General features: G+C 46.3%; 3 protein-coding genes and 1 pseudogene across 4 annotated transcripts; 3 read left to right on the top strand and 1 right to left on the bottom strand.

The window, feature by feature from the left end:
- Nucleotides 1-9,408: 9,408 nt before the first annotated feature.
- LOC125514673 (DEAD-box ATP-dependent RNA helicase 27-like) lies at nt 9,409-14,029 on the top strand. Its single transcript, XM_048680014.2, has 12 exons — nt 9,409-9,783; nt 10,001-10,186; nt 10,580-10,765; nt 11,861-11,944; nt 12,035-12,076; nt 12,160-12,249; nt 12,340-12,651; nt 12,740-12,778; nt 12,855-12,959; nt 13,112-13,180; nt 13,251-13,376; nt 13,652-14,029. Exons 1-12 carry the CDS (start codon nt 9,541-9,543, stop codon nt 13,829-13,831), a joined length of 1,662 nt encoding a protein of 553 aa, XP_048535971.2. The 5' UTR covers nt 9,409-9,540; the 3' UTR covers nt 13,832-14,029.
- A 1,746-nt stretch (nt 14,030-15,775) lies between these two features.
- On the bottom strand, nt 15,776-37,730 carry LOC125514674 (uncharacterized). Its single transcript, XM_087530713.1, has 4 exons — nt 37,654-37,730; nt 16,882-18,574; nt 16,478-16,693; nt 15,776-16,372 (listed from the first exon to the last, which is right to left on the bottom strand). The coding sequence occupies exons 1-4, from the start codon at nt 37,728-37,730 to the stop codon at nt 16,157-16,159; spliced, it is 2,202 nt and encodes a 733-aa protein (XP_087386839.1). The 3' UTR covers nt 15,776-16,156.
- Nucleotides 37,731-62,354: 24,624 nt separating this feature from the next.
- On the top strand, nt 62,355-63,160 carry LOC147966086 (uncharacterized). The gene is made up of 2 exons (XM_087530714.1): nt 62,355-62,711; nt 62,873-63,160. The coding sequence occupies exons 1-2, from the start codon at nt 62,355-62,357 to the stop codon at nt 63,158-63,160; spliced, it is 645 nt and encodes a 214-aa protein (XP_087386840.1).
- Nucleotides 63,161-67,952: 4,792 nt separating this feature from the next.
- On the top strand, nt 67,953-70,029 carry LOC147966087 (strigolactones hydrolase CXE15 pseudogene; annotated as a pseudogene). The gene is made up of 2 exons (XR_015608736.1): nt 67,953-69,236; nt 69,563-70,029. The product of XR_015608736.1 is annotated as a strigolactones hydrolase CXE15 pseudogene (transcript).
- The last annotated feature ends 1,777 nt before the right edge of the window (nt 70,030-71,806 follow it).

Here is a 71,806-nt window from a genome sequence, read left to right on the forward strand (position 1 = left end):
CTCAAGTTATGATCAAATGAAGTTTGAATTCAAATCTGATCTAATTCAAATTTTAAACTTTTCAAAAACATGTTTGAGTTGGATTACTGGATAGAGGGAAATCGAAACGAAGAAGTGGGCGTTGGTTTCGTTGGATTTGGACAAACGGGTGAAAAGTTGTAGTCGTTTGAAGTACAGGGACTAATCTGTGAAGAAATTTATCATGAATAGGTCCCTGGCCGAAATTAACAGAAAAAGAAAACACTAAATAACGAACGTTCACTAACTAGTTCTAAATAGAGAACGTTCTCTAAATAGATCTAACTAAAAAAAACCCTGTTCAAGAATTCATCCGATTAACCAGTTAACTTGCCGATTAATCCCTACTCATAGGGTCCCCGAGTAGCCGATTACCCGATAAATCGTCCGATTAATTGATTAAATGTCCGATTAACTTGCCGATTAGCCTATTAATCCCCTACTCACCAGCCGGCCGAGCAGCTACCAGTTAACGATTTCCTTAACAATGAAAAAAACTAAACCGTTTTTTTTAAACGAAAAACGAAACCCTAAAATAAACCGGTGAACTGGGTGGACTTATTACCGGTTCACAGCGGGTTCGATGCCGGTGGCGGGTTTTTTTTCCGCGGCGGTTGGAGTCCAGCGAGGGCGGCAGTTCGACGGCGAGCGGGGCGGCAGCGCGGGCGACGGCGAGGAGCGGCGCGGGGCGGAGCGGCAATGGACGGAGGTGCGGTGGCGGCGCGAGGCGAGAGGCGGCGGGGCGGTGCAGCTCGTCGGCGGCAGCGGCAGGTGCGGCAAGACGCAGTGGGCTCCGGCGGCTCGCCGAGACGCGGGAGAGGCGGCGCGGCGCGGCAGAGAGAAGGCGGGCGGCGGCGCGAGCTTATATGGAGGGGGGCGAGGGGTTGCGTGGAGTAGGGAGCAAAGGCGGCGAGGAGAGGCAGGGCGGAGCACGGCGGCGGCGAACGGCGTCGTACGGGTGGCGGACTCCCGGAGTCGGAGGCGGCGGTGCGGGCGCGTTGGGCCGCTGCTGGGCTGGGCCGGCTGGCCTGGCGCGGGGAGAGAGAGAGAGCAGTGCTGGGCTTCGGCCTGGCACTGTTCGAAGAGTTTTTTTTAAAAAAAATTCACAGACAACAAAAATAACAAAAACAAAAATAAACTAAAATATTATATAGGCATATAATATATCAAAATTTTCAGAAAAAGATTTTCTACGACATGAACATTTTCAATATGCCAAATAAAATCCACACAAAATCAGATAAAACAAAGAGTGCTACTGGTCTAATAAAATCCAATAAAAATCATTTTAAAAATACCAAAATGATTTCAAATTAATTTTTCTCCAGTTTTCTACTGTAGGGAATCATGTTACCCTATTTTCCTTGTATTTTGTTTTTGGAGAAAAATAATTTGATTAAAACTCAAATATCTCCAAATTGAAAATAAATTCAAAAAGGACTTTGAATTAAATTCTTTGAAACTCCCAACTCATATTTCATAGGTTTGAAGAAGTCATTTTATCTTCGCTCATGAAAATCATTGAGTTGCATAAAGTTTCAGAATTGGAAATATTTTCAAATGAAATTCAAATATTTTTAACACCCCTTGTCATTTAAATAAATGGAAGAAGTCATGTCATCTTCTCTCCAGGGTTTTGTGGTGAAAAGAATTTGAATTCCCGGAGATCATAAATGCAAAAATGAAAGTTTGGGAAAGTCCTTTTATTCCCTCTCATTTAACTTTCAAAAGTTTCGAATTTCACTCAATTACACTCAATCAATCAAGCAATCAATCAAATCTATCTATTTATTATAACATTCCAAAATTTAGAATTTTTGGATGTTACAGCTGGTAAGCAGTATGACTTGTATCGCCCATAACTCACTTGTATTCTACTCGTGCATATAATATCTACACATAAAACCAGGCTCGGATGCCACTGTTGGGGAACATAGTAATTTCAAAAATTTCATACGCACATGCAAGATCATGGTGATGCATAGCAATGAGAGGGGAGAGTATTGTCTACGTACCCTCGTAGACCGAAAGCGGAAGCGTTAGCACAACGCGGTTGATGTAGTCGTACGTCTTCACGATCCGACCGATCAAGTACCGAACGCACGGCACCTCCGAGTTCTGCACACGTTCAACTCGATGACGTCCCTCGAACTCCGATCCAGCCGAGCTTTTGAGGGAGAGTTCCGTCAGCACAACGGTGTGGTGACGATGATGATGTTCTACCGACGCAGGACTTCGCCTAAGCACCGCTACGATATTATCGAGGTGGATTATGATGGAGGGGGGCACCGCACACGGCTAAGAGATCCAAGAGATCAATTGTTGTGTCTATGGGGTGCCCCTCTCCTCCGTACATAAAGGAGGGGAGGAGAGGGCCGGCCAAGGGGAGGAGGCGCGCCCAAGGGGGGGGGGTCCTACTCCCACCGGGAATGGGACTCCTTTTCCTATTTGGAGAGGGAGAGGGAAGGAAGAGGAAGGAGGGAGGAAGGAAAGGGGGGGCGGCCCCCCTGCCAATTCGGATTGGGCTTGGGGGGCGCCCCTTCCCTTGCTCCTTTCCCCTCCTTTCCACTAAAGCCCATTAAGGCCCATATACCTCCCGGGGGGTTTCGATAGCCTCCCGGTGCTCCGGTATTATCCCGATCTCACCCGGAACCATTCCGGTATCCAAATATAGTCATCCAATATATCGATCTTTATGTCTCGAACATTTCGAAACTCCTCGTCATGTCCATGATCACATCCGGGACTCCTAACTACCTTCGGTACATCAAAAACCATAAACTCATAATATAACCGTCATCAAACTTTAAGCGTGCGAACCCTACGGGTTCGAGAACTACATAGACATGACCGAGACATGTCTCCGGTCAATAACCAATAGCGGAACCTGGATGCTCATATTGGCTCCCACATATTCTACGAAGATCTTTATCGGTCAAACCGCATAACAACATACGTTGTTCCCTTTGTCGTCAGTATGTTACTTGCCCGAGATTCGATCGTCGGTATCTCAATACATAGTTCAATCTCATTACCGGCAAGTCTCTTTACTCGTTCCGTAATACATCATCCCGCAACTAACTCATTAGTTTCAATGCTTGCAAGGCTTATAGTGATGTGCATTACTGAGTGGGCCCAGAGATACCTCTCCGACAATCGGAGTGACAAATCCTAATCTCGAAATACGCCAACCCAACAAGTACCTTCGGAGACACCTGTAGAGCACCTTTATAATCACCCGGTTACGTTGTGACGTAGCACACAAAGTGTTCCTCCGGTAAATGGGAGTTGCATAATCTCATAGTCATAGGAACATGTATAAGTCATGAAGAAAGCAATAGCAACATACTAAACGATCAAGTGCTAAGCTAATGGAATGGGTCAAGTCAATCACATCATCTCCTAATGATGTGAACCCGTTAATCAAATGAAAACTCATGTCTATGGTTAGGAAACTTAACCATCTTTGATTAACGAGCTAGTCAAGTAGAGGCATACTAGTGACACTATGTTTGTCTATGTATTTACACATGTATTATATTTCCGGTTAATACAATTCTAGCATGAATAATAAACATTTATCATGAAATAAGGAAATAAATAATAACTTTATTATTGCCTCTAGGGCATATTTCCTTCATTAGTAACACAGTTTGATGTAGTTGAACGTCTTCGCGATCCAACCGATCAAGTACCGAACGCATGGCCCCTCCTCGATCTGCACATGTTCATCTCGGTGACGTCCCTCGTACTCTTGATCCAGTTGAGGTCGAGGGTGAGTTTCGTCAGCACGACGGCGTGTTGGCGGTGATGATGAAGTTACCGACGCAGGGCTTCACCTAAGCACTACGACAATATGACCGAGGTGAAAAACTGTGGAGGGGGGCATCGCACACGGCTAAAGATCAACTTGTGTGTCTATGGGGTGCCCCCCTCCCCCATATATAAAGGAGGGGAGGAGAAGGCTGGCTGGCCACAAGGGGTGCGCCAAGGGGGGAGGAATCCTACTCCTAGTAGGAGTAGGTTTCCCCCTTTCCTAGTCTAAGAAGGAGAAGAAGGGAAAAAGGGGAGAAGAAAAGAAAGGAGGGGGGCGCCCCTCTTCCCCTTGTCCAATTCGGACTGGGCAAGGGGGGGGCACCTCTGGCCGGCCCTCTCTCTTCTCCACTAAGACCCATTGTGGCCCATTAATCCCCCGGGGGGTTCCGGTAAGCTCCCGGTACTCTGGAAAATACCTGATACATTTCGGAATCATTCTGGTGTCCGAATATAACCTTTCAATATATCAATCTTTATGTCTCAATCCTTTCGAGACTCCTCGTCATGTCCGTGATCTCATCCGGGACTCTGAACAACCTTCGATATATCAAATCACATAACTTGTCATCGTACGTTAAACGTGCGGACCCTACGGGTTTGAGAACTATGTAGACATGACCGAGACATGTCTCCGGTCAATAACTAATAGCGGAACCTGGATGCTCATATTGGCTCCTACATATTCTACAAAGATCTTTATCGGTCAAACCGCATAACGGTATACGTTGTTCCCTTTGTCATCGGTACGTTACTTGCCCGAGATTCGATCGTCGGGATCTCAATACCTAGTTCAATCTCGTTACCGGCAAGTCTCTTTACTTGTTTCGTAATGCTACATCCCGTAACTAACTCATTAGCTACATTGCTTGCAAGGCTTATTGTGATGTGCATTACCGAGAGGGCCCAGAGATACCTCTCCGACGATCGGAGTGACAAATCCTAATCTCGATCTATGCCAACTCAACAAACATCATCGGAGACACATGTAGAGCATCTTTATAGTCACTCAGTTACGTTGTGATGTTTGATAGCACACAAGGTGTTCCTCCGGTATTCGGGAGTTGCATAATCTCATAGTCATAGGAACATGTATAAGTCATGAAAAAAGCAATAGCAATAAACTAAACGATCATAGTGCTAAGCTAACGGATGGGTCTAGTCCATCATTCTCTAATGATGTGATCCCGTTCATCAAATGACAACACATGTCTATGGCTAGAAAACTTAACCATCTTTGATTAACGAGCTAGTCAAGTACAGACATACTAGGGACACTCTGTTTGTCTATGTATTCACACATGTACTAAGTTTTCGGTTAATACAATTCTAACATGAATAATAAACATCTATCATGATATAAGGAAGTATAAATAACAATTTTATTATTGCCTCTAGGGCATATTTCCTTCAATCCAAGATTGTACACCTCAATTGAATGAGAGATATCTAAAATTACGGAGCATGGTGTATTTATTAGAAGGGCTGGACGCGCTTCGCTGCGCCATTTGTGTTGTTGTGATTTCATAACAATAAAAAATGGTTTAGCGCGTGAGGAAGATGGCGAAGTGTGTTTTTTTATAATGCGTTGTTTTGGTGGACTTTTTGATGATGTGATTGTTTGTTATATGAGCAAATCAACCTATACTTATATGGAAAAGGTTCTTGTATTGGTGGCCGCATATAATATATTGGTGCTACAGTGCATGTGTTGCCGCTTCTTTTCTTTCGTGGTGAGAGGTGCAGGAGACTGATGTGCTTGATAAAGTCGCCACTGTAGCATTGAAGCAGGAGCCATTAATTTGGAAAGTCATTGATGTAGTTAAAAATTATGAATCAAATCCAAAGTTAAATGAACAAGAGAGCTAGTTGAGAAGCCGTTAACCCTGTTAAAATGATAAACAAATCTAAGTTGAACACGTTAACTGAATGAGCTCTAAAACTAAAAAGAACACTGAAGTGGATGATAGGTAGATGAGCTCGGCGAATCTGATATGGTAATTATGGAACGTGTTGTGTGTAGCAGCCCGTTCTAAGTCAAAGTGTATCATTCAGTCACACTACCGACCGCTTCACGGAGAGAAGACACGACTCCATTGGGGAGGAGACCCGTGATACTCATGCACCGGGTAAGAGGCACCCTTCGATCTTCGTGGCCTCTGTTCTGGTCGTCGATCACATTCAAGCACTAAAGTGCCCAAGTTACTTTCGTGTAATTGGCAAGCTATCTTTTTATTTTATTTTTTGTGAAAAAAGTGTCAAGCTTTTGACGTGGGTGAACATTGGACTTGCTTTTAATACAATACATATGCAGACGCTCATATATCCATCCTTATGAATACACGCACGCACAACCTATTCTATGAGCACATTCGAAAGACTGAGCTGGCACATCATATTAAGATTGATAAAGTCGTCACAGACGCCTTCGTAGTCGACGGGAATGTCACCTTGCACTGAACGCACATCGTTAGAAGGCCTGAAATAAATTCAGGAAAATGCGAGCACCATCGTCGGAGTATAGGAAATATTTGTACCATTCAAAAAAGTGATATTTCAAATATGTTCACACGGTTCAAAATATACGTGACATTTAATAAAATCTTATACACACTAAACAATGTTCATGTAATTCAAAATATAATGTTAAATACAATTCAAAAATGTACATTATATTTTAAAAATGGTCAGGCATTTAAAAAATGTGTGTGTGGTATTTAAAAAATATTATACAGTGTAAAGATAATGTCCACATAATTTTAAGAAATGTGTTTCTTATCATTCGGAAAAATGTTTCAAAGTGTATTTGAAAGATATTGAACACGTATACCACAAAAATGTTCAAACACGTAACTGAAAACATATTAATCATGGATTTGAAAAGTGTTAAACATACATCAAAATGCTTTAGATGTATACAAAAATATATGATGTGTATATAAGTAGAGAAATAGAAGTGTGCTATAGCATAAATTTGAAAGGGTACATAATTGCTCTTTCCTTGCCTGCAACTAAGATCGAGTCACTCCCTTTAACATCTGACTAACATACTTGTCGGTTTGGTCAGTACGAATAGAAGTGCTATAGCATAAATTTAGAAGGGTGCTACATAATTGATTTTTCCTTGCCTTGTAGTCTGAACACCGAATACATGAGACCACACAAGCGGATGGATCACTGCGATACTTTGATCACTGCGAATCGAACCAATAAACTTCAGGTTCGGCTCCCATGCAAGGCGTCCTTCGTGTCCGCTCGCCTCTACACGGGGGGACAAGTTGTGGTATGATTGTGAGTCTTCGGGCACCCGTTGGGGCCCTTCTCCTCCAACTGAGACAGCACGTGTCCACGCCAATGCGTCGGCGACGGCAGCGCAATGCCGCCGGAGGAGGGTTCCCCGTCTTGCACCTCATCACCTTGCAACGGCCTCGCCGCCGCCCGGTACCATGATGAGCCGGACGTGGCCACGAGAACCAAGAGCATGGCCGCCACAAGCTTCCTCATCATCGTGGCCATGGAGAGACCGATCAATGGTGTATACTGATTCAAACTTTGTGAGTGTTCAATCGAACTACGCTCTTCTGTGATGTGTGTGTGTGTGTGTGAGTTGTGGGTTCTTGTTCGAAGATTTGGCCGGTATTTATGGAGAGCCACGCGTTGCAGGCAGGCCTAGGAAAGTACGGTGAAAGTTCCACGCATCGACGTACGCAGTTTTTACTACTGCCAACGTTGAAATTGGGCGACGCATAGATTCTCACGAACTTGAACAGCGAGTTCAGAGTGTACAAGCTTTCTATACAAAAGCTGTAGCTTTCGACCGCACCGTACGTCTTTGCCGTCAACATTGTGTGAACGCCAATGCTCACGAACGTCAGCGAAGTCAAAACGCGTACTGGCATGGCATGGCATGCATGGAAGACGAAGTTAAACTCCGCGCTGCTTCAAGCGTACGCAAAAGGAAAGGGGGGAAACCTCACCGGAGAAGCATACTGGCCGAATATGCTCAACGACTGGTTTTTTTTTATGTTAATATGTGTCTTATTTATATCATAAAGATTAAAGGATAAGTCACGTAACAACCGACATGACAAAACTGAAAAGATAGTGAATATCTTTGAGCTTGACACCAACGTTCATCACCTGCCGCTGGCATCACCACAGCAGGTCAGCAGCCACTGAAGAAAAAATATGACGGATCACCTCCTCACCCGAGCTTGACGCTACTTCATGCTGATATGCAGCTTTGCGGATCTTCACGATGGCTCACTAAAAGTGAAGCCATCAACCGACTTGTTCAATAATATTGTGTATTGTCTTTTTTTCTAATAACTCCACTCCCCGGCATTTTATTCATACAGCGGATGCATGTCTGCGTGCAACACGCTGGACAGAAACCCAGGGGCTACATAGTCATATGTCTTTGTTGAAATACATGTTATACACATATTCTGTTGTAACGTACACTCCTAGTCTATTGGCCCTCTCTTGGTCGTGGCCTTGCATGCACCTGCGAGTGCCTATGCACGCCCTCCTTTTCTCTTCTCTAACCATGTATATCTATCAGCAGTTATGAAATGTAATCAATATGAACAATAAATATTTCAACTTGGTATCAGAGCCAACCATGGCCGGTACCACGACTAGCACCGCGTCGGCCACCGTAGCTTCCATTGCTTCAGCTACCTCTCCTTACCTCTCCTCCACCATTGCCGGATCTCTCTATACTTTTGCCCCAACCTTCATCTCCCTCCCTCCCGATGCAACATCACGAACGGTTCTGCCTCGATCCATGTGTAATTTTTTCATGCACATTCTACATTTTTCGTATACATGAGGAACTTTTTTGTACACATTTAACATTTTTAAAATACATAATTAATATTTTAAATATGCTTGATGTTTACCTTTTTTTACATATCTTTTATACACGTTTAACACTTTTCAAATACATGATTAATATTTCTTTCAAACATATGCTTTGAATATTTGATAAACATTGTTTCAAACACACATTGTAACATCTTTAATGGTACGAAACATATTTTTTAACTACACAAACATTTTATTACATTTTATAAAAATATTAAAGAAATGGCCCGAACATATTTTTCGAAACACGTAAACATTTTTTAAAATGCAGCGTTCTTTTTTTAAGTGGTACGAAACATTTCTTTGAATTACGAGATCTTTTCACATTGTAGATTTTTTTTATAAAAATTCCATTTACATTTCTTGAAACACGTTAACATTTTTTAATACGAACATTTTGTTAAAGCTATCAACATTTTTTAAAGTTACGCCACTACTTAACATTTTTCAAATTCGAAATTTTTAATTTTTTATGTAATTTTAGATTTGGAACATATGTATTTAGTTTTCCGAAAATATAAAAAAAATAAAAACATTGAAAATAATTAATTAATAAGAAACATATAAGAGAAAAAAGGAACCAACTAGGAAATTGGGCCGGCCAAATAATTTCCGTCCAGCGAACGGCTCAGGTCAAAAAACAGAGCCCACTAACCAAATACTTTAATACTGGAAGCGTGGAACGCTGCCTGATTGACGTACATCCGACGGTAATCGGTTCCCTCAAAACCTAACGAGATTGTCGGTTCGCCGGTAAACACAAAGTCTTCCGGCGGCTGCACTGAATTGATCGATCGCCGTCGCCCGTCCGACGGCCGCCAACTGCTCGAAGCCTTGGACATGGTCAAATCCTTGCTCCGCCCCTCCATGGAGGAAGAGGAAGAAAAGGAGGAGAATGTGATGGAGGGGATGCGGAAGAGGAAGCGGGAGGAGAAGGGGATGGATGGGATGGAGGAGGGGGAAAAGAAAGAGCAGAAGGGCAAGGGAGGTGGGATTCTCACAAACGAGCTTTTCTCGGAGCTCTTCGTATCCGAGCTCACTGCCAAGGCCATCAGAGAGATGAACTACACCCACCTCACCCAGGTCAGTCATGCTCGCCTCCGTCAAAATTTTACCATCACACCATCTTTTTGGCAAGGTACATGCTTCTATTCTCAGTGCAAGTCCATGGTTGAATGTTTTTGTGAATGATCTCGTTATGTGGGTCGATCTGCCCTTTGCCGCGATGTTGGATTTTGGTATCTTATTAAAAGTAAGAGTAATAGCATGTATTCATGCCTGGTTGTTCTCGTGATTGCAGATTCAAGCTAGATCCATACCTCATTTGATGGTAGGAGATGATGTGCTGGGTTCAGCCAGGACTGGCTCAGGGAAGACACTCGCTTTCCTTATACCCGCGATCGAACTGCTACACAATGCGCGCTTCACGCCGAGGAACGGAACTGTAGTTATTGTGGTCTGCCCAACAAGGGAGCTTGCTATCCAGGTATATATATAATTATATATACATGGCGCAACCGTAGTCCTCTTTTAATTATTTTTCATGTTTTATTACTGTTCAACTTACTATGAATGAAACAATCAAAATCAGATGTCCCAACTGAGATAAGGTTATGCTTTGCTAAGATAATTCTGTGTAAATATAAGGCACAAGGTTATGCTTTGCTCATTTTAATAGTATTTTGGAGACAAGAAATTGAAGTGCCTTTCAATTTGCATTTGCCAAATGTTAGCAAGGTGTTTAGCTTCAAAAGGCAGTTTTCTATAGGGTATCTGAATACTGGATATGGTTGCTGAGACTATTCATTCATAGGGACTCACACAGTCACACTTCACTATCCTTAATAATGCTTTTCATTGATTCATTCATTTGTTCTAGACACACGATGTTGCCAAGAAATTAATGAAGTATCACTCTCAAACTCTTGGATATGTAATTGGTGGCACTAACATGAGAAGTGAGGCAAACCAGCTTGTGAAAGGGGTCAATCTATTAGTTGCAACGCCAGGCAGGCTTCTGGACCATCTTAAAAGTACCGGTGGTTTCAACTACAAAGGGCTAAAGGTAAAGACATTTTCTGGCCTCTATGATTTTTTTTTTCAAACCTTCAAGGAAATTTTTCTGTCGAAGTAATGCGCATGTTTAAGTTACCACACTAAATAACAAATGCAACCAGCAATTTCATACTTCTCTACTCTATTTGCATAATCAGTGACCTGATTATTTTATAGCGAATTCTTTGTGTGTGTCTACAGTCTACCCTTTTCTTGTCCATGACTGAAAGTGTTCCTGTCAATACTGAATTAGAGTATGTTTGAAATCTCAGCCTACATTATTCCAAGTATATGCAAAATCGTAAAAGCTAATAGTTTCTATTTTTACAAAGTTATTGTTAGCTTGTTACATGTTTTCGTGTTCGTTAGTTATTATTAACTCTGTCCCAGATTAACCGCAGTTCTAACACTGTCCTAAGTCCACTATTTTAACTCTGACCAAGTGTACAGAAAAGAGTATCAACATCAAATAGGTAAAATATGAAAATATATTTCGTGATGATTCTAATGATACTTATTTAAAAAGAAGGGGGGCAGCCCGGTGCATGTAGCTTCCGCTTGCGCAGGGTCCGGCGACTTTGGGTCTGGCGAAGGGTCAATGATACTTATTTCATGAATATAAATTTGGCCAAACTTAATGGATGACTAAGGACAAACCTAGAAATGCACTGATTTTGGGACGGAGGGAGTAGTTGCATTGGCAAGTCCAGTGGATACAATGCTGTTTGTTATTCTGTAAACCGAATTAAGTGGGAACTAATTACAGTGGTAGAAGTGTTTGATCTATAGCCATCACCAATACTAAATTCTGTTTTCTAATGAAAGGAACATATAATTGCATTGTAAATATATTGTCGGGCAGGGATGGAATCGATCTTGTTGCCCACTCATACCTTGGCAGTTAGCAAATGGCATATTTTGCCTACTGTGCTGGTCTGCCCATTGGAACTCCAAAGCTTTGCTTGCATGCACATGTGCCATGGGTCACTATTTAGCAGGAAAATGACATTGAATTTCATGAAAATTGCTGTTGAAGGCAATGAATGTCACACCTGACCTCTCTACCTACCCTATTTTTTCTGACATAACTTACCCTGTGTTGCAGTGCCTTATAATTGATGAAGCTGATCGCATACTTGAGCAAAATTTTGAGGAGGACATGAAACAAATATTTAAGCGCCTCCCTCAGGTATGTCATCATCTGGCAGTTTCATTTCATATGCAAAGTGCAGCCTTTAACTTTCTGCTGAGATTACTGTGTCCTGGAATTGTTATGCAGAATAAGCAAACTGTTCTCTTTTCTGCCACACAGACTCAAAGGGTTAGTGGATCTGTTATTCAGTCTATTCAAACTTCCCAAATTTTCTCTATTGGCGGCAATGCTTATGTGCTTTCATCACACAGGTTGAAGATTTTGCAAATTTTACGTTTGGGAAAAAGGAAGAAAGACAACGAAAGCTTGTTTATGTTGGAGTAGATGACTCTGAATTAAAGGTATGGGACTGCTTCACCCTGCTGTTCAGCTCTCTTCTGAAGGAAATTTTGATTTATTTAGTATGAGAACTAACTTTGATGCCCTTGCAGCCTACCGTTGACGGCTTGCAGCAGGGCTACTGTGTCATTCCTAGCGAGAAAAGGTTTCTGGTTCTGTATACTTTCCTAAGAAAGATGCAGGTTATGAAGCAGAAGGTGAAGGTCATGGTGTTCTTTTCATCGTGTAGCTCAGTCAAATTCCATGCAGAATTTCTAAATTTCATTGGGATAGAGTGTCACGAGATCCACGGGCAACTGAAGCAGCAGAAACGCACTACTACATTCTTCCAATTTTCGAAAGAGGAAAGCGGTATCTTATTGTGCACAAACGTGGCAGCACGTGGGCTTGATATTCCTAATGTGGTAAGGTTTTTGCCTTTAGTTTTGAAATAATTTGGACCAATCCTTTCTATATCGCCCGACTAACCTAGGGATCTTCTGCCTTGTTTAGGACTACATTGTGCAATATGATCCTCCAGATGACCCAAAGGCAAGTAGTTAACCTTGCTAAATAAATTATCTATTTTCTCACCTTTGCTAACTTGACTTAGGAATTTGATTTGTAGGACTACATTCACAGAGTCGGTCGTACTGCCCGAGGTGATAAAGGCCAAGGACGCGCATTTTTGTTCTTACTACCAGAAGAACTGAAGTTGCTTATTTACCTGCACGTAATATCCCCCCTCCTCTATATATTGTCTGGCTACGAAGTCAATATTGTTTTCAAGCACTTTGAAACATGAATCTTGTACAGTTTTATATGCTAAGGATTTTACTTCTCCAATAACATGCATTCTTCACATAATTGGATGTGTGCTTGCAGGCGTCCAATATTTCTCTGACTGAATACGAGTTCAGTGAAAAGCATGTTCCAAAATCGCAATCCAAACTTGTGAGTGTTTCTTTTGCAACTCCATCCTGCTGTCTAAAAGTGTAGTATTATAGCTCAAGTTTTGGATCAGGAGAAAATTGTTGCTGGGAATTACTTCCTAAACCAGTCAGCGAAGAAAGCCTACAGGTCCTACCTTTTGGCATACAACTCACACTCTATGAAGGACATCTTTGATGTCCATCAACTTGATCTCAAGGTAAATATTTGCAAAGTTCTTTCTCAAGGTTCTGTCCTTGGTTTCTGCACATGTTTGTGCTCAACATTTTGTTTCATTCCATAGCTGAAACTGCCGTAATTGTTGGGGGACATTATGTTTCTATGCATTTCTCTGTACTCTGGCTATTTTTCTTAAACTTACAAAATCTTAAGCTGTCGAGTAAAAGCACATCTGTTATTTCCTTACATCAAGTTGCATTTGAATTGTTTTTTAGTATTACGGGGTTATATGTCTAAATCATTGCTGTCTTTCAGAAAGTTGCGGCATCTTTCTGTTTTAATAGCCCTCCTAAAGTGAATCTGAACCTGGAGAGTAGTGCATCGAGACACCGAAAGATGAGGAAAGTGGACGGCAGAAAGAGGCATGGACTTAGCCCTTCAAACCCCTATGGAAGGAGAGGCGGTTGTGATCACATGGATCTTGCAAGATTCTAGGAAGGATATATCAGGGTGTTAAGATCGGAGATGCTGGAAGTCACCATCTTTGATTCTTCTTTTTTGGTAGATCTCTAAATATTATGTTTGGATGTCATGTATGTTGTGTTGTTTCAGAAAGAAAAAACTGAAGAGTGGTTTATCCCTTTGCCCTTTGGATTCTTAAAACAAGTGTAGTTATTACATTTTTTGGGGGTACATTGGTGTCTGTTCTATGACTGGTGAATTGTCCGCGTGTTGCAACGGGTTCCACTCAATAGATTGATATCGCGACGAAGGACTTGCAAACTGAATTCTAATTTGATATCACGACAGTTGGGGTCGCTGGCGGCCTGGTTTCGATAGTCCCGGCGGTGGCGAAGAAAAGCCCATGAACGCTGGTGAGAACTCCTCTGGAAGCGGGTGGGGAGGGGGGTTGTGTGGACGCGGCAATGGAAGATGAAGTTTATACAGGGCTGAAAGCATGCCAATATAACAGATAACGTGATGTGGATATAACCTGGAATGCCTCAGCCACATCTGCTGTTTGTAAACTTAATCTTCTGTTATATCGAGTTCATAAACCAGCTCCTCATACTCCCCTTTAGCTTGAGCCGTTTCTATTCAACTCGCCAAAACAAGCTGGTCTCCCTGGCGAAACACAACCGGAGATTCATGAGTACTACCTCCGTTTCTAAGTAAGATATCTGACCACTAGGCACCTTCCTCGCCCCTTGTATCCTCGGCTTGAACCACTTGTCTATAGTTACCTGAAGGTGGAGGTGGCCTTGCAGCTGGAGGTTCCTGCAGACAAACAATGCCAAATATGTCAACTTATAAGCCGCCACGAGTAACGACCGCGAGACACTGTTAATATTTCTTATACGATCACCTAGAGATCATTTAGTAAAATATTACAATTATATTGAGATGTAATCTGACGGTTCTTGTGAATGTGCATTTATAGCAATCAAGCATGGTTGAATTACTTGTAAATTAAGCAACTCAACACTCAGCAGATGATGTTAGCATACTACAAAACTAACAAGAAACTTATTGTCCACTGTTTATCTTTCTAACGATTAACTAGCTTGTTCTTGATAACTTTCAGTCAGACTTATCTTCAACATAATTTCTCCTGTTGTCAGCAACCCAATCCATCGTAAAAATAATATTCCCTCCGTTCCTAAATACAAGTCTTTTTAGAGATTCTAATAAGGGACTATATACCGAGCAAAATAAGTGGATCTACACTCTAAAATATGTCTATATACATTCGTATGTAGTTTGTATTGAAATCTCTAAAAAGACTTATATTTAGAAACGAAGGGAGTAATTGTTAAGACAAAGTTTGATGAAATTAAAAGACATGAGCTGAAATACCTGTTGACGCAATGTTGTTCTGAAAAGGTTCGAGGTTGGCTTGTATGGAAACTTTATCTGGAACCTAGAACATGGACCTTCTGAAATATTATTGCCTGAATTTATGCACTTCTGCCTTTCATTAGAACCAGACGGAGCATTTTCTGAATCAGTGGTCACTGTCATAGCAAGAAGCACATGATCTCTCCATGTCTCCCCACTCATTTTGCGTTGTTGGTGAGAAGGTGATTTGTATCCCAGCCTTTTCACCGAACTTTCTCCCTGGCCTAAAACATGGACCTTCTGAAATATTGCTGGCTGAAATTATTTTGCGCCTTCGTTTTTTCTTTATAAATCGGGGCAGCATTTTCCGTACCATTGCCCGCTGCAATAGTAAGTTCTTGTGCTGAACTCGTGACAGAATGAGTGGTAGCAGAACTTGGTCAAGAACCAATGTTTGCCAGGTAACATTAGATGTCTAAATGTAGAACATGACACTTAAACACAATATTTTGGTATTTTGGTAATACCATGGTAAAATAAACCATAACAGGATGAACCACATAAAAGGGATTCTTAGGTTGGAAATTGCTTAAAACAAGGTTAAACTTTCCAAACATATTAACACATGAAAACAGTACGTACATGCCTACGATTAAAGTTTAAGTACCCCTTTATACAAGATTTCCACGGGCAGGAACTGCACATATACAAAGATAGAAGCGGTAGTCTGCAGTCTGAGATTAGTACCAGTATCCATGTAAATGGTACAATAGGAGAATCTAACTAAACTACTAAACTGGTAAACCTTATCAACCAAAAGGCGATCACGATTAATCTGGTTGCATGATCTGTAAGAACAAGTGAAGCACTACGAAGACCCAACTAATCTACCAACACTAAATCACATTATGTCTAGTTCAAGGTGTAAGTACTAGCTCTATGAAAGCCAAGGGAGCACATGGAGCCTGCAGGTACATGGGCTCACCGTCTCCTCTTGCGTGATTTCAGGATATACTTGATGGCCTCTTCCGGTGTTGCTTTCCGGCCATCCTTGTAGTTCCATAGCTCTGGTACAGGATAGCGGCCACTGGGGTTGTACTCGTTGATTTCAAACAGCGCCTTTGTCACCATAGTGTATATTTCTTCACCGTGCTCTTCTAACTCCCGAAGATTAGCATTATCCTTTAGCAGAATTTCCTACACCCAGGTAATGCATGTACTGTCAGATGGAATGACGGAAATGTTTGCAAGTCTATAACATGATGTAAGTGTCTACAAAAGTAAAAGGGAGACTATCCATACCTTCTCTTTACCATCATCATTCATGCGGACCTCAAAAGGGTGCCAGTTTGGATCTGCAATTCGAGCTTCCCATTTCGAACAAAGAACAGAGGAATCAACTCGTGCATCCTCTTGTAATAAATCCTGCTTGCAAGCTTTTGCAAATTCTTTGAGGTCAAGATCGCCCATCCTTTTGACACCTATGTGTGCATGTCCATTCGTAAAATTCTGCAAGCCCTGCAAAAAATGCACAAGATTGATTACAAGTAAAATTAGTGACAGCACAGTGACTCAATTAGACATAGAGCAAAATTATCACATGAACTTGTGAGAGAATGTTGGAACAGATCGATCACAAAGGGAATTAGTGATGATATGATGAAATGTGGTGCAAAAGTAGAGGAAGTTATTAGTTGCTCGCTTACATCTATCAGTGTTTTCCGGACGACTTGCAACTCGTTGTTGCTTCTTATTTCCATGGTTGTCAGGACTTTGTTGTCTGACTCTAGCCCTTCACGCTCATCATTTAGATCTTTCATCTTTTTCCGGATGTCTTGCAACTCGGCACTGTTTTCCCTTTCCTTGGCAACTAGAGCCTTGTTGATTGAATCCAGTATGTTCATCTCCTCTTCCAAATGCCCTGCTTGCTTCCTTACATGGACTAGCTCGTTCCGAACCCTCTCCAATTCATCGTCTTTCGCTTCCTTGGCACTAGCCAGGGCCTGGTTGAGCAAGTCAATGGCGCGCATCTCCTCCTGTAAATGTGCTAGTTGCTTTCTCACATCTGTCATCTCCTCCTGTCCTCGTCGAAGTTCATCGTCGCTTTTCGCTTCCTTGTTAACCAGAGCCTGGTTAAGTGACTCCACCGTGTGCATCTCATCCTTCAGCTCTGCTAGCTGCTTGCTCACATGAGTCAGCTCTTTCAGAACCCGCTGCACTTCATCCCTGCTCTCTGTTTCCTTGCAAACCAGAGCCTGATTCAGCAGCTTGACTGTGTGCACCTCATCCTGCAACATTTTCTTATCTTGCTCGAGGTTCCTCATGTCGTAGTGATGCCGTGCAGCTAGAGCGTCAAGTTGCCTTTTCTTATCTTGCTCGAGGTTCCTCATTTCGTGGTGATACTGCGCAGCTAGAGCATCAAGTTGCCTTGATTTCGCCTCAACCTCCGCTTCAAACCGCTGTGATTTCGCTTCACACTCCTGCATCTTGGACTCCAGCTCTGAACAGAGCTTCTGATTGTCGTCGGCTTTTGGCCAGTGGTTGTTTCCTGCCGCCAATGCAGCTTGCTCCGGTGGCGCCACCGGTGGTGGCAAGAACAGGTCCGGCCTCTTCACCCAGATGAGCCTCTGCAGGTATGCGCCGTAGTAACACGCCCAATCGCTTCTCATCCCCTTCCTCAGCTCGAACATCTCCTCCACTACAAGGCGCCAGAGTAAAAATGTCCAGTCGACAGTATGCGCCATCCCATCTTTCACCCTCTGCGCCGCCGACTCGACATAGATGGGCAGCTTCCCGCCGTTGGTGGCCGCTAACGGCGTCAAGATGTACGCTTTCATGAACTCCGTCGCGGCGGAGGCCACGGCAGCGGGGTCGACGCCGGCCGGGGGCTCCCGATCGACCGGCGCGGTACTTCGCGGGGCCGGGAGGGCGAGCGCGTCGGCGAAGGTGTCAGGGGAAACCTCGAACCCGACGCCTCGTGCGTGGCTCCACTCACGGATGGACAGATAATTGGCGATGAGCGCGGCGACGAGGTCGCGGCGCGGGGCGCCGGGGGAAGGGGGCGAGGAGAGGTCGAGGTGGACGAAGCTGAGGAGGCCGAGTGCGCGGAGACCCGCGGCGGACGGGGCCGGGGACGGGGCCGCGGGCGGGGGCAGGAGGAGAAGGTTGGCGCGGATTTCAGGGAGGCGCTCCGCCGCCCCCGCGCGATTCCATTCGTGCAGCAATCCAGGTATCCCGGGGGGCGCCTCCCGTGGGGGCAGGTCCGGGTCATCCTCGTCGGCGGTCGCGCGGGGTTTGGGTTCTTGCTCCCGGACTCGGCCACGGGAAGAGATTGCGAGTAAGAAGGTGGAGGATGCATTAGAGAGATGGTTGGGTTGGGGGATTGGATGATTTGCCCCACTTTATAAAGGGTTGAATAATTTGCTTTGTGATTGTCTCAATGACAGAAGTAAAGCGGGGCAAAAGATCCAATTTTTCATGGGGGATGATTTGCCCTGTGATTGTCTCAATGACAGTGGCCCCCCCGGTAGCCTCTAGGGGGGGGGGGGGCAAATGATTTTATGGAGAAGTAAAGTGAGGCAAAAGATTCAATTTCTCATGGTTGGGGCCGCCGGATCGTGCCGCGAGTGAGAGTGGTGAGTGAGAGGAGGGGTTTGGGTGGCGCGGCCGAGGAAGAAGACGCACTTTTGATGTTTTTCTTATGGGCAACTATTTTTACTTCCTCCGATCTAGTGTAAGACATTTTTTTCGAGGATACGCAAATTGCGTACCTTAGCTTCATAGAAAAAGAAAAATGAGACACACAACAACGTCAACCACTCGTTGCGAACAACGAAGGCGACCCACTCCACACCCGGATCATACAAGGACAACCAAATACAATAACACGACAACACAACTACGACACAAAAAGCCTACCCTACATCGACCCCCTTGCCGCGTCTCGGCCGACACTGAAGACCTCCGAAGAACAACAACTCCAGCTTCCTTGGATAAGCCGACGACGACCGTACATGGCGCCGAAGGAGAAAGATCCGGGCAGCGGTGAACGCCGGAGGAGCGCATCATGGGACCTCGAGTCTCCCAGCACAATGCTCCCAACAGAGTAACAACCTCAAGGACGTTGCCATCATGCCGATCCTACGAATCAAGGCTTTCGCCCCGGAGACAGCTGCCGAAACAAGGTCGCGAGGAAGATGGCGTTGCACTCGGCGAAGCCTTCAGGAAGGTGAATGACACCCGTAGGTGCCATCAACGCCGGTCCGGCCACAACTGAACAAGATTTTCATCCGTAGCATCGCACATCTCCACCGCTATCGTTTTGGGGTTATGCATTAGAGACAGCTGCATTCACGTTAAATATGGTGCCATCTAAAATCTGTTGAGATGACACCGTATGAACTGTGGTTTAGCAAGAAACCTAAGCTGTCGTGTCTTAAAGTTTGGGGTTGCGATGCTTATGTGAAAAAGTTTCAGCCTGATAAGCTCAAAACCAAATCAGAGAAGTGCGTCTTCATAGGATACCCAAAAGAAATTGTTGTGTACACCTTCTATCACAGATCCGAAGGCAAGATCTTTGTTGCTAAGAGTGGATCCTTTCTAGAGAAGGAGTTTCTCTCGAAAGAAGTGAGTGGGAGGAAAGTAGAACTTGATGAGGTAATTGTACCTTCTCCCGAATTAGAAAGCAGTTCATCAAAGAAATCAGTTCCAGTGATGCCTACACTAATTAGTGAGGAAGTTAATGATGATGATCATGAAACTTTAGATCAAGTTACTACTAAACCTCGTAGGTCAAGCAGAGTACGTTCCATACCAGAGTGGTACGGTAATCCTGTTCTGAAAGTCATGTTACTAGACCATGACGAACCTACGAACTATAAGGAAGCGATAATGAGCCCAGATTCTACGAAATGGCTTAAGGCCAAGAAATCTGAGATGGGATCCATGTATGAGAACAAAGTATGGACTTTGATTGACTTGCCGGATGATTGGTGAGCCATTCGGAATAAATGGATCTTCAAGAGGAAGACATACACTGATAGTAGTGTTACTATCTACAAAGCTTGAATTGTCGCAAAAAGATTTTCGACAAGTTCAAGATGTTGACTACGATGAGATTTTCTCACTCATATCAATGCTTAAAAGTCTATCCGAATCATGTTAGCAGTTGCCGCATTTTATGAAATCTGGCAAATGGATATCAAAACTACATTCCTTATGGTTTTCTTAAAGAAGAGTTGTATATGATGCAACAAGAAGGTTTTGTCAATCCTAAAGGTGCTAACAAAATATGCAACCTCCAACGATCAATCTATGGACTGGTGCAACCATCTCGGAGTTGGAATATACGCTTTTATAAGTTGATCAAAGCATATAGTTTTATACAGACTCGCGATGAAGCCTGTATTTACAAGAAAGTGAGTGGGAGCACTACAACCTTTCTGATAAGTATATGTGAATGACATATTGTTGATCGGAAATGATGTAGAATTTTCTTGAAAGCATAAATGAGTGTTTGAAAGGAGTTTTTCAAAGAAATACCTCGGTGAAGTTGCTTACATATTAAGCATCAAGATCTATAGAGATAGATCAAGATGCTTGATAAGATTTTTCAAATGAGTACATACCTTGACAAGTTTTTGAAGTAGTTCAAAATAGAATAGTCAAAGAAGTTGTTATTGCCTGTGAGGTGTGAAGTTGAGTAAAGACTCAAAATTCGACCACGGCAGAAAATAGAAAAAGAATGAAAAGTCATTCCCTATACCTTGGCCATAGGTTCTATAAAGTATGCTATGCTGTGTACCAGACCTATTGTGTACCTCACCATGAGTTTGGCAAGAGGGTAGAATAGTAATCCAAGAGTGGATCACTGGACAGCAGTCAAAATTATCCTTAGTGAAATAAGGACATGTTTCTCGGTTATGGAAGTGACAAAAAGTTCGTCGTAAAGGGTTATGTCGATGCAAGCTTTAACACTGATCAGGATGACTCTAAGCCTCAATCTGGATACATATTGAAAGTGGGAGCGATTAGCTAGAGTAGCTCTGTGCAGAGCATTGTAGACATAGAAAAATTTGCAAAATACATACGGCTCTGAATGTGGAAGACCCGTAGACTAAACTTCTCTGACAAGAAAAACATGATCACTCTTTGGGTGTTAATCACATAACAATGTGAACTAGACTATTGAATCTAGTAAACCCTTTGGGTATTAGTCACATGAAGATGTGAACTAATCACATAAAGATGTGAACTATTGGTGTGAAATCACATAACTACGTGAACTAGATTATTGACTCTAGTGCAAGTGGGAGACTGAAGGAAATATGCCCTAGAGGCAATAAAAGTTGTTATTTATATTTTCTTATATCATGATAAATGTTTATTATTTGTGCTAGAATTGTATTAACCGAAAACTTAGTACATGTGTGAATACATAGACAAACAAAGTGTCCCTAGTATGCCTCTACTTGACTAGCTCGTTGATCAAAGATGGTTAAGTTTCCTAGCCATAAACATGTGTTGTCATTTGATGAATGGGATCACACCATTAGAGAATGATGTGATGGACAAGACCCATCCGTTAGCTTAGCACTATGATCGTTTAGTTTATTGCTATTGCTTTCTGCTACCTCTTGAGTATGCGTTGGTTTTCCCTTGAAGAGGAAAGGGTGATGTAGCAAAGTAGCGTAAGTATTTCCCTCAGTTTTTGAGAACCATGGTATCAATCCAGTAGGAGATAATATGCAAGTCACCTAGTACATGCACAAACAATCAAGAACCTCGCAACCAACATGATAAAGGGGTTGTCACTCCCTTCACGGTCATTTGCGAAAGTGAGATCTGATAAAGATAGTAAGATAAATATTTTTGGTATTTTTGTTGTATAGATTGGAAAGTAAAGATTGCAAAATAGTAAACAAGATGCGATAATAAAAATAGATGCAATATAATAAGGAAGAGACACGGGGGCCATAGGTTTCACTAGTGGCTTCTCTCATGATAGCATGTATTACAGTGGGTGAACAAATTATTGCCGAGCAATTGATAGAAGAGCGCATAATAATGAGAATGTAACATCCCAAATTTTCAATTTGGAATGTAATACATAGATCATTCATGCATATCATATTTTGTTGCATTTCGTTTCGCGATCCTCGAAATTCTAAGCAACTCAAGGACCATCAGAGAGAGTTGGGAATTTCACTGTTTCCATATTTGAATTTTTATCAAATATTGAAACGAGGATTTTTGGTTTTAATAATTTTTCTCCCCAAAAATATTTCATGTTAAAAAAAATATGAGAGGAGATAATATGACCTCTCCAAAATAAATGAAATATTGAATGAAAATATTAAAATCAAATATTTGATTTTATTCAGATTTTATTGTTATTTTTTGCATTAGAAAAATTGCATATTTGCAAAATTGCATTTCAGAGCCAAGAAAATGTTCATCTTGTTCTAAATATTTTATTTAGACGGTGGAAATTTATTTTGGCATTTTTAGATTTTTTATTTATTTTTATAGGATTTATTTTTGATGGAATCTGCTTTTATAAAGGAGAGAGCCCGCCGGACCGAGCTGGGACGAGGCCCAGCTGGCCCAACCACCCCGCGCCGCCGTCTCCCACCCGGAGACCGCGACCGCCGCCACCGCTCGCCGTGGCCGAGTCGGCCACGCCACCCCGCCTCCCTTCCCCAAGCCACCCCCCTCTTTAAAGCCGACCCGAGACTCCCCTGGAGCCCCGAAGCCGAGCCGCCGCCGCCGCAAGTTGCCCGCCCCGCCGCCTTGCGCCGCTGTCGCCGCCGTCGCATGCCGCCGCTCGCCGCTGCCGCTGCTGCCGCCGCACGCCGCTGCCGCTGCTGCCGCCGCCCGCCGCCCCATGCTGCCCCGCCTCGCCGCGCCGCTGCGGAAGCCGCCGGAGCCGCCGCCGATCCAATCGATCTCGCCGTTCGGTATTTTTCAGTTTAGGTAAAACCGTCGGTTTTTTAAAATCCCTAGTTTCGTTTTTTCGGTTCGCCGATTTTCTCGGTTTAGTTTATTTAGCGGACGTTCGTCCGTACGTTCGTTTTAACAAACGGTGTTCACTCGTTAGTCGCAGACAGCGAACATTCGTTCGTTAGCCTGTTCGTCAGTTTTTCTTTTTCTAGGATTTTCCGCGATTATTTCCGATCACGATTTCTAATCCGATTTTCGTTTTAGTTTATCTTTTCGCTCGTTTATCAGAATCAGGCGATTCAAGCGCCTAGATCTTCGTCTTGAAACTCTCTTTACATTTAACCAACTTGAACAAGATTTTGATACAGTAAAATTTGACCTTAGTCCAGATTAGTAATCAGATCTTGTTTTTTTCGCAGTTTGAGTTTCGTTGCTACGTTTGATTTGATTCTTTTTGCAATACGGTGTTCTTAAGTTGAACTTTCTAGTTAGATCTCTTATTTGAGTTTTACCCGTGCTTCTTTGCTTGATTGCTTATGTATGCTATTGTTTGTTTGTGATAGAACACCCGGAGTGCGAAGCATGCTGCTACGAGTCTCTAGGTTTTGCGGATCATCAGCAAGGCAAGTAACACTTTGATCATACCCCTTTATCACCCAGTTTTTATGCATTAGTTTCAACCCTCAGACATTGCATGGTTAGGACTTATAACATGTGGGATTGGGAAGTAGTTGATGAGGTAGGACCTATTGCCCTATTATTATCAAACCCTTGGGAGTTACTTCTACGTATTGCTTATATTGCCATGCTATGCTCGTAGTCGTGGAGTGGGTTTGAGTGAATCCATGCCAGATGTGAGATTGTTAATTAATGGTTCAACTTAAGGTGGCAACTTTAATACACATCTGGGTGGATTGCTTGTCGGGCACCTGGAGAATCCAGTGTTGTCCTAGGATATCCCGGAGTACCCGTGTGATAATCCTACGGTCCGCCACCCAGGCTCAAAGGGAACTGAGATATTTCGTGCTAGAAACTTCCGTGTGCAGCCACAAGCTATTATGGGCTCTAGCATAGTTGAGTAAGTTGCGTGAAGCTCTTGAAGCGGTAGACTAGCAGGTAGTGGGTTGTAGGTGGTATAGTCTATCCGGAGTAGAGAGTTAATGCTTCTGAAAAACTGTGTCTCGGTCATCCGTTTCTCAAACTTCATGTAGTGCGAGAAATCCAACGGAGGAGACCGAGTCTTGTGGGGAAAAGTGCGCAAACCTCTGCAGAGTGTATAAACTAATCATGGTTAGCCGTGTCCCCGGTTATGGACATCTTGAGTATCTAGTACTTGGATTATCATATGTATCTCATCACTCTAAAATTAATATTGTTGGGTTGATAATTACTTTTAATTGGGATTGAGTTGGAGGAACCTTCTCAATGATGTTTCAACTACCATGATAGTTAAATAAAATTTATTCCTTTGTTGTAGGGAAAAATTGGCTTTTCGCAAAACTATAACCATAGAGCTTTCCACCAGCCAAATATGCATGTAGTGATAGCATTATTCTGTTCTTGCTCTACTGTGTTACATTGCCAGCATATTCCATGTGCTGACCCGTTTCCGGGCTGCAACGTATTATGTTGCAGACTTTTCAGACGAGGAGTAAGGTTCGTTAGGTCGTTGCCGTGCAGCTCGGCTATGCCGTTGGAGTTGATGGACTCACTTTATCTTCCAAGCCTTCCGCTGTTATCATATTAGATGGCCTTAAGCCATATTTATTGTAATAAGTTCTGTTTTGAGACATTCGATGTAATAATTGTGTGATTGCCACTCTGTTATAAATCCTTCGAGTATTGTGTGTGTCAGCATTACCGATCCAGGGATAACACTGAAGCACAGAGACTTGACCGTTTGAGGTTGGGTCGCTACAAGATGGTATCAGAGCACACGCTAAGTGTAGGACACGGCCACTAAGCTAAAGCCCTAGATCACCACTCTCTTCTCATTTCTAACTCCTCTCCATTTTCTACTCTTTAGGATGGCAGACGCAAGGAACAAGTTTGCACAACCGGATGAAGAAGCATCTTTTGGACGACACTTGAAGGAAGTCACTAAGTACCTGGACATTGGAATACCAAGCTTCACCGGGACTTACAACGCCACTTTACCAAAAGAGGAGTGATGGATGATTCAAGTTCAATTTACTGGAAGGACATTCGCGCCAGTCACCAAACCCATAGAGTTTTCCTTTGATGCACCAACCTGGAGTCTAGGAAAGAGTATGGCAGCTCACATCACCATGGGACGCATTGGAGAAGTTTACCATAAGGAGCTTAAGGATACTATCTATCAGATTTGTGGGCGCCGAGATGAGCAATGGGAGATGATCAGCACCAGGAAGGATAGATCAATCACCGCTTTCATCCAGGAGTTAAACCAGCACATTCGTCGCCAGGAGAACCAGATGTGCGCAGGCATGATAGATCTGAAGAAGGCAATGACAAGGATCACGGAACTGGAGGAAGAACTCAAGGCTACTCGTGAAGATTATGAGGAGGAAATCGTCGTACTAGTGGAGAATAATGATGATCTGGAAAGGAAGCTGGGAGTATTCATGGGAGACCCCGCGCTAGGAGGAGAAGACGAAGAACCCAAGGAGATTCGTTCTGAGGACTACATCATCATCGACGACACCGACTCGGACCCTGACGATAGCGATGATGACTATGAAGATGAAGCTGGAGCAGACATTATGGAATCTTCGGCGGATCAATACTTCTAGAAGACCACCACATCATTAGTAGTATTCCACCATGTATATAGTATAGTCCGAGCACTTTTTGTAATGATAGTTAGATTGATTGTATGCCCTGCTTGATTGATTGAGTGATATGATTGTGTTTGTCTCATGTGCATATGGGTAGTGTTTTCTCACTAAACCTCATTCTATTCTATTCTCTTCCCTATAAACCCTCAGATGCCTCCGAGACGAGACCCCGGATTTACTTTCCCACCGGAACTCACTCAGTTGATCTAGCAGCAGAATACCCTGATGCAGTTGTTAGTTCAGAATCAAGGCAACAACAACAATAACAACCCACCACCACCACCGCAAGTTGATAACTTAGCCCACTTCTTGAGGTTGCAGCCGCCGGTGTTTTCCAGTAGCACCGAGCCGATAGTGGCAGTTGATTGGCTCCGCAGGATTGGAAGGGAGTTAACCACTGCAGGATGTACAGATGCTGAGAAGGTGCGTTTTGCCGCACACCAGTTAGATGGACCAGCAGCCTCATGGTGGGAGAATTACATAGTCACCTATCCTATAGCCACTGTTACATGGGATCAGTTTCAGCAAGCATTCCGCACCGCCCATGTCTCAACAGGAGCTATGAGCATGAAGAAGCATGAGTTTCGCAACTTGCGCCAAGGGAATCGTACTGTGGCTCAGTACGTGGATGAGTTTAGTAAGCTGTCTCGTTATGCCCCTGACGATGTGGCCATAGATGCCGCAAAGCAGGAGAAGTTTATGGAAGGGCTGAACAATGAGATGAGCATGCGGTTGATGGTGGGAACATTCAACAACTACCAGGATTTGGTAGACAAGGCTCTTATGATAGAAGGGAAGCAGCAGCAAATTGAGAGCCGCAAAAGGAAGTATGGACAAGGAAGGTACAACTCAAGAGCTTAGCAGAAGCCTCGTCTAACCCCGAACTCGGGAGGACTTGTTGATAACCATGGAGGCCACACCCACAATGGAGGAAGTACCCATAATCATACTGGCCCAAGGAATGGGAATGGGAACAGAACAAACAACAATCAGACCTGCTCCAATCCAGCCACACCCGCCAAGAGAGATCTAAGCCACGTTACTTGTTTCAAGTGCGGGAGACTGGACACTATGCCACGGAGTGCCCAGAAGCGAAGAATGGAAATGGTAGTGGGAGCGATGGGAAGAAGCCTAATCCATTAAACAAGGGACAAGTGAACCACGTTAACATGGAGGAGGTTGAAGGGCAGCCAGACGCAGTTATCGGTAAGTTTTTGGTTAAGTCTTTTACCGCCCTTGTTCTTTTTGATACTGGTGCATCACATTCATACATATCAAGGGGATTCATGGATAAGTTTAAACTACCAACCCAAACCCTTAGGACCCCTCTGTTAGTAAGTTCACCTGGAGCAGAGTATATGGCCAGCCAATGGTGCGACCAGATACCCGTAACCATTGGTAGCCATGTTTTTCCGTCTGACCTAATAATCTTGGAGTCACAAGGATTGAATGTGATATTAGGCATGGAATGGATGTCAAAGTATGGAGGAAGCATTGACTGTGCTAGTAAATCAATTTGTCTCACCACCCCGGAGGGAAAAAGGATCAAGTATGTATCTAGACATGCGCCTAGGAGTAGCCAAGTAAATACCCTCACGGGAGTTGTTCAGGAGGAAGTGCCTGTAGTGAAGGATTACCTAGATGTTTTTCCAGAGGAGTTACTAGGCATGCCGCCGGATCGAGACATCGAATTTTTGATAGAGCTATTGCTAGGTACTGGGCCAATATCAAAGAGACCCTACCGGATGCCCGCAAATGATCTGGAGGAGATTAAGAAGCAGATCAAGGAGTTATTGGAGAAAGGTTACATCCGATGGAGTTCACCACCATGGGGAGCCCTAGTGCTTTTGGTTGAGAAGAAGGATAAATCTCTAAGGATGGTTGTTGATTATCGTGTGAGGTGACGATCAAGAACAAATACCCACTGCCGATGATCAATGATTTGTTTGACCAGTTGCAAGGAGCTAAGGTATTTTCAAAGATCGATCTGCGATCAGGATATCACTAGCTGAAGATCCGAGAGAAGGATATACCTAAAACCATATTTACCACAAGATACAGATTATATGAGTATACGGTCATGTCATTTGGACTGACTAATTCCCCTGCCTATTTCATGAGCATGATGAACAAGGTGTTCATGGAATATTTGGATAAGTTTGTTCTGGTGTTCATTGATGATATAATGGTATACTCGAAGAATGAAGAGGAGCACAAGGAGCATTTGAGTTTAGTTCTCGAGAAACTTAGGGAACATCAGTTGTATGCCAAGTTCAGCAAATGTGAGTTTAGGTTGAAAGAGGTTGGATTCCTTGGACATGTTATATCAGGAGAGGGTATAGCAGTAGACACCACCAAGGTTCAGCCAGTCACTGAATGGTTGGCACCCACTTCAGTTAGCGAGATCCGTAGTTTTCTTGGACTCGCAGGATACTACCGGAGATTCATTGAGAATTTTTCCAAGATTGCAAAGCCAGTGACAGAACTATTGAAGAAGGATATCAAATTTAAATGGACGGAAGAATGTGAAGCGAGTTTTCAGGAGTTAAAGAAATGTCTGACTACAGCCCTAGTACTGATTCTGTCGGATATACGCAAGGATTTCCAAGTGTATTGCGACGCCTCTCGCTTAGGACTTGGAGGAGTACTGATGCAGGACAGAAGAGTTGTTTCGTATGCCTCGCGACAACTGAAACCGCATGAGTTAAATTATGCCACACATGACTTGGAGTTTGCTGCCGTAGTGCATGCGTTGAAGACTTGGAGACATTATCTTATTGGAAACCATTGCGATGTATACACTGACCATAAGAGTTTGAAGTACATTTTCACCCAGAAGGATCTGAACCTTAGGCAGAGGAGATGGTTGGAGCTTATAAAGGATTATGATATGAAGCTTCACTATCATCCAAGCAAGGCCAACGTCGTAGCAAACACTTTGAGCCGGAAGAGTTATGCCAAACACACTCATAAGCGCAGGATTGCCAAAGGAGTTGGCGGAGGATCTCAGGGAACTTCGATTGGAGATTGTCCCTGGAGGTTTTGTTGCAACAATGGAGGTTCAATCTACATTCTTAGGAAAGATTCGAGAAGCTCAGAAGGATGACAAAGAGATCGCCAAGATAAAAGAGAGAATGAGCAAAGGAAAGGCCAAAGGTTTTGTGAGGATGAACACGACACCTTGTGGTTTGAGGACCGTGTTTATGTGCCCAATAACACGGAGATCAGGAAGTTAATACTTCAGGAGGCTCATGACTCATCGTACTCGATTCACCCTAGAAACACCAAGATGTATGTGGATTTAAAGGAGCGTTTCTGGTGGACTGGTATGAAGAAGGATATTGCCGAGTATGTAGCCGTGTGTGATGTATGTCAGAGAGTGAAGGCAGAACATCAAAAGCCAGCCGGATTGTTACAACCTATGCCGATACCCGAATGGAAGTGGGATAAGCTTGGCATGGATTTCATCACCAGATTGCCCAGGACCAAATCGGGATATGATTCTATATGGGTAGTAGTTGACCGCTTGACAAAGTAGCTCACTTTATCCCAGTGAAAACCACCTATACAAGTGCCAAGTTGGCCAAGATATACATGACCATGTTGGGGAACGTAGCAGAAATTCAAAATTTTCCTACGTGTCACCAAGATCAATCTATGGAGTCATCTAGCAACGAGGGAGGAGTGGATCTACATACCCTTGTAGATCGCGCGCGGAAGCGTTCAAGAGAACGGGGTTGATGGAGTCGTACTCATCGTGATCCAAATCACCGATGATCCTAGCGCCGAACGGACGGCACCTCCGCGTTCAACACACGTACGGAGCAGCGACGTCTCCTCCTTCTTGATCCAGCAAGGGGGGAGGAGAGGTTGATGGAGATCCAGCAGCACGACGATGTGGTGGTGGAAGTAGCGGGATTCCAACAGGGCTTCACCAAGCGCTGCGGGAGGAGGGAGATGTGTCATGGCAGGGAGAGGGAGGCGCCAGGGCTTAGGTGTGGTTGCCCTCCCTTCCCCCCACTATATATAGGGCCAAGGGAGAGGGGGGGCGCAGCCTTGGCCCTTCCTCCAAGGAAGGGTGCGGCCAGGGAGGAGTCCCTCCTCCCCAAGGCACCTCGGAGGTGCCTTCCCCCTTTAGGACTCTTCCTTTCCCTCTTCTCTTGGCGCATGGGCCTCTTGGGACTGGTGCCCTTGGCCCATATAGGCCAAGACGCACCCCCTACAGCCCATGTGGCCCCCGGGGCAGGTGGCCCCACCCGGTGGACCCCCGGGACCCTTCCGGTGGTCCCGGTACAATACCGGTGACCCCGAAACTTGTCCCGATGGCCGAAATAGCACTTCCTATATATAATTCTTTACCTCCGGACCATTCCAGAACTCCTCGTGACGTCCGGGATCTCATCCGGGACTCCGAACAACTTTCGGGTTACCGCATACTAATATCTCTATAACCCTAGCGTCACCGAACCTTAAGTGTGTAGACCCTACGGGTTCGGGAGACATGCAGACATGACCGAGATGACTCTCCGGTCAATAACCAACAGCGGGATCTAGATACCCATGTTGGCTCCCACATGTTCCACGATGATCTCATCGGATGAACCACGATGTCAAGGACTTAATCAATCCCGTATACAATTCCCTTTGTCTATCGGTACGATACTTGCCCGAGATTCGATCATCGGTATCCCGATACCTTGTTCAATCTCGTTACCGGCAAGTCTCTTTACTCGTTCCGTAACACATCATCCCGTGATCAACTCCTTGATCACATTGTGCACATTATGATGATGTCCTACCGAGTGGGCCCAGAGATACCTCTCCGTTTACACGGAGTGACAAATCCCAGTCTCGATTCGTGCCAACCCAACGGACACTTTCGGAGATACCTGTAGTGTACCTTTATAGCCACCCAGTTACGTTGTGACGTCTGGCACACCCAAAGCACTCCTACGGTATCCGGGAGTTGCACAATCTCATGGTCTAAGGAAATGATACTTGACATTAGAAAAGCTTTATCATACGAACTACATGATCTTGTGCTAGGCTTAGGATTGGGTCTTGTCCATCACATCATTCTTCTAATGATGTGATCCCGTTATCAATGACATCCAATGTCCATGGTCAGGAAACCATAACCATCTATTGATCAACGAGCTAGTCAACTAGAGGCTTACTAGGGACATGGTGTTGTCTATGTATCCACACATGTATCTGAGTTTCCTATCAATACAATTCTAGCATGGATAATAAACGATTATCATGAACAAGGAAATATAATAATAATCAATTTATTATTGCCTCTAGGGCATATTTCCAACAGTCTCCCACTTGCACTAGAGTCAATAATCCAGTTCACATCGCTATGTGACTAACACTCAAGGTCACATCCCTATGTAACTAACACCCAAAGAGTTTACTAGAGTCAATAATCTAGTTCACATTACCATGTGATTAACACTCGATGAGTTCTGGATTTGATCATGTTATGCTTGTGAGAAATGTTATAGTCAACGGGTCTGAATCTTTCAGATCCGTATGTACTTCGCAAATCTCTATGTCATCTTGTAGATGCAGCTACCACGTTCTATTTGGAGCTATTCCAAATAACTGTTCTACTATACGAATCCAGTTTACTACTCAGAATAATCTGGATTAGTGTCAAAGTTTGCATCGGCGTAACCCTTTACGACGAACTCTTTTATCACCTCCATAACCGAGAAATATATCCTTATTCCTCTAAGGATAATTTAGACCGTTATCTGGTGATCTACTCCTAGATTACCTTTGTACCCTCTTGCCAGATATGTGGCAAGGCACACATCAGGTGCGGTACTCAGCATGGCATACCGTATAGAGCCTATGACAAAAGCATAGGGGACGACATTCGTCCTTTCTCTTTCTTCTGCCGTGGTCGAGCTTTAAGTCTTAACTTCATACCTTACAACTCAGGCAAGAACTCCTTCTTTGACTGATCCATCTTGAACACCTTCAAGATCATGTCAAGGTATGTGCTCATTTGAAAGTACCATTAAGCGTTTTGATCTATCCTTATAGATCTTGATGCTCAATGTTCAAGTAGCTTAATCCAGGCTTTCCATTGAAAAACACTTTCCAAATAACCCTATATGCTTTCCAGAAATTCTACATCATTTCTGATCAACAATATGTCAACATATACTTATCATAAATTCTATAGTGCTCCCACTCACTTCTTTGGAAATACAAGTTTCTCATAAACTTTGTATACACCCAAAATCTTTGATCATCTCATCAAAGCATACATTCCAACTCCGAGATGCTTACTCCAGTCCTTAGAAGGATTGCTGGAGCTTTGCATACTTATTAGCATCTTTCAGGATTGACAAAACCTTCCGGTTTGTATCACATACAACCTTTCCTCAAAAAAAACGTCGAGGAAACAATGTTTTGACATCCTATCTGCAAGATTTCATAAATAATGCAGTAATCGCTAATATAATTCCAACAGACTCTTAGCATCGCTACGAGTGAGAAAGTCTCATCGTAGTCAACTCCTTGAACTTGTCGGAAAACATCTTAACGACAAGTCGAGCTTTCTTAATGGTGACATCTACCATCATTGTCCGTCTTCCTTTTAAAATCCATCTGTACTCAACAGCCTCACGACCATCGAGCTGTTCTGTCAAAGTCTACACTTTGTTTCCATACATGGATCCTCTCTCGGATTTTATGGCCTCGAGCCATTTATCGGAATCCGGGCCCACCATCGCTTCATAGCTCGTAGGTTCATTGTTTTCTAGCAACATGACTTCCAAGACATGATTACGTACCACTCTGAAGTAGTACGCATCCTTGTCATCCCACGAGGTTTGGTAGTGACTTGATCTGAAGTTTCATGATCACTATCATAAGCTTCCACTTCAATTGGTGTAGGTGCCACAGGAACAACTCCCTGTGCCCTGCCACACACTAGTTGAAGAGACGGTTCAATAACCTCATCAAGTCTCCACCATCCTCCCACTCAATTCTTTCGAGAGAAACTTTTCCTCGAGAAAGGACCCGATTCTAGAAACAATCCCTTATTGTTTTCGGATCTGAGACAGGAGGTATACCCAACTGTTTTGGGTGTCCTATGAAGATGCATTTATCCGCTTTGGGTTCGAGCTTATCAGCCTAAAACTTTTTCACATAAGCGTTGCAGCCCCAAACCTTTAAGAAATGACAGCTTAGGTTTCTCTAAACCATAGTTCATACAGTGTCATCTCATCGGAATTACGTGGTGCCCTATTTAAAGTGAATGTGGTTGTCTCTAATGCCTAACCCATAAACTATCGTGGTAATTCGATAAGAGACATCATGGTATGCATCATATCCAATAGGGTGCAGTTATGATGTTCGGACACACCATCACACTATGGTGTTCCAGGCTGTATTAGTTGTGAAACAATTTCCACAATGTCTTAATTCTATGCCAAACTCGTAATTCAGATATTCATCTCTATGATCATATCATAGATATTTTATCCTCTTGTCACGACGATCTTTCAACTTCACCCTGAAATTACTTGAACCTTTCAATAATTCAGACTCGTGATTCATCAAGTAAATATACTCAACATCTACTCAAATCATCTGTGAAGTAGGAACATAACGATATCCACCACATGCCTCAGCACTCATTCGATTGCACACATCAAAATGTATTACTTCCAACAAGTTGCTTTCTAGTTCCATTTTACTGAAAACGAGGCTTTCAGTCATCTTGCCCATGTGGTATGATTTGCATGTCTCAAGTGATTCAAAATCAAGTGAGTCCAAACGGTCCATTTGCATGGAGTTTCTTCATGCATATACACCAATAGACATGGTTCGCATGTCTCAAACTTTTCAAAAATGAGTGAGCCCAAAGATCCATCAACATGGAGCTTCTTCATGCGTTTTATACCGATATGACTTACGTGGCAGTGCCACAAGTAGGTGGTACTATCATTACTATCTTTTGGCATGAACATGTGTATCACTACGATCGAGATTCAATAAACCATTCATTTTAGGTGTAAGACCATTGAAGGTATTATTCAAATAAACAGAGTAACCATTATTCTCCTTAAATGAATAACCGTATTGCGGTAGACATAATCCAATCATGTCTATGCTCAACGCAAATACCAATCTCGATGGTAGAGGGAGCGTACGATATTTGATCAACCTTGGAAATACTTCCAACACATATCGTCATCTCACCTTTAGCTAGTCTCCGTTTATTCTGTAGCTTTTATTTCGAGTTACTAACACTTAGCAACCGAACCGGTATCTAATACCCTGGTGCTACTAGGAGTACTAGTAAAGTACACATTAACACAATGTATATCCAATATACTTCTATCGACTTTGCCAGCCTTCTCATCTACCAAGTATCTAGGGTAATTCTGCTCCAGTGGCTGTTCCCTTTATTACAGAAGCACTTAGTCTCGGGCTTGGGTTCAACTTTGGGTTTCTTCACTAGAACAAATCCTGATTTGTTGTTCCATGAAGTATCCCTTTCTTGCCCTTGCCCTTCTTGAAACTAGTGGTTTCACCAACCATCAACAATTGATGCTCCTTCTTGATTTCTACAAACATCGCGAATATCTCAAGGATCATCATATATGTCCCTGATATATTATAGTTCATCACGAAGCTCTAGCAGCTTGGTGGTAATGACTTTGGAGAAACATCACTATCTCATCTGGAAGATCAACTCCCACTCGATTCAAATGATTGTTGTACTCAGACAATCTGAGCACAAGCTCAACAATTGAGCTTTTCTCCCTTAGTTTGTGGGCTAAGAAAATCGTCGGAGGTCTTATACCTCTTGACGTGGGCACGAGCCTGAAATCCCAATTTCAGCCCTCGAAACATCTCATATGTTTCGCGACGTTTCGAAAAACGTCTTTGGTGCCTCAACTCTAAACCGTTTAACTGAACTATCACGTAGTTATCAAAAAGTGTATGTTAGATGTTCGCAACATCCACAGACGACGTTTACGAGCTCGATGTCAGATGTTCGCAACATCCACAAACGACATTTACGTGCAAAACAGATTAACAAGTAGGCATGTTTACGAGCTCGATGCACTCACTACAGAGCATGGCATGACAAACTAAGTATACACCCATCCAGAAGACATGGCACAAAAGCTAGACATGGCGAGAACAACAACATAGGATGCACGGATCAATAGAAACAACCTCGGCAATATCGCTAATCAAGTTAACAATCTGCCAGGAACATTTTATAGCAAAAGTAGAGCTCGATTGACTCAAGCTAGGGTGCTCCATAATTGCAAACAAAGACATGGATGGATAGAGCACCACAATATTAACAAAACATCCTTACTGATTATCCGCAAAAGAGGCACGGATCACTAGGAAACAACATGAACATATGGCATAAAAATAAAGACAGGTCAAGGACTTGGTGAAATTCTAAGTCCCTGAAATTAGCATCATTGAGTAAGCTACTTTGCATGCTTGTGCTAGTCACCACAAGGATCATAAAAATACATGGCATACACCCCTATAAATATGGCATGGCATTCTACAAAACACATGTAGAGCTCAGGATCATAGCATGCACACATTAATCATGGCAAAAATGACAAAAGGCCATTTGCTGAAATAGATCTGACATAATCATCACATAGCCCTCTTCCAACAGCATTTCGGGCATCAAGATGAGCTCAAATAAAAATGATGCAATGAGATGAAATGATGTACTCGTCGATACGAACATTTTGATATGCTACACGCACGAATCGGAGCCACGGATGCAGAGTTATGATGCGATAAAAATGCCCAAAAATTACTGAAATCTGGGGGACTTAGTGAAATTTGGACCTCTCGGGGAAAGTCAACCCAGGACGAAGCGGTGCGGGACGGAGGGATCTGGATCTGGACGGAGGCCATTTGGATGGAGGGTGTGGTGGATCTGATCCACCCTCCGGGATCTCGCCAGAGTGGAGGAAGACGCCGGCCGGAGTTGGCCGGAGCGATGCGCTGGCAAGGAGGAGCTCTGCGAGAGGCGTGGGGCGGCAGAGGTCGAGGAGGGCGGCTCCGGGGCACGGCCGTGGCGGGTGGCGATGTGGGCGGAGTGGCGACGAAGGCGGCGAAGTCCTGGGAGCCGGCGAGCTCGGACGACGGCGGGGTACGGCGGACGGTGGCCGGAGCTCGCGGTGGCGGCGGCGCGCGCTGGCGATGGGGAAGACGGCGAGCGTGGGTGGCGGGAAAGGCATGCGGGCGGCTCGGCTAAGATAGCCGAGGCAGAGGGCGGACGAATGGCGGCTTGCTCCGGTCGCCGGAGTTGGTCGCCGGCGACGGCGCGAAGACGGCGGGCAAGCGCGGCGAAGGAGAGAGCCGGCGAGGTTGCAGGCGCGGGCACCCGCGGGGCGACGGCGGCGGCGAGATGGGCCCACGCGGGCCCCGGATGGGCTCCGCGGGCCGTGGCGAAGTGGGCGGTGCGGGCGCTGAGGTGGCGCGTTGCGATTGGCGCGGGAGGTGGCGGCAGGTGACGTGGCAGGCCCTCATTAGCCGGAGTGAGGTGGAGGGCGCAGCGGACATGTCCGGCGGTGCGCAGGGAGGAGGTTAGGGTTTCATCTGCGTGAAAATTCCGGGAGGGACACATATTTATAGGTAGAGGGAGCTAGGAGAGTCCAAATGAGGTGAGGTTTTCGGCCACGCGATCGTGATTGAACGACTGAGATGATGGAGGGGCTTTAGGTGGGTTTTGGGCCACTTTGGAGGGGTGTTGGGCTGCAACACACATGAGGCCTTTTCGGTCCTTTGGTTAACCGTTGGAGTATCAAACGAAGTCCAAATGGCACGAAACTTGGCAGGCGGTCTACCGGAAGTAAACCAAGGCCGCATGACAAGTCTTGGTCCAATCCGAGAATGTTTAACACCCGCACACGAAAAGAGGTAGAAAGGGACACCGGATGACATTGGAGCGCCGGAATGCAAAACGGACAACGGGGAAAATGCTCAGATGCATGAGACGAACATGTATGCAAATGAAATGCATATGATGACATGATATGCAATGCATGACACGCAAGCAATGACAAGGCAACAACAGCGAATAACTGGACGACACCTGGCACATCGGTCTCGGGGCGTTACAGGAGGGCACGTCAGTAGCGCATTAAATGCGTTTGTCCGACGGTCCTAGAGGATAGGCTTGTCGACTATAGACCTTTCCACCTCCTGTGTGCCACTGCGGCAACCCATTTTTCCCTATAAAAGGAGGCCCGGGGCGACCAGGAGGGGGATTTGGCTCTTTTGGGCAAGTTGCACCCCGTAGCTAGCTCAAGAACACAAGAACACACTCAAATACATCCACCAAGGCAGGACTAGGGTATTACACATCTTCGCGGCCCGAACCTGGGTAAAGGATCCGTGTGCTTCCTGTCAAACCCGCTCATTGCACAACCTCGTGCTCACCAACCGTAGAAGGGATCCTAGTGACCCCATAGGTGTCGTTCCCACCGACATCTTTGGAAGGTGGAACAAGATGGTAGGAGGCGAAAAGACTGCCTAGGCGAGGTGCGAGGAGTAGAAGGCAACAAGAGAACGTCCCGGTGCCAGGAGGGAACTGAAAGATGAGGCAGCGGGCCGGCAATACGCGATGAAGGCGTCGGTGCCCGCGTACTCTGACTTGACGGCCGCCACCCGCCTTCTTCACCTTCTCCGGCCCTCCTACACCAGCCGCCCACGAAGACGACGGGGAGCGCCCCGATGGAGAGCTTGATGAGGAAGGCCCTCGGTGGGCCACCCGACATAGGGCGGGGCGACGCGATCAGTCGGAGACGAGGGTGATGTGATCTTGCTCGGCGCTCTGGTCGTCGCTGTCGCTACCCTCCTCGTCGCTCCCGCTTGAAGAGGAATCTTCATCATCAGAGGAACTCTCCACGCAGCACTTTAGGCGTCCAAGGTCTCCAAAGACCTTGACAGAGAGCAGGCTGCCCTCCTTTAACTTGAAGTAAAGGACGAGCCCCGCCGTCAGGCTGTGGATGTGGGTGAACATCTTCCATTCGCGGCGGAGGTACATGACGTGAGGAGCGGGGAAGTCGACATCGACCCACGTGCCACCATTCCCGCGGCCCCTCATGTGCAACCTGAGGGTCTGGGGTGGATCGAGCTCCATCTCCCAAGCAAATGGAGTAGGGAGATGGAGGCGGCGACGCGGTGGCCGGTGCAGCCCGATGAAGAACTCGCGGGGCTGGTCCCCGACGTAACCCTCCATCGAGGGAAGCATCAATGGCGGAGGCAAGGCCGTTGCGCCGCCCCGTCCCCCTATCCCCCGAGTGTCACAGCGACCTCGGCCTCGCCCCCTCCCCCTTCCTCTTGTGGCTGGCTCCGCCGCCACGAGCTCTTGGGAAGGAGGGACGCGTTGTCGAGCAGCAACCCTTGCCGCCACCATCGAAGGGCCAACACCCCCTCTCGCCATGACAGGTGGAAGAAAGGAGTGGAGGTGGAAGAAGATGGATGCTGAGAGAATGTGGGATGACATCCCCCTCCCCCTCCTTATAAAGGGGCGGGGTCGAGGCTCGGCCGCCCCACTCAACCAATCCAGCCACCGGAGGCGCGGGGAATCAGAACCGACCCGCTGCCCCAATCAGCGACGGCCCGGTTTCCCGCCTCCACCGCCTGCCACCTACATGGGGGACACGTGGCGAGCGGGCAGAATCGAGGGGATGGGTGGGACGACCGTTCCCCACCCCGTGATCGTGGGGGACTGACGCCTTGAAGGCCACGACCCAAGTCCGCCCAACTAAATGAGTTGCGCCTCTGCGCCTTCCTCTTTTTACGGGGAAGGTGCGGGCCGCCTCTTTACCATGATGTGACGCGTGCGTGTGGGAACCGCCCCACGCATGACCCCCACGTCACGCACGACCCTCCACATCGTGCGTTCAACGCAGGTCGTGGGGAAGCGCAGCGGGCGAGGAGTTACTGCGGTAGAATCCGCCCCACCTGCCCGTTCACCGTTCTAGGCCTAGCCCAACAATGTGGTGCGCTTATGTGTGGCCCAGGCCCGGGGGCTCCTGTCGGTGTACAAAAGTAGGGGCTCTTCTTTTGACCCCTTTACTTGTGAATGGGCAGTCGGAGCCGTGCACCACGGCCACACTTAGCAGGGCAGAGGGGGGAAGCCGGAGGGAAGCCAAAACACGAGGCAACCAAGGCAACGCCAAGACCAGAAGCGCAGGGAAGCAAGAGGGCTAGGTGGACTCCCTCGGCAAGATCCTTGCCGAGGCAGCCCCGGCAAGAACCTTGCTGGGCAACTTACCCGATGCCAGCGGGGTGAGCCACCCTTGAGCCCACAGGCTCCAACCTAACCAACTATGTTGGAACCAAGGCTCGGGAGGCGCCTCTGTGGTGGCATGCAAATCTTCGTCAAGATCGTAAACATATGAGATCGGATGAGGACCAGAAGACGGCGACCCTCGGCGAAATCCTAGCTGAGGAAATCCACAAGACCCCGGCAAGACCCTTGTCGGGGATGACTAGAATGCCACGGCAATACCCTTGCTGGGGCCCCCGGCAAGACCCTTGCCGAGAGCATCAGCAGGGCCACAACCAGGCCCGTGCCAGCCAAGACTCCACCACCGTCCCCAAGTAGCTGCTAGCTCAACCAGCTGGGTAGACACCTGTGTGGCGACGGGCGGCCTCTACACCGACCCAGCAAGCACCTGCGTGGCGGCATGTGACCCTTCATGAAGGCTCCATCACCGCACTAGCCCAGCAGCCAGCCAACATGGCGTCACGATGCCTCATCAGCTCGGACACATGTCGAGGCCAGGCGAAGTGGTGACAACTGGGACGTGCTTCCCTGGCGTCCCTGATAAAGCGAGGAGGGCACGTCGGCAGCGCATTAAATGTGTTTGTCCGACGGTCCTAGAGGATAGGCTTGTCGACTGTAGACCTTTCCACCTCCTGTGTGCCACTGTGGCAACCCCTTTTTCCCTATAAAAGGAGGCCCGGGGCGACCAGGAGGGGGATTCGGCTCTTTTTGGCAAGTTGCACCCCGTAGCTAGCTCACGAACACAAAAACACACTCAAATACATCCACCAAGGCATGACTAGGGTATTACGCATTTTCGCGGCCCGAACCTGGGTAAACGATCCGTGTGCTTCCTGTCAGACCCGCTCTTTGCACAACCTCGCGCTCGCCAACCGTAGAAGGGATCTTAGTGACCCCATAGGTGTCGTAGAAACAAAATAAAATAAAGAAGTAGAAACAAAATAAACTTTATAAAAGTAAAATAAATAAACTTTAATAAAATAAATAAAAATAGCAACAATAAGTTTTTTATTGTAAGTAGAAACAAAATAAAATAAATAAAGCAAGAAAAAATAAATAAATAAAGTGCCACCTACTGGGCCACCACGGCCTGAATACGACTAGAAACCCAATCATGGGCCAGGATTCAGGCCCGCGGGAGGCCCAGTAGGCCCACAAGCACATCGTGACAAATTAGGCCCGAAAGCCTGCAGTTGAGAGGAGCTTGAGAGGGTTGGCGCAGCAGCGCTTATAAACCACTCTCGAGCTCTCTCAACTAGCGAGGTGGGACTCAACTTTCGGCCGTGATGCGGGCACCACAAGGCCTTTGGTCCCGGTTGGTGGCACCAACCAGGACTAAAGGGGGCATTGGTCCTGATTGGTGCCATGAACCGGGACCAATGCTCCTGGTATATAAGTAGCACTTAGCAATTTTGCAGAGTTCATCACCACAGTTGCCCCCGACGACACCGAGCACATCGATGCCTCCAGGCTGCCCCAACGCCGCCCGACGCCCCCGACGTCGCCATCGCCGTCGCCCGCGCCCTCGCCGCGCACCTTCCCTGCCCCGACGCACGCCGTCCCTGCCCCGCCACACGCCGCTCCTGCCCCGACGCCTTCGCCGCGCCCCTGCTCGCCCCGACGCCGCCCGCCACGTGCTCATCCCTCTGTGAGCACCGCGCCTCTGCCGGCCCCGCCGCCGCCGTGCTATTTTTTTAGTTATACATGCTATTTTTTTTACATGTTTTTACATGATTTTAGATTTTCATATATGTATGTATGTATTTTTTATGTATGTTCATATATGTATGTATGTATTTTTTACATGTTTTTTGTATGTATGTATGTATTTTTTCAATTGTAATGATGTTTTAAAGTATACATATATGCAAAAGTTAGATTTTTAGAAAAGTTTTATCTATATATGTTCTCTGATTTAGTACATTAATTTTAGGTTAGTTTCATTTTTAGAAAAGTTTTATATATTTAGGAAGAAGGAAGAGAAGGAAGAAGGAAGAAGAAGAAAAAGTTTTATATATGCAAAAGTTACATTTTTAGAAAAGTTTTATATATCTAGCTAGGAAAGGAAGAAGAAGAAAAAGAATGAGAGGAAAAAGGAAAATAATAAGAGGAAGAAAGGATAAGAAGAGGAGAGGAAGAAGAGGAGAAATAAATAAGAAGAGGAAAAAAGAAGAAAAAGAAGAGGAGGAGAAGAGAAAATAGAAATATTTTCTCTTTTTTCTTCTTCTCCTCTTTTTATTTCTTCTTCTTTCTTCTTCAATCTTCTCCTCTATTCCTTTCTTCTTCTCCTCTTTTTTCTTCTTCTTTTTTCTTCTTCAATCTTCTCCTCTATTCCTTTCTTCTTCTCCTCTTTTTATTTCTTCTTCGTCTTCTTATTTTTTATCGGGTATGTCGTTGTCGATATACCCCGTCCCGATAACTTCGTTTAGTTTTAGGATTATTTTAGTTTATGTTTAGTTTAGGAAGAAGGAAAAGAAAAAGGAGAAGAAGAGGAGAAATAAATAAGAAGAGGAAAAAAGGAAAAAAAAGAGGAGAAGAAGAAAGGAATAGAGGAGAAGAAGAAAAAATAGAAATTTTTTCTATTTTTTCTTCTTCTCCTCTATTCCTTTCTTCTTCTCCTCTTTTTTTTCGATCTTCTCCTCATTTTATTTCTTACCCCCAGCCCTCTCGCTCAACCAAAACTCTCGAGGACACCCAAACCCTAGAAAAAAACGCTGTCGGTCTCCTACCCCCTCCCGCCGTACCCCTACCTGACAAACTCTTGAGGCCACCCAAATTTACCAAGTTAAAAGAGTGTTGTCGTCGAGGCCACCCCAAACCCTTGAAGCGTTGCCGAGGCCACCCCAAACCCTAGAGACGCGTCGAGGGAACTAATATGATTCCTTATTGTGATTAGCTAGCTAGTTCTATGTTTGCTACTAGTATATCCATCTGTCATGTTTGAATAGTAATTGCCATGTTGTAAATATTTGCATAAATTATGGAGCACCCCCGAGACGAAGCAACAGAAGCAGTGTTGGGGGACATAATCGCAGCCGGAAGTGATGATGTCATGTCGTTTCTCAATGAAACCGATGGTCTGGAAGGACAGGGTGAAGAAGCAGGCTACGGTGATCGAACAATGGAGGAGGAAGGACATGATTATGATGGCTCCGGTGACCGAATGCCGGTGGAAGAAGGACACCTTGATGACGGCTCCGGTGACCGAATGCTGGTGGAAGAAGGACACCATGATGACGGCTCCAGCGACCGAACGGAGTCCGGCCAGGTATATATATTAATTAAGCATGTGCTGACTATAGCTAATTGATGCATTAATTGTTTTTGGTATGTACACATATTAATTAATAACTCTCGTCTTTCTTCCTTTTTCTAGCCCTCCGGATCGAGCACAACTTCGGTAAAGAGAAGAGGCCCGAAGAAAAAGTTGCGCTCGGATGAAAGGTTTGAGATCACAGCAACCACGCGCGGTGGCCGACCGATTGAACCCATCCGGACAAAGGAAGTATTTGCTACTCAGTGCGGGGTTCTTGTTAGGGACAAGATCCCGATCAGCATCCAGCAATGGTATAAGCCGGCTAAAGATGACCCTGCGGTGTCTTATGTCAATGATATGCAGAAAAATGATCTTTGGACCACGCTGAAGGAAAATTTCACCCTACTTCCAGAGGAGGATTTGGAGAAGCCAGTTATAGAGCAATTGATCAAGTCTCATGCTCTTAAGAAGATGGCAGAACTATTCAGGAGGTGGAAGAATGAGCTGAAAACAACGTTTGTCGACAAACAAGGGACACCAGAATTCATTGGCCGGTATGAGAAGATCAGAGATCAGTGGGACGCCTTTGTGGCCCACAAGACATCGGACAAGAGTAAGAAGATGTCAGCGACAAACAAGAAAAATGATGCGAAGAAGAAGCTTCACCATCGCACGGGGTTAGGTGGCTACCTCATAGCCCGGCCGTTGTGGGCCAAGGCTGAGAATGACCTGCTTGATAAAGGGGTCGAACTAGAGACATTGAACTGGCTAGACCGTTGCCGGACTTGGTTCTTCGGGGTTGGTGGAACCTTGGACCCTGTATCAGGGAAGTGCCGTTGGACGAAGGAGCAACTGCGAATACCCGTCACGAAGCTTCGGCAGTATATCGATGCAGCGCAACAAGGGACATTTGTTCCAGACAAAGAGAACGACGAGCTCACAATGGCCCTCGGGAATCCTGAGCACCCTGGACGGACACGAGGCACGCTAGGCTCCGTTTCGTGGAAGGTTGGGTTTCCAGACGCATGCGGTTACAAATGCCAGGAGAGGAGGAAGAAAGTGGAGCAGACCCAAATTCAGGCGCTGCACGCAAGGGTACAAGCGATAGAGCAACGAGAAGCAGATCACAGCAATCGACCTGCCGAAGCTTCCCCCGAAGCTACCCCGCCATATCAGCAGAGAAGCAGCGTGGCTTCCACCGAGCTGCTTCAGCTGGAGCCTGTCTTCATGGCTCCTGCTAGCTACCCCGTGGACTTCATCACGGAGTCTCAAAATTGCCACCTTATGACACAATGGATGAAATTTAAAGTCAAGGCGGCTATTGGCTCTGTTGCACCTCCTGAACCTGTCGCAACTTTTCACTGCCGTTCGATTCCAGAAGGATATGCTAGGGTGATGGTGGATGAAATAACAGACGGATTTGAGGACCTCGAGCTTGACCACCCTACGGGTGAAGGGGAGACTCGGCTAGGTTCTTGTCTGTTGACTCCATGCCTATGGAGGAAGGAGCTCATCAACCTTCCGAACTGGACGCCTCCGCCTCCTCCTCCTCTGGCGAGTCAGGGCACTCCGCCTCCTCCTCCGCCTCTTCCTCCGGCGAGTGATCAGGGAACTCAGCCCCCTTCTCCGGCGCGTGTCGGCACTCCGCCTCCTTCCCAGCCTGCGCCGACGCGCCCGAGCAGCCAGCCTCCTCCTTCTCCGCCTTGTTAGCAAGGGCGGAAGAGACCCGTCGCCGCTCCGGCTGCTCTGGCACGTCATAGTCCTTCTCCTCCGCCTCGTAAGCAGGGAAAGAAGACAGCCGCAGCCGCTCCGTATGCTCCGGCTGTTGGAAATATGCCCTAGAGGCAATAATAAAAGCATTTTTATTATATTTCCTTGTTCATGATAATTGTCTTTATTCATGCTATAATTATGTTATCCGGAAATCGTAATACATGTGTGAATAAAAGACACCAACATGTCCCTAGTAAGCCTCTAGTTGACTAGCTCGTTGATCAACAGATAGTCATGGTTTCCTGACTATGGACACTGGATGTCATTGATAACGAGATCACATCATTAGGAGAATGATGTGATGGACAAGACCCAATCCTAAACATAGCATAAGATCGTATAGTTCGTTTGCTAGAGTTTTCCAATGTCAAGTATCTTTTCCTTAGACCATGAGATCGTGTAACTCCCGGATACCGTAGGAGTGCTTTGGGTGTGCCAAACGTCACAACGTAACTAGGTGACTATAAAGGTATACTACGGGTATCTCCGAAAGTGTCTGTTGGGTTGACACGGATCAAGACTGGGATTTGTTACTCCGTATGACGGAGAGGTATCACTGGGCCCACTCGGTAATGCATCATCATAATGAGCTCAAAGTGACCAAGTGTCTGGTCACGGGATCATGCATTACGGTACGAGTAAAGTGACTTGCCGGTAACGAGATTGAACGAGGTATTGGGATACGGACGATCGAATCTCGGGCAAGTAACATACCGATTGACGAACGGAATTGTATACGGGGTTGCTTGAATCCTCGACATAGTGGTTCATCCGATGAGATCATCGAGGAGCATGTGGGAGCCAACATGGGTATCCAGATCCCGCTGTTGGTTATTGACCAGAGAGCGATCTCGGTCATGTCTACATGTCTCCCGAACCCGTAGGGTCTACACACTTAAGGTTCGGTGACGCTAGGGTTGTAGGGATATGTATATGCAGTAACCCTAATGTTGTTTGGAGTCCCGGATGAGATCACGGACGTCATGAGGAGTTCCGGAATGGTCCGGAGGTAAATAATTATATATAGGAAGTGCTATTTCGGCCATCGGGATAAGTTTCGGGGTCACCGGTATTGTACCGGGACCATCGGAAGGGTCCCGTGGGTCCACCGGGTGGGGCCACCTATCCCGGAGGGCCCCATGGGCTGAAGTGGGAAGGGATCCAGACCAAAGTGGGCTGGGGCGCCACTTCCCCCTAGGGCCCATGCGCCTAGGGTGGGGGAAACCCTAAAGGAAGAGTCCTAGAAGGGGAAGGCACCTCCTAGGTGCCTTGGGGAGGAGGGATTCCTCCCTTGGCCGCCGCCCCCCTAGGAGATTGCATCTCCTAGGGCCCGCGCCCCCCCTTGGACCCCCTATATATAGTGGGGGGAAGGGAGGACCTCTCACCCTTGCCTTTGGTGCCTCCCTCTCCCTCTCCAACACCCCCTCCTCCTCCATAGTGCTTGGCAAAGCCCTGCCGGAGTACTGCAGCTCCATCACCACCACGCCGTCGTGCTGCTGCTGGAGCCATCTTCCTCAACCTCTCCTCCCCCATTGCTGGATCAAGAAGGAGACGTTACGCTAACCGTACGTGTGTTGAACGCGGAGGTGCCGTCCGTTCGGCGCTAGGATCTCCGGTGATTTGGATCACGTCGAGTACGCCTTCCTCATCCCCGTTCTTTGAACGCTTCCGCGCGTGATCTACAAAGGTATGTAGATGCAATCCAATCACTCTTTGCTAGATGAACTCCTAGATGGATCTTGGTGAAACCGTAGGAAATTTTTTGTTTTCTGCAACGTTCGCCAACAGTGGCATCATGAGCTAGGTCTATGCGTAGTTCTCTTGCACGAGTAGAACACAATTTGTTGTGGGCGTTGATGTTGTCAACTTTCTTGCCGCTACTAGTCTTATCTTTCTTCAACGGTATTGTGGGATGAAGCGGCCCGGACCAACCTTACACGTACGCTTACGTGAGACCGGTTCCACCGACTAACATGCACTAGTTGCATAAGGTGGCTGGCGGGTGTCTGTCTCTCCCACTTTAGTTGGAGCGGATTCGATGAAAAGGGTCCTTATGAAGGGTAAATAGAAGTTGACAAATCACGTTGTGGCTTTCACGTAGGTAAGAAAACGTTCTTGCTAGAATCCTATTTCAGGCACATAAAACTTGCAACAACAATTAGAGGACGTCTAACTTGTTTTTGCAGCAAGTGCTTTGTGATATGATATGTCCAAAGTTGTGATGAATGATCTATATGTGATGTATGAGATGTTCATGCTATTGTAATAGGAATCACGACTTGCATGTCGATGAGTATGACAACCGGCAAGAGCCATAGGAGTTGTCTTTATTTTGTATGACCTGCGTGTCATTGAGAAACACCATGTAAATTACTTTACTTTATTGCTAAACGCGTTAGCCATAGTAGTAGAAGTAATAGTTGGCGAGCAACTTCATGGAGACACAATGATGGAGATCATGATGATGGAGATCATGGTGTCATGCCGGTGAGAAGATGATCATGGAGCCCCAAGATGGAGATCAAAGGAGCTATGTGATATTGGCCATATCATGTCACTTTTATTATTTGATTGCATGTGATGTTTATCATGTTTTTGCATCTTGTTTACTTAGAACGACGGTAGTAAATAAGATGATCCCTCATAATAATTTCAAGAAAGTGTTCCCCCTAACTGTGCACCGTTGCAACAGTTCGTTGTTTCGAAGCACCACGTGATGATCGGGTGTGATAGATTCTAACGTTCACATACAACGGGTGTAAGACAGATTTACACATGCAAAACACTTAGGTTGACTTGACGAGCCTAGCATGTACAGACATGGCCTCGGAACACAGAAGACCGAAAGGTCGAGCATGAGTCGTATAGAAGATACGATCAACATGAAGATGTTCACCGACGTTGACTAGTCCGTCTCACGTGATGATCGGACACGGCCTAGTTAACTCGGATCATGTTATACTTAGATAACTGGAGGGATGTCTATCTAAGTGGGAGTTCATTGAATAATTTGATTAGATGAACTTAATTATCATGAACTTAGTCTAAAATCTTTACAATATGTCTTGTAGATCAAATGGCCAACGTAGTCCTCAACTTCAACGCGTTCCTAGAGAAAACCAAGCTGAAAGACGATGGCAGCAACTACACGGACTGGGTCCGGAACCTGAGGATAATCCTCATAGCTGCCAAGAAAGATTATGTCCTACAAGCACCACTAGGTGACGCACCTATTCTCCCTGCAGAACAAGACGTTATGAACGCTTGGCAGGCACGTACCGATGACTACTCCCTCGTTCAGTGCGGCATGCTTTACAGCTTAGAGCCGGGGCTCCAAAAGCGTTTTGAGAGACACGGAGCATATGAGATGTTCGAAGAGCTGAAAATGGTTTTCCAAGCTCATGCCCGGGTCGAGAGATATCAAGTCTCCGACAAGTTCTTCAGCTGTAAGATGGAGGAAAACAGTTCTGTCAGTGAGCACATACTCACTATGTCTGGGTTACATAACCGCTTGACTCAGCTGGGAGTTAATCTCCCGGATGACGCGGTCATTGACAGAATCCTTCAGTCGCTTCCACCAAGCTACAAGAGCTTTGTGATGAACTTCAATATGCAGGGGATGGAAAAGACCATTCCTGAAGTATTTGCAATGCTGAAATCAGCAGAGGTAGAAGTCAAAAAGGAACATCAAGTGTTGATGGTGAATAAAACCACTAAGTTCAAGAAGGGCAAGGGTAAGAAAGCCTTCAAGAAGGACGGCAAGGGAGTTGCCGCACCCAGCAAGCAAGCTGCCGGGAAGAAGCCAAAGAATGGACCCAAGCCCGAGACTGAGTGCTTTTATTGCAAGGAAAGTGGTCACTGGAAGCGGAACTGCCCCAAATACTTAGCGGACAAGAAGGCCGGCAAAACGAAAGGTATATGTGATATACATGTAATTGATGTGTACCTTACCAGTACTCGTAGTAGCTCCTGGGTATTTGATACCGGTGCGGTTGCTCACATTTGTAACTCAAAAACAGGAGCTGCGGAATAAGCGGAGACTGGCGAAGGACGAGGTGACGATGCGCGTCGGGAATGGTTCCAAGGTCGATGTGATCGCCGTCGGCATGCTGCCTCTTCATTTACCTACGGGATTAGTTTTAAACCTCAATAATTGTTATTTAGTGCCAAGTTTGAGCATGAACATTGTATCAGGATCTCGTTTAATTCGAGATGGCTACTCATTTAAATCCGAGAATAATGGTTGTTCTATTTATATGAGAGATATGTTTTATGGTCATGCTCCGATGGTGAATGGTTTATTCTTAATAAATCTCGAGCGTAATGCTACACATGTTCATAGTGTGAGTACCAAAAGATGTAAGATTGATAATGATAGTCCCACATACTTGTGGCACTGCCGCCTTGGTCACATAGGTGTCAAACGCATGAAGAAGCTCCATGCTGATGGACTTTTAGAGTCTCTTGATTATGAATCATTTGACACGTGCGAACCATGCCTCATGGGTAAAATGACCAAGACTCCGTTCTCAGGAACAATGGAGCGAGCAACCAACTTATTGGAAATCATACATACTGATGTGTGCGGTCCAATGAGTGTTGAGGCTCGCGGTGGCTATCGTTATGTTCTCACCCTCACTGATGACTTGAGTAGATATGGGTATATCTACTTAATGAAACACAAGTCTGAAACCTTTGAAAAGTTCAAGGAATTTCAGAGTGAGGTTGAGAATCAACGTGACAGGAAAATCAAGTTCCTACGATCAGATCGTGGAGGAGAATACTTGAGTCACGAGTTTGGCACACACTTAAGAAAATGTGGAATAGTTTCACAACTCATGCCGCCTGGAACACCTCAGCGTAATGGTGTGTCCGAACGTCGTAATCACACTCTATTAGATATGGTGCGATCTATGATGTCTCTCACCGATTTACCGCTATCTTTTTGGGGCTATGCTTTAGAGACTGCCGCATTCACTTTAAATAGGGCTCCGTCGAAATCCGTTGAGACGACACCGTATGGATTATGGTTTGGGAAGAAACCTAAGCTGTCGTTTCTAAAAGTTTGGGGATGCGATGCTTATGTCAAGAAACTTCAACCTGAAAGGCTCGAACCCAAATCGGAAAAATGCGTCTTCATAGGATACCCTAAAGAAACTATTGGGTATACCTTCTACCTCAGATCCGAAGGCAAGATCTTTGTTGCCAAGAATGGGTCCTTTCTAGAAAAAGAGTTTCTCTCGAAAGAAGTAAGTGGGAGGAAAGTAGAACTTGATGAAGTATTACCTCTTGAACCGGAAAATGGCGCAACTCAAGAAAATGTTCCTGAGGTGCCTGCACCGACAAGAGAGGAAGTTAATGATGATGATCAAGATACTTCTGATCAAGCTCCTACTGAAATGCGTAGGTCCACAAGGACACGTTCCGCACCAGAGTGGTACGGCAACCCTGTCTTGGAAATCATGTTGTTAGACAACGGTGAACCTTCGAACTATGAAGAAGCGATGGCGGGCCCGGATTCCGAAAAATGGCTGGAAGCCATGAAATCCGAGATAGGATCCATGTATGAAAACGAAGTATGGACTTTGACTGACTTGCCATTGAGCGGCGAGCCATAGAAAATAAATGGATCTTTAAGAAGAAGACAGACGCGGATGGTAATGTGACCATCTATAAAGCTCGGCTTGTTGCTAAGGGTTATCGACAAGTTCAAGGGGTTAACTACGATGAGACTTTCTCACCGGTAGCGAAGCTGAAGTCCGTCCGAATCATGTTAGCGATTGCCGCATTCTATGATTATGAGATATGGCAAATGGACGTCAAAGCGGCATTCCTTAATGGTTTCCTTAAGGAAGAATTTTATATGATGTAGCCGGAAGGTTTTGTCGATCCTAAGAATGCTGATAAGGTATGCAAGCTCCAACGCTCGATTTATGGGCTGGTGCAAGCATCTCGGAGTTGGAACATTCACTTTGATGAGATGATCAAAGCGTTTGGGTTTACGCAGACTTATGGAGAAGCCTGTGTTTACAAGAAAGTGAGTGGGAGCTCTGTAGCATTTCTCATATTATATGTAGATGACATACTTTTGATGGGAAATGATATAGAACTCTTGGACAGCATTAAGGCCTACTTGAATAAGAGTTTTTCAATGAAGGACCTTGGAGAAGCTGCATATATATTAGGCATCAAGATCTATAGAGATAGATCAAGACGCCTCATAGGTCTTTCACAAAGCACATACCTTGAAAAGATATTGAAGAAATTCAATATGGATCAGTCTAAGAAGGGGTTCTTTCCTGTGTTACAAGGTGTGAAATTGAGCTCAGCTCAATGTCCGACCACGGCAGAAGATATAGAAGAGATGAGTGTCATCCCCTATGCCTCAGCCATAGGTTCTATTATGTATGCCATGCTGTGTACCAGACCTGATGTAAACCTTGCCGTAAGTTTGGTAGGAAGGTACCAAAGTAATCCCGGCAAGGAACACTGGACAGCGGTCGAGAATATCCTGAAGTACCTGAAAAGGACTAAGGAAATGTTTCTCGTTTATGGAGGTGACGAAGAGCTCGTCGTAAAAGGTTACGTCGACGCTAGCTTCGACACAGATCTGGATGACTCTAAGTCACAAACCGGATACGTGTATATTTTGAATGGTGGGGCAGTAAGCTGGTGCAGTTGCAAGAAAAGCGTCGTGGCGGGATCTACATGTGAAGCGGAGTACATGGCAGCCTCGGAGGCAGTGCATGAAGCAATTTGGGTGAAGGAGTTCATCACCGACCTAGGAGTCATACCCAATGCGTCGGGGCCGATCAAGCTCTTCTGTGACAACACTGGAGCTATTGCACTTGCCAAGGAGCCCAGGTTTCACAAGAAGACCAGGCACATCAAGCGTCGCTTCAACTCCATTCGTGAAAATGTTCAAGATGGAGACATAGATATTTGTAAAGTACATACAGACCTGAATGTAGCAGATCCGTTGACTAAACCTCTCCCTAGAGCAAAACATGATCAACACCAGAATTCCATGGGTGTTCGATTCATCACAATGCAACTAGATTATTGACTCTAGTGCAAGTGGGAGACTGTTGGAAATATGCCCTAGAGGCAATAATAAAAGCATTATTATTATATTTCCTTGTTCATGATAATTGTCTTTATTCATGCTATAATTGTGTTATCTGGAAATTGTAATACATGTGTGAATAAAAGACACCAACATGTCCCTAGTAAGCCTCTAGTTGACTAGCTCGTTGGTCAACAGATAGTCATGGTTTCCTGACTATGGACACTGGATGTCATTGATAACGAGATCACATCATTAGGAGAATGATGTGATGGACAAGACCCAATCCTAAACATAGCATAAGATCGTATAGTTCGTTTGCTAGAGTTTTCCGATGTCAAGTATCTTTTCCTTAGACCATGAGATCGTGTAACTCCCGGATACCGTAGGAGTGCTTTGGGTGTGCCAAATGTCACAACGTAACTGGGTGACTATAAAGGTATACTACGGGTATCTCCGAAAGTGTCTGTTGGGTTGACACGGATCAAGACTGGGATTTGTCACTCCGTATGACGGAGAGGTATCACTGGGTCCACTCGGTAATGCATCATCATAATGAGCTCAAAGTGACCAAGTGTCTGGTCACGGGATCATGCATTACGGTATGAGTAAAGTGACTTGCCGGTAACGAGATTGAACGAGGTATTGGGATACCGACGATCGAATCTCGGGCAAGTAACATACTGATTGACGAAGGGAATTGTATACGGGGTTGCTTGAATCCTCGACATAGTGGTTCATCCGATGAGATCATCGAGGAGCATGTGGGATCCAACATGGGTATCCAGATCCTGCTGTTGGTTATTGACCAGAGAGCGATCTCGGTCATGTCTACATGTCTCCCGAACCCGTAGGGTCTACACACTTAAGGTTCGGTGACGCTAGGGTTGTAGGGATATGTATATGCAGTAACCCGAATGTTGTTCGGAGTCCCGGATGAGATCCCGGACATCACGAGGAGTTCCGGAATGGTCCGGAGGTAAAGAATTATATATAGGAAGTGCTATTTCGGCCATCGGGATAAGTTTCGGGGTCACCGGTATTGTACCGGGACCACCGGAAGGGTCCCGGGGGTCCACCGGGTGGGGCCACCTATCCCGGAGGGCCCCATGGGCTGAAGTGGGAAGGGATCCAGACCAAAGTGGGCTGGGGCGCCACTTCCCCCTAGGGCCCATGCGCCTAGGGTGGGGGAAACCCTAAAGGAAGAGTCCTAGAAGGGGAAGGCACCTCCCAGGTGCCTTGGGGAGGAGGGATTCCTCCCTTGGCCGCCGCCCCCCCTAGGAGATTGCATCTCCTAGGGCCGGCGCCCCCCCCTTGGACCCCCTATATATAGTGGGGGGAAGGGAGGACCTCTCACCCTTGCCTTTGGTGCCTCCCTCTCCCTCTCCAACACCTCCTCCTCCTCCATAGTGCTTGGCGAAGCCCTACCGGAGTACTGCAGCTCCATCACCACCACGCCGTCGTGCTGCTGCTGGAGCCATCTTCCTCAACCTCTCCTTCCCCCTTGCTGGATCAAGAAGAAGGACACGTTACGCTAACCGTACGTGTGTTGAACGCGGAGGTGCCGTCCGTTCGGCGCTAGGATCTCCGGTGATTTGGATCACGTCGAGTACGCCTTCCTCATCCCCGTTCTTTGAATGCTTCCGCGCGTGATCTACAAAGGTATGTAGATGCAATCCAATCACTCGTTGCTAGATGAACTCCTAGATGGATCTTGGTGAAACCGTAGGAAAATTTTTGTTTTCTGCAACGTTCCCCAACACCGGCGTCTAGCAGTACAGCCAGAGGCGGGAGGCCATACAGATTCGGTCCTTCTCTAAAGACTCCAGAGAAGTTACCATATGAGAGGACCCTGGAGGAAAATGTGAAGATCGTGCGAGCCGAAGTGACGAACTTCTTTGAAGGGGTGAAAGCAAAGAAACATCCACCTCCGGAGGAGAAGATAGATCCGGTGAAAGCAAAGCGCACTGTGGCTGCCTTGAAGAAACCACCAAAGTCTCCGCCGAAAGGCAACTATGAGAGCATTATTGAAAGGTCATTTATCGAAGCGGAGCGGTCGGGAAGTACTGTCAGTGATCAAAGGTTAGTGGAACGACGAGCTGAGAAAAAAATTGCCCAGCTCGGCGAACAAGCGAACCAATTGTGCCCCCCGCTCAAGGTGTCTAGCGACATCGTCGCTAATGATCCGAGGATGGTGCTCGGTTATACCAATCTTGGAGATTACCTACCCGACGATGTACATTATGATTTCTTGGAGGTGGACGAACACAGATATGAGTACGGGAAGCCTCTCGTCAAAGATGAAAGATCTCTAACAACGATGATGCGAAGATTCCATGATTGCTACATGAAAACCTGCAGAGAGTCTGAGGGGAGGAATATTTTGACGTTGAGAGTTAAAGAGGCGCATGACCTCGTTAGAACTGATCTGTTGAATGTTCCATTCGAGGAGTTCTTCCAGTTTTTCAATCAGAAGACCCTCGATAAATTAACGGTCACTTGCTACTGTCTGTAAGTACTATTTTTGTCATTAAGTCTCTATATATAGGTCAGCTCTTTCATGGCATGTATTTATAATTATCCTCACTATATTATGCAGATTGAAGATCGTCGAATTGAAGAAAAGACAAATCGGTGATATTGGGTTCATTAACACAAATCTCATAGATGCATATTCGGTTGAATTTCAGGAAAAAGATACCGAGGCCAACTTGCTACGATCGTTGGTATTAAATCAAAACAAAGCTATAATACTCTTTCCTTACAACTTCAAGTGAGTGTTACTTTCTTATTCATATTCGATTTCCCTTATTAGTCGAGGTTATAGTAATGTAATCGATAAGTTATGCATGTGTGCGCATGTTCCACCATATTCTGCTAGAGATTAAACTTGAGCAGGGACTAGTAACTGTATTAGACTTGAGACGAAAAGATCCCCAGGAGTATGCGTACATGACTCAAATGCTCGAGAAGTAAGTTAAATCGATCATTATCCCACCATATCGGTAACTTTGTTCACTTCCTGATATCAATTAATTGTTTTCTTTGTCTGACAGGGTTTGGACAAAATTCACCTCAAAAGCTCCGGGACTGCCGAAGAAGCTGCAATTTAAACACCCGAAAGTAAGTACTACTAGCATGTTCCGCGCATATCCTAGTGATTCAAGCGCTAGTTTCATTAATACCATTTAGCATGCTTGCTTATCAGTTTGATTGACCTCTATTTCTTGTAAAGTGGTTGTGGCAGGAAGCCGGGAATAATTACTGTGGATACTACGTTTGCGAGTCCATCCGTCACACGACCCGTGAGCGGGGCTACACTAAAAAACAATATGAAGTGCGTAAGCAATAATATTCAGAATTTCATTTTATTACCATCATTTCTGTTGAGTTTCATTCATTCATATATATGTATTGACCCCCTTCTTCAAATTAGATGTTTCGGATGCGGGGTGAACTCCTAGCACCAAATCGCATGCGAGCAATTCAAGAGGAATTGACGGTATTCTTTCTTGACCACGTGATCGATAAAGACGAAGAATACCATGTGGACCCTGAGTTCATATATAATTAAGGGATTATATTGTAAGAGATCTTATATTGTATATATGTAGCCAGTAGCATCGGATAGATATACGAAAAACTTGTTGTTCGACCAATCTCTCGGAGAAGGAGAGGTCGATATCACTTCTCTCTGTATGCATATGTTCATGATGATCTTCTGTTTCCTTCATTTTTGCTTACTAACTAGCGTGTCGAGTCCTCTCTATACGTATAGTACGTAGCATCGACCAAGCACGGAGATAAGAGAGGACACTTCTCTCTATTAATTAGCTAACTAACACAATATATGAAAAACCTAAATTAACCCCCCAAAACCCACCCCTTTAAAAAAACAAAAACCTCAGCTCCTGCGAGCTACTGACGCGTGGATGCCTATTGGTCCCGGTTGGTGCCACCAACCAGGACCAAAGGGCCTCCTGCCTGAGCTCGCCGCACTGGCCACGTGGAGACCCATCTGTCCCGGTTCGTGTAAGAACCGAGACTAAAGGCCTAGGGCTTTAGTAACGACCCTTTAGTCCCGGTTTAACAACCGGGACAAATGACCCTTATGAACCGGGACAAATGGCCCTTTTTTTACTAGTGCCCACACACCTTTCCCTCTCTTCGTCACTTAGGGCCTTCTTTTTCTCTTACACATGCATGTGCACTGATCGATTTCCTATATAGTTAGGTCTCTACCTATTTCCCCACACAAACCAATCGATCTATATCTCTAGTTAGGTATCCCCTTCTTTCCCACGTACACATAGATCGATCTACCTCTCTACATAGGACTACCTACCACACACGCATTGTCCATCTACCATCTCGTCATCCATCCCTTCCGCTTTATCTCTTAGACGCGTGCAAACACGCACGTTCTCGCCCCCTTTCTTTATCGATCTCGCACTTGTACACTCATTCCCAGTCTTTGTCTAGTTGGCCTCTTGCACCATCTTCCAGCAAACCCCCTTTCCCAGCACTTGTACGCTCGTAAAGTTATTCCCTCTATCCGTCCCTATTGATATCTCGCCCAGATGATCCCTCCCCTCTATTCTTGTATATCGCCCCCTGCACATACATATATAAAGGGGTGGTTAGAGGACACGGTCATCTCCACCAATGCACCACAAACCTGGAAATCCATAGTTCATGGTTTGGAGTTGTTGAAGAAAGTTTTGGTCTGGCGTAATACAGAATGGGCAATCAGTCCGAATCTAGAGGGACCCCTGGATACCGCACCCTACTAGCCGGCCTCTTATTTCGCAGCAAGAGCATTATAGGCTGCGCAGATTTAGTGAGATTCATAATGAACATGGTGCATGGTGTGGAGAGTTGCTGCGCCAATTTTTCTTGCCAGTGGACGTCCAAGAGATCATGAAGATAAATGCTTCTCCAGGGCTGGGCAATGACTTCATTGGTTGGGGATCTGAACCTACTGGTCTCTTCACCATACATAGTGAGTACCGGCTGACGCTCGAGGACAAGATGTGTCCTGCTTCAGTCGCGGCGAGTAGGGCACCAGGCGACGTGTCGTCTGGGCATTCTTATGGAGGTGCCCTGCTCCTTCAAAGGTGCGTGTCTTCGGTTGGCGGCTGGCTACGAATTCTCTTGCGACATGGGCTAATAAATTTGATCGTCAAATGGAGTTAACTGATGTGTGCCCACTGTGTAGTCTCGAGCGTGAGGACACATTTCATGTGTTTTGTTGGTTCCCAAGGGCAGATGATCTATGGCGAATCATGATGCAAGTGTGGCGAATCCCCGACGTTGAATCAGTCCGCAGAATAGGACAAGAGTGGTTCGTGAACCTAATTGTGGATTGTGACGAGGGAGACCGACTTAGAGTCCTCATGTTGATGTGGCGGTGCTGGTTTGTCCGCAACGAGATCCAACATGACAAGCAGCCGCTGCCCATGGAGGTGTCTCGGAGGTTCCTACAGAGCTATGTGACCTCGTCGCTGGGCATCCAACAATAACCGGCCGGAGACTGGGACAAGGGGAATATGACCATCCAACAAGAAGGGCCCGAGCAGCCGATATCACATGTGATGCCCAACAGCGAGCCACTTCGCAGATGGAGTCCACCCCGACAGATTGGATTAAACTCAACGTCGATGGGTCCTTCTCGCATGAGGACGGGAGTGCTGGGGCGGAGATGGTTCTTCGCGGGTAAGACTGGGCCATTATTTTTTCTGCATGCAGATCCTTATGGTCATGTCCGGACCCTTTGCATGTGCCGAGCTCCCAGGTTGAATGGAGGGCCTTGCCCTGGCTCATCAGTGGATAGAGATGCTAATTATATTAGAGTGTGATAGCAAGCAGGCAGTCCAGCTGATCAATGCACGCGGGTAGGATCGATCCCACTATGCCATGGTGATTTCAGAGGTTAAGAGACTTTTGGGTGCAAGGGAGTGTCGTGTTACTCATCTCTCTAAAGAGCGAAATAATGTTAGTCATATGTTAGCAAACTTTGGTAGGACGGAGGACCACACTGTGGTTGGGCTCTGCTCTGGTCCTAGTAATATCCCCAGCTTTTGTACGGATTGAATTCTTATGCTCTTGAGTAATATACTACTTTTACCGCCGCAGAAAGAAAAACCCATGATCCATCACACAGAACACATAATAATCTCTTTTGGACAAGTTCATGACGTTCTATGTCAACGTCAATTGCCGCCTCTTCCCTCCCATTGAGGAAAAAAAGACTCCTCGTTCGAGTGGATTGGAGGGAGCCAATGAATCTTTGACAGCAGAAAGTATATGTAAACATGCTACATATGTGTGCAAGATCTGTCTGGGATAGCTTTGGGGTGCTTCACATCAATTCATCGCTATGCATCCCGTGGCAACACCAGCGACAGCATGATAGTTGCTCACTGTATGACTGTCTTTGTAATAATCTACACAGCATTTTGACGTCAATATGCATGGTCTTTTATACATATTGTTTCCTTTCTGCGCAAGTTTTTTTGGCGCAAGTATTTGTTTAGGTGGGTAGTTAACGATAATATTTCACCGTATTCAGTATACGTATATGTCTGTATATTAGAGACCGGTGTTAGAAAAGCTGGACTTACGCCCCCAGAAAATCATGTATTTATATTTTGTTCCATCATGATTTACTTGACTCGTTTTCAGACCCCAGAAAAAGATGGACATCAAATAAGTTTTCTTACTAAGAGTATATTTTGCCCCGAAAAGGCGGAACTCTTGTAGCGTATTCTGAGGACTTCTGTGAATTTTTCTTGAGACATCGCCGTCAGCTGATCTGTTCAACCAGATTTTCTTGAAAGATTTGGCATATGTCATTATGACAGAGAAACCTCTACCTATCCAAGATTACTCTGACCTTTCTTTTCCTCTCATCTGACCAGAAGAGTACTATTAGTCCGTTAATAATTGTTTGTTTGCAGATCTGGCCGAAATTAAACATTGAAGGGGATCAGGTGTGCCACGTTCTTAATGTTAGGTGGTTGCTTGTTTGAGACAATGGTAGCATTATTATCTTTACATATCTCTCAGTCTTCGGGTTTCTTGTAGACTTAAATTTGGAGCGATTTCAATCAAGTTTGTCCCTTTTGAACTTTTGTTGAATTCATCTATTTCGTTTCACTCGCATTGGGCTGGATTTACCACGACCTCGACAATCCAGCCAGTGTCAAGATATGTGGCACAATAAAAGGTATTGTCATGACGATTACCTCAACCATGATAACATCATCCCACGCTCCTGGCTACCTCAAGACAACGCAAATAATATCAACTCGCCAGCTTCCACAAGAGTCAAGATGTTTGCGGCGAGACAGTAAGATAACGGCAAAAGGAAGTCCCTCTCTTGCAATGCCACAGACAAGATTTCAACATAGCATTCACACGCATGTTACAAGTCGCGCGCCCGCACCCCTCACCCTGATGAGATGAGCACGCGTGTGATGTTCTGTTTCTCTCCTCAGACTCATCATTTAGTGGAGCGGGGAGACTCCACTAATGAAGTTCGTCTCACACCACCTCCACTCTTTGGGTGAGACTGAAGATTGACATCCACTTACCATTTATTCATGGGTCTTTGAGATCTTAAAAAAATACACTTGGGCTAAATCTATTAATTCTAACACCACCATTTCTAATTGCGTAAGATATATATAGTTTTCAGTGTTAAGAGAATGTTCCGATGAAGGTCATTTCTTTTAGTGAACGAAGCTCCAAAAGGAATACCCCTGGTCTAAGTGGAACAGACTCGGGCCAAATAAATAGTCCTAAGGATGTACGGGCAACTAATTACGAAGAAAAAAGTGAGGAAAGTAATGGAAAAAGAAGGAAGAGAAAAGAAAGGAGACAACCAGAATAACAAAAATGACGGCATGATGGCGTGAGAGCACTAACAAGTAAGCGATGAATGGATAAATCCAGCCAGCGAGTCATGTCACACGCAGCGACACACACAAACACACCACACATGATATGTTATACAATGGAAAGCTGCTATTGCACGATCATGTCACTGAATTAGACCAGCTCTAACCGATCCCTTATCCGGCTACAAAGAAGAATAAATTCGGTTTTGTTCCTCTACGCAACGCCTAGCCAAAGTACTAAAACATATAAGGGAGGATAAATTTTACTCCCCCGCCAAAAAAACCCTTCAACCCGCCTAAATATGTTCGGCGCCTGCGCGGCCGAGTAAAACTCACGCGCCTCATTCTCCCGCCCTCACGCCTCGAACATTCCCTCCGCAGCCACCACTACGTGCCGCCGTCGCCACCGATGACCGGCCCTCCCGCCGGAATGGGTAGTCAAGACCCTTCTGCCACCCAGCCTGTCTGCGCCACCGGTTTGTTGCCACCGGAAACCACCCCCGCACCGCTGCCCGTGCCGAAAAAAGGTTGGGGATGACAATCCACCGGCCACAAGCACCGGCTCCAACCGCGGCAAAGGCCACCAGCGGGGGAGTGCGGGGGGGGGGGGGGGGGGGCGAAGATCGGACGCCCTCCCGCCGCTCCCGCCGGAGCGAAGAGAGCTCAAAAACCGACAGTGGCGGCTCTCGCCGAGGCGGACGCGAAGAAGAAAAAGAAGAATACAATTCCGGTGCCCCATCCATGTTTAGTGCTTCATGCAGCATCTCCAGTGACCCCTATGCTCACTGCTCCGGCGCTTCTGGCGGTCGTAGCCAGTAAGAAGGGTCGCGGCTGCCAAGTGCTCGACGAAATGCCAACAATGTCAAGAAAACCATCTTTCACATTTCGGCCAACGAGTTTTAGATAGTGATTGTTGGTGGTCCATGGTGATGGAGTTTGTTCATTTTGTTGTCATAGTATTGAGATGGACACGACCAAATTCTTAGCGTCTTTGGAGTCCTCGGCTACTACGGGTATAGATGATCTTAGTTATGACTAAATTTGAGATCATTTCGAGGCGGCCGAAGAAGAGGAGGTGCCCGAAGAGATGGAATAAGAGGAGGTGGCCGATGGAGCTGAAGTTGAGGAGGTGGACGAAGCAAGCACGAGGTCGTCAAGGTCATGCACCGCCAACTACAATCAAGTTGAAGATGTTGCTCTATGCTATGCTTGGATGAACATCTCCATGGATGCATCGATTGAAATGGATAAAACCAAGGCTATGTCTTGGGAGAGAATTGTTGATTACTCCAACAACCCTGTGGAAGTGCAATCAAGTTGTACGCAAGGTTCCCTTGGGCATTGTTGGGGCACCATTCACAACCAACGCAATGGTCCGGTTCCATCAATCAAGTGAATCATGCACCACCGAGCGGTGTGCAAGTGGCGGAGTATGACCCCTACATCCAATAACCTATTCAAGCATAGGAACACCAAGTTCGGCCACAAACCATTGAGGATGAGGACGAGGTGGACAAGAGCTATGCACAAGAACAAGAAGTGGATCCAAAGAGTTGCAGAGACCACTCCAAACAGATCCAGGTTGAGCATATCCATGGAGGATGAGGACGAGGTGGATGAGGAGGCCAATAATATACCAGAAGTGAACAAAAATGCAAAAGAGGGAAACAAGAGGAATGCATACGGTGGCACATACAAAAATGCACAACTGACTCCGGGCACTAAATTAATGGGCTACTCCAGAAAAATAATATAAGTTGCTATAGAAAGTATCTAAAACTGTTATTAAAATAGCATGAAATAATAAAAAATTATAGATACATTTGAGACATATCAGCTGCGCGGTAGGCTCTCTCGTGAGCTTCGTTGGATGCTTGCCATCCGTGCAGACAGGAAGAGGAAAATCAGCGGGTGGTCCTGGTATGGTTGTTGACCGCGGCGGGAGGCCTAGGTAATGGCGGGCCTACTCTCGTGATGGCCTTGGTGGTCAGGGTCCCTCGACAAGGTGTGAGGGAGATACTGAGCAAAAGTTTAGTGCATTGACACCGGCGACAATGACATCTGTAGGTATTGTGTCCTCATTGGGAATGTGTTGTGGTTCCCTACCTACCCTTGTCAATGCTCCGGGTGTAAATCCAAGTTCACGCCTACGAACTCGGTGACGGTGACGCTGGAGGTATCACGTCCCATTGGGAGTGCCACCATGGTTCCCCTCCTTACCCTTATCGGCGCTCCAGGTGTAAATGCAGGTCCACGACTTGGACTCAGCGGCGGCGGCGTGATTGTGTCATAACCCTTGGGGGCGTCATTGGGGAGTAGGGGTTCATTTTGTCACCTTGGCATTCCTCGGGCTGGTTTGAAGCATTGCTTGATGATCCCTAGGGGCGTGTTTGGTTTCCCGCATCGAGCCCAACCAGGCCCGCGCGGGAAGGGAGAGGCCTGTTTGGTTGCCTGGTTTTCCTATTGGTCCTGCATCGCACGCTTCTCAAAGCAGCCCACAGCCTGGCTCGCTGGAAACGTTCAAATCGTCAGTTTCTCGCGAGCCAGGCTGAGTGTGGCGCGAGGTCGCGCGGGCGGGAGCGAGGCGGGGGCGAGGAGGGATGGCAGGCGATGGAAATCTGGCGCGCCGTCCCGGTGCCAAATTAGCCTCACCCCCTTTCACTCGCTCACCCATAGCCACTGTCCCCCTTATTTCCCTACTGCCTCACCACCAGCAGTGGCTGCGATTTCAGATATGCGCTATAGGCGGTGGCGGCGTTTGTGGCGGATCTGGTGCTCCCCTTGATGTTGGCCACCGTTTGGTCCACCTAGTCTGTGCCATGGCTCCCCCTACGCCGTCCTCGTCTCTGATGCCGGTAAGCAGCACCCCCTCCCTCCTTTGTTAGCTCAGTGGTTAGGCCGTTAAGCTAGGTGTAGGATCGATTTCCCACTGAACGAACCGTCGATGTCGATTAGGTTATGGACGCACGGATGAGGCTGATAATCCAGGCAGCAGCACTGATTAATGTGATTCAAGCATGGGTCATGTTCATGCACCAGAGAGCTGTTCGTCGTGCTGGGAGACCTTTGATCCGCTATGGTCCATTGTTTCCCCGGAAACAGTAGAGGATGCAAAATCTGAACTACATCTACAACTGCAATGACGTCGAGGCTCTGTGGATGCTTCGAATGAAAAGAGCACCATTTGCCAGGTTTGTTGAGACCTTCAGGAGCAGGGGGCTGCTACAAGATAGCATCAACACCAGTGTGGAAGAGCAATTGGCCATGTTCCTCCATGTTGTTGGCCATAACCAGAGGTTCAGGGTCATTCACAACACATTCAGGAGATCAATGGAGACCATCTCTAGGTACTTCAAGCAAGTGCTTTATACCATTGGGGAGCTTAGAGGAGAGATGATCAGGAGACCATCTGGTCAGACTCCACCCAAGATTCGCGGAAGCCCAAGATGGTATCCATACTTCAAGGTGAGCATTGACAATATACACTTTTCATGGCTTGATATGCTTGTATTGTTCAAGTTGAGCACTAACACAGGCTTGTGATGCCATTTTCAGGATTGCATTGGGGAAATAGATGGTACTCATGTCAGTGCCAGAGTTCCTAGGTCACATTCTGCAGCATACAGGGGAGGAAACACTACACAAGCCAGAATGTGCTTGCTGCTGTTGACTTTGATCTAAAGTTCACATATGTGCTGGCTGGCTGGGAAGGGTCAGCACATGATGCTAACATTCTCACTGACAACATGAGTCGACCTGATGAGATCAACATCCCCGACGGCAAGTTCTACCTTGGAGATGCTGACTATGCATGTCGGCCGGGTATTCTTCCACCCTTCAGGAAAACAAGGTACCGTCTCAACGAGTTCTCTGGTAGGAACTATCCTAGGACTGCACATGAGATGTACTGTTGAGAGGGTATTTGGAGCTCTGAAGAATAGGTTTAAGATCCTGGATCAGAAGCCATTCCACCCATACTCCACTCAGGTTAAGCTAGTTCTTGCTTGTTGCATTCTGCACAACTGGATCCTCCAGTGGGGCTTTGATGAACACGTGCCTGAGGAGGAAGATGTCGAGCCTGACAATGTTGTTAGCTCCGGCCATGGTGTGGAGGCATTTGATAATGACGCTTGGAAGAACAAAATGTTGGAGTGGGCAGAGGCGATGTGGCTTAACAGAGGTCAGTGCAGGATTTGAAGAAGATGAAAGAAGAACAACAAGCAGCAGCAGTAGTAGCAGTAGCAGTAGCAGAAGTAGAAGAAGAGGAAGAGGAAGAGGAAGAGGAAGAGGCAGATCTAGTAGCAGCAACACCGATGAACTATCCCCTATTTAGCCAATGGCTCTTAATAAATTGAACTATCATTTGATAGTAGTTAGGATGTACTGTCATTTGTTTAAGTAGATGGCGCTACATGTTTAGATTCTATGTGGTAAGCTCATCACTAGTTAGAAGTGGTGACAACACCTTATGCAGGTTGCAACCAAACACCATGTCATATGTGCGCCTAATGAAATGCGGGCAACCAAACGCCGGGTCGAAAATGATTGTCTCATGCAACTAGGGGCATGCAGACAATCAAACTATGTGCATCTAGGATTTTTTGGCCTGCATCCCCTCAAACCGGCTCAATAGAGCACCGGCTCAATAGAGCCAGACTCGTCGGGCCAGGCTGGATCGGCAATGTAACCAAACACGCCCTAGGTGTTGGTGGTGGGTGCTCCTGTTTTTCTCCTCACATCTACACGTGACCACATCATTTGGTCTCCCGCCCACTTCCATTTGCCAACAGGAGCGACGCTCCTTAGTCCAGATCGGGAGGGCAGAGGACTCTGCCCGGTGACGGTTTGATGGGGCATTGGAGGCATGGTCTGGTGGTTTCTGTTGGAATTTTGCTAGTAGGCCTTTGGCCCAAAGCCCAACTAAATTCTGAAATTCTCTTGGCCCATTCATGCACACATGTGAGTGGAGTGAGTGAGGCTAAAGTTTAGTCCCACCCCGGAAGTTGAGAGAGAGTTGCACCTCTTTATAAGGTGAGCTCTTCTACCACTTGTATGAGCATGAGAAGAGGAGACCTACACGCGCGCTCCTCCTCCTCGCTCGCCTCGCCTCGCCACGCCACGCCTCGCCTCGTCACGACGCGCCGCGGGTTGCGGGATTGAGCCGAGCCGAGGACAGAGCTATGCACGTTATAGTCAGACAGACGTCTACCCTAGCCGCCGTCGCTTCGTATGGTTTCTCACCACCGTTCCAGATCATTGCGCCGCCAAGCAAGTCTTCTCCATCCCTCCTTCCGGCGTGCAACGCGAGAAGGGACAGCAGGCCTCCGGAACCCCGCCTCTCGTGATCTTGTACGGGAGAGGGGCGATCAGATTTTTGGGGAGCGCACTCGCGCGACTGCTGGCAGCGACGACTTCGCGAACGACGACTTCTTCCCCGACATCGGCAACCTCGTCCTCGACGACATGGGCGACAACGTCAACACCGGCGGTGCTGCACCCGCTGCACCGTATGTGATTCTATCCTTCCTGTTCGAGATCGTGGTAAAATTCATGCTTTTAGTATGTGTCCTAGATGTGATATGTTCATCTGCTATGCTAGTTCGCATGATTAGTCATGATTTATCTTCTGTTTATTCGGATTAAATTTCGTAATAATTTGCTTGTACTTCCAACAGTTTCATCAAGAAGATGTGATTTCGTCGGTCTTTGGTTCTTAGGTTCGTTAAAGTTGTAGTGCTTCTGGTTGGTGCCGCTGCCGACATCCAACAATGTACTGCTAGTGTTTTTTGGCTTTTTTTTTCTTTGTCGTATCTTTTCTTCTTTTGTATGTGGATCTTTTCAACACCTTGTATGTTTGGCCTTGTGGGAGGGCTGTTTTGGCTCTAGGGTGCATATGCTCCCTAATGAACAGTAAATTCAAAATAAGTAATAAATAAAATTTAAAAATTCTGTTTTTTCAGATGTTCATGTTAGTGTAACAAGTATGCTTGATAATCTTCATATGAAACAGGATGACAGTGTTTCGTCGGTAAAAAATAAATAAAATAAGTGTAACATTTGAAGGTAACATTTATCGTTTGACTTTTTTTTGCACAACAAAATTCTTAAGGTTTTCTCCTAAAAATTTGCACGTAGCATTTTAGTGTGATAGTGAACACATCTATGTTTTTCAACTTTTTCACATTTGCAAAAAATATTTTTGGTGGGCAGGAGCATATGTTGTCAAGAGCTGAATTGGTTTTTTTTTTTTTTTGCTTGTGGCTTGATTTAAAACAGGACGAGAGCCTATTTTGAGTTTTTGCCCAGAGACAAAGTGTGGGTTTTATGCTTTTGACTTTGGACGGATTTTCATCCTACGCAGCTGCCCTAGACACGCTTATATCATGCAGGATTATAAATTAACCGTGTAGCAATCGGTACTAAGCACATGCTTTTCTTACGTGAGTATTGCTAGGTTCTAGCCTGGCTGCTATGCATGCCTACATCATTCAGATAGAGCCACGAACATTTCAAAATGGGCTGCGTTGTCTTGTGTAAAGATTATACTCACTTAGCGGACGTGGACTCTTGGTTCCTGAGTGTATTACATCCTATATGAAAAAGATATTAGTAATTAAATAAAAATTTAAAAATCTGAAAATATTTTGCAATAAACTTGACTCTTCATTGTACTTGTGAAAAAAAATTCCACAAAAAAAGCCCCTTTGACATCTTTAAAAAATAATTTTTTGGCCAAAATAGTGTGAATAGTGACCTATAATATCAAATAATCCCTGAAGTCAATGTTGTTTATTTCGTGAAAATTTATTATACTAGTGCAAATGAAAGTTAAGCTTATTCAAAAAAACTTATGAACTATTTTAACCTTTTTTATAATTATTATCATCCCTCATATAGGGTGTATGTACAACCAGAAACCAAGTGTATTTCCCCTTACCTAGTTTGTTTTACCATCCGCCACAACTTTTTGCTGATAATATTTTGCTCGTGATCACGGATCCTTCCTTCCAGGCATTTTCTTCTCCAACCTTTGTACATAAGTTGTATTACAAAATGTAGATAAACGCTGCGCGTTTCAATTCCAGGATGTTGCTTTTCCTCCTCTCAAATAAACACCAACAATGGAGCTCCAACGAAGCTAAATTCTGATATGACTTAGAATAATAAATGTAGCTACGCACGGGGGTGCAATTTCGCCACTAGTGGACATGCAGTTGCGCACAACCATCAAGCCAGCAAGCGCGTTTGATGGACATGCAGTTGTGCATAATTAGTAGGCGTGCAACTAAGTTGCGCGTCAATACTTGGATGTGCCACCGCAATTTTGCAAGATGTCCTTGCCGGCGCTTGGCTCTTCGTCGTGGATTCCTTGTCGGCGCTGCCCCGGTCCCGGTGGCTCTGGACCTACGTCTTCCAGCGTCCACGGTTCGCTGGCGTCCTCTACCGATGTAGTTCCGGCTCCGGTGTTGCTGGTGCTGCGTCCTTCCAGCTCCTTTAGCCGTCGGTGGTTCGGTGGCTTTGTCGTCGGCGGCTCGGATTTGTGCTCCTTCTGTAGTTCCTTGCTTGCCGGCGTTGCCGGTAGTCACCACTTCCCTCACGTCGGCTCTCTGCTCCATCACTCCGCCCCCGTCTACCTTGCCGCCTCGTCCTTCGGGCAAATCCAAAGCTCACGTCTTTTCGGCGGCGCCAAGTGCCACCCCCGACGGCAGATTCAGCCCCACCCCTCCTGAGTTAGTGGTCTTGACGAGTGGCCTGACTTCATCATCTTCGGAATCATGCTTCGGCGACATTGGGACTGCTCGGACTTAGGCCATAGATCCCTGCTCAGCTTACCGATGTTGGCAGCGGCGACACCCACAGGTATTGTTTCCCTTCTTGGAGGCGTTGCCATGGCCTTTATCCGTGCCTTTTTTCGAGCACCGGGGGAAACCCCAGGTCTGGTTCTTCGGATTGGAAGCCGCTGGCATCACGAGGTCATTTTTCTTCTTGGAGGCGCTATCTTGTTTGCTTGAGGTGTATCCGATGTTTGGTTTTTGAGATGTTGGATGTCTCACTGGTCCGACTTTCGTCCCTAGTTCTAAGCTTCATGGGTTTAGCAGTGTTTTTCTTTCTTTATTCGGGCCGAGCATCCCCTGTCTCTCTGCTCATGGTGTCATGCTCATGCCTTTGCGCATGTGTCATGTGTCGTATTTTTTCTATACTCATTCTGCTTTCTTCTATCAATGAAATGCCACACAAGCTTTGCGTATTTGCAAAAAAAAGTTTGCAAGATGTCAAGTGGGCGTGTGTAAGGGCAGTTGAGAGTGCATGCAAAAAGACAAAAGTAAAATAGAAAATGCAAAAGCCGACGGATGTGCAACTGCACTTGTGCAGGAATGGGTGAATCTTAAGTGTAGTCATGCGTGGCGGCATGAAAAGTCAAAACTGAAAATTAACCGTAAATTAATCAAATAAAAAGATACTCTGCGTAAAATCAATTAGTGCGGGAGTTAGATGCGACTTTGTTAATTCTTTTTTCTTTGTGTGGGAGTTAGATTAGCAAATCCGATATTTTTCCTTCTTTCTTCTTCTTATTATTAATTTTAAGTGGTAAAGTAAGTAACGTTTTCTTTGAGGTACGAATATATTAGCCCTTGGAGAGCTTAAAACATGGAGTAATTACTGGTCGAGGTCGAGATGACATGGCTATATAAGAGGGCTTAAGGTTGCTAATCTCATCAACATGATAAGCCTTCCTTTACTAACTCTTTTGACTACGTAGCTATCTGCATTTGCTGTCATTTCTAATTGTAAATATTTTGCACAACGCGCAAGTGTGCACGGAGCCTCGGACATCATTGACACGCCAACCATGCCGGTCGCCGTGGCTGCCTCCGGCGACACAAACGTCGTGGAGGATCTCTACGGCATCCTCCGTGTACTCAGCGACGGCACCGTTGTCCGGTCACCGGACCCGCCGGAGTTTTGCCCCGTCACCTTCCCCTGCGACCACCCTTCCGTGCAGTGGAAGGAGGCCGTCTACGATAAGGGCAAGAACCTCCGCGTCCGCATGTACAAGCCGTCGGGCGGCGGTGAGCAGGCCGGCCGGAAGCTGCCGGTGCTCGTCCACTTCCATGGCGGGGGCTTCTGTCTCGGCTCGTGCACGTGGGGAAACTTCCACAGCTTCTGCCTCCGCCTCGCCGCGGAGGCCGGCGCCGTCGTGCTCTCCGCCGGGTACCGCCTCGCTCCGGAGCACCGCCTCCCCGCGGCCCTCGACGATGCGGCAGGCTTCTTAGAATGGCTCCGCGAGCAATCCGTGAGCACCGAGGCCGAGGACGGGTGGCTCACGGAGGCGGCCGACTTTGGCCGCGTGTTCGTCACCGGCGACTCGGCGGGCGGGACCTTAGCGCACCACCTCGCCGTTAGCGCCGGGTCGGCCACGCCCAAACACGGCGATGACGTCGACTCGATCACGATCAAAGGCTACATCCTGCTCATGCCGTTCTTCGGCGGTGTGGACCGGACGCGGTCGGAGGCGGTGGAGTTCCCGTTGGCGGAAGAGCCGTTCCTCAACCTGGCCGTGCTGGACCGATTCTGGCGGCTCTCGCTGCCGGAGGGCGCCAGCAGGGACCACCCGATCGCCAACCCGTTCGGGGCGGACAGCCCTGGGCTGGGCTCGGTGAAGTTCCCGCCGGTCCTCGTCGTTTCCAGCGGCACCGACTTGCTGCACGACCGCACCGTCGACTACGCGGAGCGGCTGGCCGGGATGGGGAAGCCGGTGAAGGTCGTGGATTTCCCCAACGACCCACACGGGTTCTTCACGCAGGACCCGTGGTCCGAGACCACCGGCGAGCTGATCCGGCTCGTCAGCGTGTTCGTTGTCGACAGCTGCGTCGCCGTCGCGGCGCCAAAGACGGCTTGATTCGGTACGTACATACATGTGCAGAGGTGCCTGTTTTGGTGTACAAGACAGTCGACAGTTGAGGCGACACGACCAGAAAGTACGTCAAGGTTCGGCTCGTCTGCATCGTCTTGCATTAAACTAAATGATACCAGTCGTGTTGATTGAGAATCGGTTACAATATGTTTCAATGATATTTAAGTGTGAAATATATAAATATATAGATTAATATCGTGTGAATCAAAATTAAGAGTATTGTATTTTATTATGTATATAGTTGTAAAATATTTATTGAATGTAAGTAGAATAATAGAATGTAAAATATTTTCCCAAGCATGCATGGTTGCATGTGATGGTGGATCTTTTTTCATGTATGATTGCAAGTTGAGGTGGACCTTATCTCATTCATAATTGTATGGCAATGTGTCATGCTTAGATGTTGAGATAAGCGAGAGTGACGAACACAGAGCACTGCCTTCCAAGGCCATAGGAGGCTCTCTGTAGCTCCGCGCTCTCCGCTCCGTCCCTCGAGCCCGCTGAGGGAGTCCTGGACTAAGGGGTCCTCGGGCGTCCGACCTGTTATCTGGTGGCTCGGACTGATGGGCTGTGAAGACATGAAGGCAGGAGATTATACCTGAGTCCGGATTGGACTCTTCTTGGTGTGGAAGGCAAGCTTGGCGACCGACTATGAAGATTCCTTTTTATGTAACCGACTATGTAAACCCTACATCCCCTCGGTGTCTATATAAACCGGAGGGGATAGTCTGGAAAGGACACATTCATTACCATAGTCATATATGCTAGGCTTTTAGGGTTTAGCCATCACGATCTCGTGGTAGATCAACTCTTGTAACACCCATATTCATCAATATCAATCAAGCAGGACGTAGGGTATTACCTCCATAGAGAGGGTCCGAACCTGGGTAAACATTGTGTCCCCTGTCTCCTGTTACCATCGATCCTAGACGCACAGTTCGGGACCCCCTACCTGAGATCCGCCGGTTTTGACACCGATATTGGTGCTTTCATTGAGAGTTCCACTATGCCGTCGACAAAAGGCTCAATGGCTCGCCTTGTCCTTAAAGACAACATCACCCCTGGAGGAGCTCTGGCCCCGGGCCAAACCCTCCGGTTGGGCGGCTTTACTATGATCGCCCGTTCGGCCATTGAGCTGACGATGACCTCTCGGGCCATTGAAAACCCTCTTCGCATCAACTCCGAGCACTCCAAGCAGATGGATCCGGCAGAGCTTTCGTCTTTGAGCGAACTCCTAGATCGCATCGCCGCTTTGGGAATAGCCACAAACTACGACTGGATCAGGCTTAAAACCGATCAAGGAGAAGTCGAGACCCTACCGGTCACCCACCAGATTGCGGTAGTCGTGGAGCAGGACGACGAGTTTTCTTCTATACTGAAGACAGACTATGTCCAGATCGCCGACCAGGAAAAGCCGGATACCCACCCGCGAAAGGATGCGACCAACCTTCCGAACATAGCATCGGACGACGGTCCTAAACAATCAAAAGGTATTCTGGAACCCGGACTGTTAAGCCCAGAAGATCATCAGACTTCGGATAATCGGTCGGGTCGGGGTTTGGATTTAATTCCACCCACCCACCCGGATTTAGACACTCTCGTGAGCATAAAACAGCAGTCTCAGGAAACAGTCCACCACTTCTGGGCCAGATTCCTCCTTGTCAAAGACAAGGTAAAAGATTGCTGTGACGAGGACGCAATATCAGCGTTCTGCAACAATTGCGCGGACGAAGGAATCCTCAACGCCATCAATCGCCGCCGCATACTGAAATTCGCTGACTTAGCAACAATCGTACAAAAATACAAAGCGATGGAGAGCACCTGGAAAACTCAGGCAGCTCGCTGGGAACTGCCAGTCCCAACTCAACTCCCCCTACAGGAGAAAATGGCGCACCCTCGCGGCACGCCCAGTCCAACAGTCAAGAAACACAAAACCGCTATGCGGCACGGCACCATTCTGACCAGGTGGCTCGATGGCCCATGCAAAATACATACAACACCGGATACCGTGGCAACCCACAGCCTTAGAGCATGTTGGATACTACGGCAGGTAGCCAAAAGCGGTGAGGATATCTTTATAAAGGACGACTCAGAACGGCACCCCCCAGTGGACGATAACTCAAGAGTATTGACGGTCTTTGAGACATTCGCTTCAAATAACAAGCGCAAAAGGGCGCTCTGCGAGCTCGCCGAAGTCTGCCAAATTGCTACGATAAACCCCTGGAGCGACACAGCTATAACATTCAATGCCGGCGACAAACCAAAGTACAGAATAGTGCGAGCACCAGCTGCGTTAGTCCCCAGTCCCATCATGGACGGGTTTCGAATTACCAAGGTCGTCATGGACGGCGGCAGCGGACTAAACCTCATTTATGAGGACACACTCCATAAAATGAAACTAGACAGGAGCCGCATCATGCAAAGCAACACAACTTTCCGAGGAATTATTCCTAGTCGGGAGGCGTGGTGCTTGGGCAAAATCACACTTGACGTAGTATTCGGCACGCCGGAGAACTACCGGTACGAAGAAATAACTTTCCAAGTGGCCCCTTTTAGGAGCGGTATCACGCCCTGTTGGGGCGGGATGCTTTTACACGCTTTCAGGCCATACCCCATTACGGGTATATGAAGCTCAAGATGCCCG

The sequence above is a fragment of the Triticum urartu genome, chromosome 6A, assembly GCF_056163025.1.
Source record: "Triticum urartu cultivar PI428250 chromosome 6A, HENAU_Tu73, whole genome shotgun sequence".
NCBI lineage: Eukaryota > Viridiplantae > Streptophyta > Magnoliopsida > Poales > Poaceae > Triticum > Triticum urartu.

What these genes read in the sequence shown, in the direction of transcription:
- LOC125514673 (XM_048680014.2), top strand. Translation starts at nt 9,541, where the DNA reads ATGGTCAAATCCTTGCTCCGCCCCTCCATGGAGGAAGAGGAAGAAAAG. An exon ending in ATCCTCCAGATGACCCAAAG is followed by an intron (nt 12,779 to 12,854) that starts GCAAGTAGTTAA and finishes TTTGATTTGTAG; the next exon opens with GACTACATTCACAGAGTCGG. An exon ending in TCCATCAACTTGATCTCAAG is followed by an intron (nt 13,377 to 13,651) that starts GTAAATATTTGC and finishes GCTGTCTTTCAG; the next exon opens with AAAGTTGCGGCATCTTTCTG.
- LOC125514674 (XM_087530713.1), bottom strand. Translation starts at nt 37,730, where the DNA reads ATGTCGGGTGGCCCACCGAGGGCCTTCCTCATCAAGCTCTCCATCGGG. An exon ending in GTCGTCTTCGTGGGCGGCTG is followed by an intron (nt 18,575 to 37,653) that starts GTGTAGGAGGGC and finishes CCCTTTATAAAG; the next exon opens with TGGGGCAAATCATCCAATCC. An exon ending in ATGATGATGGTAAAGAGAAG is followed by an intron (nt 16,373 to 16,477) that starts GTATGGATAGTC and finishes ACCTGGGTGTAG; the next exon opens with GAAATTCTGCTAAAGGATAA.
- LOC147966086 (XM_087530714.1), top strand. Translation starts at nt 62,355, where the DNA reads ATGCAAAATCTGAACTACATCTACAACTGCAATGACGTCGAGGCTCTG. An exon ending in GATGGTATCCATACTTCAAG is followed by an intron (nt 62,712 to 62,872) that starts GTGAGCATTGAC and finishes TGCAGCATACAG; the next exon opens with GGGAGGAAACACTACACAAG.